Raw genomic sequence first — 72,089 nt, forward strand, 5'->3', positions numbered from 1 at the left:
AAGAGGATACTGCAAAATCCGGAAGCAACAGGTAGGATTGTCGAGTGGGCACTGGAACTGTCAATCTTTGGCCTCAAGTTTGAAAGCACTTCAACCATCCAAAGCAGAGCATTGGCAGAGTTCATAGCAGAGTGGACGCCAACTCCAGATGGAGAAATTCCAGAGACAAGCATCCCCGTCAAGGAGGCAAGCAAAGAGTGGCTGATGTACTTTGATGGTGCCTTTTCGCTGCAAGGTGCCGGTGCGGGCGTGCTGCTTGTCGCGCCCACCGGAGAGCACCTCAAGTACGTAGTCCAGATGCACTTTCCCAAGGAGCAAGCAACGAACAATACCGCAGAGTATGAAGGTTTGCTTGCCGGTCTCAGGATCGCAGCAGACCTTTGATCAAGAAGCTCATTGTCCGGGGTGACTCACAACTTGTCATCCGCCAAGTGAACAAGAATTATCAGAGTCCCTTGATGGAAGCTTATGTTGATGAAGTGAGGAAGCTAGAAGAGCACTTTGACGGCCTACAGATGGAACATGTTCCAAGAGCTCAGAATGACATTGCTGATGGCCCGTCGAAGTGCGCTGCACTAAAGTTACCTGTGGAACCAGGGATCTTTGTGCTCAAGCTAACTCAGCCATCCGTAGCACCATCAACTGGACAGAGCAAGAAGAGAAAGTTGATTTCTGCTGACTATTTTCCGGCAGAGCTTCCCGAAGCCGCCGCCAAGAAGGTCACCAAGATCAACACCAAGGATGCTGAGGAGCAGTCTGCTCCGGCAAGTCTTAGTGCTTGTTCCCTCGAAGCAGACGCTCCCGACAAGTTTTGCTCCGGCAAGCTTGCCGGGGGACATCAAGCTCCGGCTGAGTCGCAGGTTCTCGCCATAGAAGCAGATGTTCCCACAGCAGCAGATGTGCCTTTAGTCCTTGTTGTCGAGCCACAAGCTCCAGCATGGGCACAACAAATTGTCCGTTTCCTTCAGACAGGAGAACTTCCCGAAGAGCAAGAAGAAGCGGAAAAAGTAGCATGGCAGTCAAGTATGTACCAGTTTGTCAATAACATACTGTACAGAAGAAGACTCAACGGTGTGAAATTGATGTGTATTTGCCGGGAAGATGGACAAAAGCTGTTGGCAGAGATACATGGAGGCATATGTGGTCACCACATTGGCGCAAGAGCACTTGCCGGCAAAGCTTTCCGGCAAGGTTTATTTTGGCCGACAGCCCTCCAGGATGCAACTTCACAAGTAACCAAGTGTGAAGCGTGCCAGTTTGATTCCAAGCAGATACACCAGCGAGCTCAAGCTCTCCAGACGATCCCTTTATCCTGGCCATTTTCGGTCTGGGGCCTCGATATCCTCGGCCCCTTCCCCCGAGCTATCGGGGGCTTTGAGTACTTATACGTTGCGGTCGACAAGTTCACAAAGTGGTCGGAAGTGGAACCAGTGAGGAAGGTGACAGCACAGTCAGCAGTCAAGTTCTTCAGGTCGATTGTTTGCCGTTTCGGGATCCCTAACAAGATCATCACCGACAACGGCACGCAATTCACGAGACGCACCTTCATGCAGTACGTCCAAGATCTTGGCGCCAAGGTCTGCTTCGCTTCTGTTGCTCATCCGAGAAGCAACGATCAAGCGGAGAGGGCAAACGCTGAAGTGCTGCGCGTGCTCAAGACCAGGACTTTCGACAGGCTGCACAAGTGCGGAAGAAACTGGATCGAGGAACTGCCGGTGGCTCTTTGGTCGATCAGGACGACGCCAAATCGAGCCACTGGACAGACACCTTTCGCTCTAGTCTATGGAGCAGAGGCAGTTCTCCCCACGGAACTCGTATACGGGTCACCTCGAGTGCTCGCTTATGATGAGCTTGAGCAAGAGCAGCTGCGACAAGATGACGCGCTGCTCCTTGAGGAGGATCGTCTTTAGGCTGCGGTACGAGCTGCTCGATACCAGCAAGCTTTGCGCCACTACCATAGCCGCAAAGTTAATGCCAGAAGCTTCGAGGAAGGCGACCTTGTTCTTCAGCGCGTTCAGTCCGCCAAGAATTCCAACAAGTTGACGCTGAAGTGGGAAGGCCCTTATCGGGTGAAACGAGTCACTAGGCCTGGCGCTGTCCGCCTTGAGACCGAAGATGGCATTCCGGTGAGCAACTCCTGGAACATTGAGCATCTTTGTAAGTTTTACCCGTAGGGCGCGGTTGCCGGAACCTGTTCCGACAACCACCTTTTGTACAAGTCTTGCCGCGGTTGCATGTAATCCTTTGTACAAAGCCGGGCGCAGATCTCGTGCATCAGTAAAGCTCATGTGCTTCGCACATCTTGTCAGTTTCATGCTTTTTTACTTTACATTTGCATGCTTTATCTGACACTTTGTGCAGCACCTATCCCCGGTAAGCAATAACGCGCCGAAAGGCCCCATATCTATATTTTCTCTTCTTTCTTTTTCTCGAACAAAGGAAAAGAAGGCTTCCTCGCACACAAGTTTGCTGGGGGGGAGGAGAAGATGATGGTATGGACCAGGCGTCGTTCAAGAAAGATTTGCCTTACATTTTCCTTGCCGGGAAGCAAACGACAGAAAAGCTAAGTTGCCAAAGTCTGAGCAATTAGTTTTTAATTTTTAAGTTATTTTCCTTGAACGACCATGCTTTGTATGGAAAACCTGTGCACAGAGGAACCAACTCGTAGCTAGTTGCGCCCTTACTTTGTTTCGAGTCCACTCAACAACTTAAGTGTGCTGCAACTAGTCGCGACAAGGTTTCTTGTCGGAGGCGGCACCGCCAGCAGGCTGCTGAAGTCCCGCACTCAGCGCTCGCGGCTCGGGTGCCTGCGCCGGCAAGTTTCCTAAAAGCGTAGGGTAAAAAAATACAAAGGAAGGAATCTAGTAAAGGAAATAACGTAGCAATCAATACCAGAAATAAAGTTATATTACAAGATAACTTGTCGCAGCTCTAACAGACTGTTTTCATAACATGATTAGCAGCGACAAGGGAAGACAAGATAAAATGGGCGGCCTAGTCTACACGATCGCCCTCGACCCTCTTGATCCCGCTCACCTTTTCCACAATGGGTGCGACAAGGGCCTTGAGCGCTTCCACGTCGGCATCCGGCGGCAAGGACTTGAGGACGTTGGTGAAGTTGAGGCCTGGGTTGCGAAAGGCCACCTTCATCAGCACCTTCTGAAGAGCGCCGGCACAAATCCTGCGTGACTCGTCGGCCAGCTGCTTTGGGATCTTCTCTCGAAGCCGCTGGAGTGTCGTCGCCACGCCCTTGAAGAATAGGCTGAGCTTGGCGCTGGGTTGGAGATGCTCGTCGGAAGAGTACCCGAGGTCTTCCATCCCCAGCTGCGCCAGCTCCCCGTCGATGACTGCGGCGATGTTCACCAGACCCTCGGTCCAGTGCTCCATATTCTCCTTGAATGCATTCTGGGTGACGGCGATGCTCGCCAGCAGCGCCTCGTCGGCCTTGACCTTCTCCGACAAAGTCTTCTCCCGCTCCTTGGCGCCGTCCAGCGTCTGAGTTAGCATGGTCAGCTTCAGCTCGAGATCCGCGTTGGAGTCCTTGGCGGCGCTGAGCTCCCTGCTCCTCTCAGCGAGAAGACCCTGCAGCTCACCATGAGCGGCAGCATCCTTCTCGCGCTCGCGCTGGAGCGTGGCAAGCTCCTCGCCGCTCTACCTGGATGTTCGCCTCCAGCTGCGCCACCCTCGCCTCCAGCTCCTTCTTGGCGGCCTCTGCAGTTGCGGCAGCATCCCTAGCTTCCTTGAGAGTCCTGCCAAGTTTTTCTTCACGCGCGACGAGCTCCTCCTCGTAGCTATCAAGATAGGCCTTCCGCTGCACCAACTCGCCTTCCCACGCGGACTGCTTCTCGGCAGCGAGCCTTTGTTCCTCCTCAACTTCGGCCTTCTCAAGAAGGAAGGTCGTCCGCTCCTCTGTGAGTCTCTCCCGCTCCTGTGCTAGCTACCGGAGGGCTTCCTGGTTGATGCTCCGGAGCTCCTCTGCGCGCTTCTCCATATCGACCCCCGCCTTCGCGACAAGTGCTTTCCGGGAAGCCAGCTTGGCTTGTCGGGCGCGGTAGAGTGACAACAGCTTCCACAGCAGCTGCTCCTCCTCAGGCTCGCCACTGCTGCTTGGCGCGTCGACCAAGGACAGCCCAGCGGAGGCGAGCAGCTCCTCATCGAAAGTTTCTCCTTCGATCAGTGCCCTGGAGCTCGACGCCCAGGGGAGCTTGATGAAGATGCCGTCGCCGGCCTTCAAGTAGGCGCCGGGCTGAGGCTCTTCGGAGCCTGGCTCCGCAGCAGCGGCGGAGGGCTCGGCGGTCGGTGTAACGCTTGGCGCTCCTGCGGCCTCAGGGCCGTCAGTGCGATCGCCCGACCCCTCGCCAGCTTCTGCGTCGGCAGCCTTGGCGGCCTCCTCGCCGGCGAGTTCATCAGCACCGGCCCCTTCTTCGTTAACGGCGGCCTCGACGTTGCTGCCACGCGCGCCTTCCTCGCCAGCGTCCTCAGTCTCCATTGGCTCCGCAGCAGATGGATCTGAAGAACGAAGAAGGGAGAAGAATCAAGCAAATGTGCAAGAAGAAAATCAGAAGAAGAAAAACCCAAGGGCAAGTGTTTAGGCAAGCGGATTACCTGTGATGCGATCCGCGGTCACGGTCTCAGCCGCCGGATGACCCCTGGCGTCTTCCCTTGCCAAAAAACGAGCCCTTGCCGGAGAGTTCTCCCTTGCCGGAGAGCGCTCCCTTGCCGGGGATTCCACCCTTGGCGACGTAGTCGAAGCGGATGGCGCCACGGGGGCGGCTTCCGGGCCCTCCTGGTGAGGTTGCTCTGCTCCTGCGCAAATTCAACAATCAAGATGTCAGTAAGAGGAAAAATCCACCATGAGCGCCTGTCAGCAAGAAGTAAAAATCATGTACTTATGCTGGGGGCTGCTCTGCGGAGTAGTGGCCAGGTCCGGCAAGGTGGGCTCAGGCACGCCCCCTGCTGACACGGTAGGATCGTCTTCGATGACGATCACCGAGGCCTTGGCCCTCTTCGCCGCTCTCTGGGCCAGCGTCCTGAAAAGGGATGGGTTCGGATCGAAGCAAGTTAGATACAGAACAAAAGCGACAAAATTGAAGAACTACGAAGACAGCAAGAAAAGCTTACTCTTCTTCTTCGTCATCGGAGCTGAGCGCGGAGAGATCGAAGTCTGGCTCTCCTCCGGTGCGACGAGGCGGAGGAGTGGGCTCCCTTGTCCGCTTGGCGGGGGCGGCGGCGGTGGACCGGGAAGGTCCCGCTCCAGTTGTCGCAGCGGCGGGAGGCGCTCCCGCGGCAACGGTGCTTGCCGCGGTGGAGCGTGTCATGCGGCTCGGCGGCTGTGGACCTGTCTGCCGCCCCGCTATGTCCCCGGCCGTGCAGAGACGCCTTCTTGGTGCAGCCGGGGGCTCCACCTGCGGCAAGCTGTCTGAAGGCTCCGGCTCCTCCTCGCCGGGCTCGCTCGGCTCGGCTTCGAGGCCGGCAAGATCTTCCTCGCCGGCGAACTCCTCGCGCTCGGCAAGGCTTGCCGCCTCTGCTGCCTCTGCCTCCACCTCGGTGAACCCGAACTCGCCCGCGGTAGCTGCTGCCGCAGCCTCTTCCGCCCTAGAGGCGATGCACTGCAGCTCCTCATCGGTGGTGTCACGGGTGAGGCTCCTCTGCTCGTCGGCGCGGATCGACACTTCCTCCAAGCTATCGAAGAACGCCCGCACGACGTCATCCGCCGGCTCTTGCCAAGTTGGGGTGATTCCGTGAGAGTCGCACAACGGCATCATCGCGCGGATCCGGTCAAGCGACGAATTGTTGCACAGCGGAACGACGCCCCTCGGCAACAGGAACGGGTGGTGGGGGTCGCGTTTGAAGAGCTCCAGGAGCATTGCATCCAGCTCCAAGACGGTGAAATTGAAGTTGAGGCTCGGGCGCAGCCTCATGATGTCCGCCGAGTTCTTGAACTCCCAGGCAGGCCTCCCTCTCTCCTGGAGGGGGGCAATGCGGCAGCGAAGGAAGTCTGCGCCGACAGCGCCTACAGTGAGCCCAGCAAGCCTAAGGCGGAGGATTCTGGTGACGGTGATCCTCAGCCTGTCATCTTCCGGGGCCACGTTGCTCCAATCGTTGCCGCGTACTATTGGGGCTTGGCGCACGACGGTGAATGGCTGCGGGTTCTCCTCAAAATCCAACACCACTCCGCTCTCCACTCCTCCCATTTGCTGCGAAGCTCACCCTCCAGATACGCCTCCTTCTTGCCGACTCTCGAGATCCAGGCGATCCCTCCGGCAAGCGGCTCTCCTCTCTCGACCCGATGCATGAAGAAATGGCGGAAAAGGGCTACATTGGGGTGGACTCCAACAAAGTTTTCGCACAAATGTGCGAAAACTGCCATCGTAAGGACGACGTTGGGGGTGAAGTCTAGGAGGCGGAGGCCGTACGTGTTCATGATATCACAGAAGAACTCCGAGAAGGGCGGACAGAGCCCGTAGTAGAAGAAAAGTGCGAAGAACGGGTACCCGGTTGGAGCCAGCTCCGATGCGGTGGCCGGGAGTACCCTCGTGCGCGGGTGCGCGCGCGTCTTCGTCGACCAGAAAAGGTAGTAATACTCCCTCAGCTCCTTGGCGCCGAGCTGAGGGGGGAAGATGGCCCGCTCCTTCCACAGCGCCGCGAGCCGCTGCGCCTCGGCCGATTTCACGCCCTTCCCCTTGTCGGCTTTCGGAGCCATGGCGGAAGTGGCAGGGGAGATCGGCGGCGTGGTGGTGCTGGTGTCGGCTTGGAGAAGGAGGGGGGAGCGGCGGAAGTTTGTGAAGATGGAGTAGCAGCAACCAGCGAGGGGGAACGAACTGCCCCTGTTTCCCCTACTTATAAAGAGGGACGGGGCGGACGTTTCGCCCCTCCGAATAAAGAATCCACCCACGATCTCTCCCACGACGCCGCGTTCGATGCGTGGCGTTAGGGAGGGGCGGTGGATACGGAGTGAGTAACTGCAAAATCCAGGCCGCGTGTGCCCGTGCCCTGTTTTGGGCCTGGCCCAACAGTGCTCGGCACCGTGTATGGCCCAGGCCCGGGGGCTCCTGTCGGTGTACTAGAATAGGGGTACCCTAGTACCCCGAACTTGTGCACGGGCAGTTGCAGCGCCCCGCGGCAAGGGCTTGCCGGGTGAATGCCAAGATCCTCCTTGGCTCCTTTGGAGCCATTCAAGAACAAGGTATTTAAGCTCAAGAGACAAGGCCCCGGCAAGAGGAGCTTGCCGGGAAGGCCAACCAAGGCACCTCAAGGCTCGGCGAGCGACAAGCTTCCGGGCCCGACAAGACAACGACCGCGGCAAGGCGCTTGCCGCGGCAGGCGGCCACTCTGCGCCCGTGCTCTAGCGCATCCACCAACGTGTCGCCCTGAGGGCTTTTCCAGGCACGCGTGGCAGGAGGCTGTGCAGCCAGGGGTGCGCAGTGGCATGCGACGCTGACAAGATCGCCTTCGTGGCGAACGGAGGCGCCCCTGATGGTACTTTTCCTGCACTGTTTCGGCGATACAGACGGGCATTTAATGCCCTCGTCCCCTGCCGTCAGGGTTAGGTAGGAAACACTGTACAAGTGACTGCACCAACCACCTCACTTTTTACATTTGTACCCTTCTCTGCGTTGCCACCTGTTGGTGACCCCTTTAACGTATAAAAGGAGGCCCATGCGCAATGTAGAGGGGGTTCGACTCTTTCATAAGCTAGAAAAACACTTAGCTCGCTCTGGAGCAAGCACATAATAGAATCAGAGAAGCAGCAGTAGGAGTGCTATCTCTCCGGAGAGCTCCGAAGCTAGGTAAACCGCTCGTGTGCTTCGCCTTGATCTGCTCTTCGTGCGATCTCCGCCTCCCGCCGAACCGAAAGGGGCTCCGGTCCGATAGGTGTTCGTGGATCAGTTTCCCCCGACACACATCACATACACACAACAAGTGTGGCAAGATTCCCTTAGGCTTGCCAACTTGTGGCTCTCATTTTGAAGAACTAACCTTAGGCAAGTTTGGCAACATTGTATGGCAATGTGTAGCACTCCTAGGCCTAGAACCAAACAACCCCGAAATGTGTCACAGCCGCTGGATGAATATTCGATGGTGCGGGAGTACGGATCGGAGCATTGCAGCGGAGCAGGCAAACCGCGTCCAATCAGGTGTGTCTGTGGTATAAAGTTGATGGTCGCCGTAGTTCAGCTGGGCCGCATGTCATGCACACAAAGGCAGAGGAGCAGTGGGGCCGAGAGGGATGAGGGGCACATCGGGGGGATGAGGATCCCATGACGCGAACAATCCTACCATTCTGTCACTGACATGTGGGACCCACAAGCGTGGGTCCCACCTGTCAGCGAAGGAAATGCAGGGTAAGGCAGTGATAGCCACGTCAGAGGATCCATGTCCACGTCGGGGGACGTCGTGCTCTGGGTTGGAGCGGCGTCGTGGGAATCGCGTGTGGGTGTGGCAGTGGTAGAAACAAGAAACGTGATGGTCGCCGTGGTTCAACTTCCATGGATAAGCTGTCATGTCTGCTGACACATGTATATCAAAACTAGAGTGTTTATATTTCAAGCACGTGAACAAGTATTATTCTACTACTTTGGATCCATTGCAACGCACGGGCCAGCACATGGTAGTAGTAGTGTCCATCTCTATCTCTAGAGGCCTTCCCTCGTTCATCCTTTTCTCTCACAAGATAATCTACTCATACAAATGCATCTTGGTGTTCCATGGAACGCATGAGGATGTTTCCTTGGGGGTCTCTCCAGCGCAGCATGGCCGTAGTTGCAAGTTGACTCCCCTTGAGATGCTGATGTTGAGGGGCACTCGGATTACCTCCGATGAGCAAGTAAGATGAGTTTGATCACATTGTAAATGCATTCTAAAGACTACTTCCGTGTCCATTTCCTAATTCTCCCCCTGCCCACTATTTCATAGGTTAGGCTCGGTGCGAGTGGAGATTGGCTTGCATATGTACGGGAGGGTACCAACATCAATTTGCACAACATTTACAACGGTGACACTGTTCTCGTAGAACCTTTGTCCAACATTGGGATCAGCCATGCAATGGGCCACCGCACGAATTGGTACGATGGACCACAGTGAGATTGAATAAGATAGCACGAACCTTGCACATGGCAGCCAAAGGCGTACCATGCTTTCTGTGGCCGATTTGTTGCCGTACGAGTATGAAGACGTTGTGCTCCTTTCTAACCGCAGTGACAAACCAGGGGACTTATTTTTTATGGGACACATCCTACGATATACTCCCTCTCTCCAAGTTTATTTGTTTTGAATATTTTCGTTTTATAAGTTTCAAATTCAAATTTAGAGCTCCCCATCACATGTTGAGATTACCATGTCCATTAAATCGTTGCGTGCATGTATAGTAAAGAAACAAATCTTGAGTTTGGCATGATTTTGTGAAGTGGTAGCACCACAAGCACTGGCGCAGGAGTTACATTTCCCTCTCAGGGCCGTCGGGACTGAGCTTCAGCGCCTTACTACACCTACCTTTGAGTCAATAACATGTGGACCCGATAGGTGACTGGTCCACATGTAATGCTCCCAAAGGCAGAGTGGCAGTGGGGACAAGAGGGGTGAGCCGCAGCTCAGGGGACGTGTGGTGTCATGGGTTCGAGCGGTGTCGTGGGAATCACATGTGGCTATGGTAGAAACATGATGCTCGCCGCATTTTAGGTGGCCCACATGTCATGCACACAAAGGCATAGGGCGGTGCGGCTGAGAGGGGTGAGGCGCACGTCGGGGGACTGGTGCCGTGGGTTGGAGAGGCGTCGTGGGAATCGCGAGATGAAACGTGATGGTCGCCATAGTTGAATTTCCATGGACAAGCTGTCATGTCTACGGACACATGCACTGCATATCGATCACTGGAAGGAGTAGCAGAGAAAGCTATATATGCGAATAAATAGTTCCTTATAGTAAAGTGGACCCATGCAACTACTCTGTTCCAAAGACATGCACACCATCGAAATAGTCCATCTATATCAATATACACCGAGAGGGAAGAAATTTTTTTACAAGAGAGGAAATAGTTCATCCATCCATAATGCCGTCCTGCTGGTGCAGCCTTTTCTTCTTCTACTTCTTCTTCTTCTTCTTCTTCTTCTTGTTCTCATTTTCTGTGGGAGACGGCTTCGCAACAAGCTCTTTGGACCTTGCAGCTATCTCAAAACTCACACGGGCATCGAGGGCAGCATATTTTATCCACTCGTACGTCAAGGGATAATTCTCCCCTCCAGACGACCTTAATGCCACCGTCTCGTCACACTTTTGAAGATTTGTACCGAGCACAAAATTTGCTATATCGAATAGGGATGGTGTCTGTTTATCACAAGCTTCTACACGAATTTTGATTCTGGTTTGTAGGTCAGCGATGCTTTTCAAATCAAGGTTGTATGGCTCCTGCTTCTGTTTGTCAGCTTCGATGGCTGCCCCACAGAAGTATACCTCCCCCCGAGACAAGAAATAGTGAAGCTCACCTGGTATGGAGGTCGAGTGTATGATGTGGTACACCAAAACATCATCTTCGAGGCACAACTGAAGGACGGCGACGCGTTGGATCTTCCCAGGGGCACGCTCTGTGTACTCTGCATGGAGACCGATGACCCTCATCTCTACCTTTTTGAGGGAGTTGGATACATTGTTGATCCACTGCCGAACAACCCTTGTGTGGACGGCGACGGTGGCTACTGTGCTCATCGAGCCTTCGGAGGATATGTTGGACGCTAAAAACCTGCATCTCAATCTCTTTTCCCATTTGGAACCGTTGGAACGGAGGGCTATGGTTCGGAGAATTAGGATTAGATGGCTAGTCTAACTGAAGTAGTAGATGATTATTTAAAGAGGGTAAAACAATGTGAACGCAGTGGGGTTTGGATGAAAATGAAGACGAAGGGGAGGTGAAGAAGCCAAGGAAAATCGGTTCCCGATGGAGAAGTAAATGGGAGAAGTGGCGTGCAGGCAGTTGATTAGATGGCTAGGTAGAATAAACGAAAAGGCTATGCGGGTAGACCGATGAGTCGTACCTGTTTGTGTACGTGCCCATCCTTCCTGATAGGTGGGACCTATGCAAACAGATAAAAAAATGTGTCGTAGCTGGTTCAGATGGATATTGGTGCGTGAGTGGGAGACACAACATTCTCTGGTTAAGGAATACTCCCTCCATTTAGGTGAGTATAAGTCACCTTATGAAAATCAGGTTTTCCCAAAACATTTAGGCGTGGAGCATTAACTTCCTGCTCGATCCCCTCCCAGCCTCGTTAGCCAGCATTCTCTTCCTCTGCTGCTGCATTCTACCTTTCCATTTTTCCTCTTCTCAAGTGTGGAACAATCTGCATGCCGTCCTTGATGCACCAGAATGACCACTGCATGCATCGCGGCAGGGCGTTGATTGGGCATTCACGAGAATTTGGTTCTGCTTGCAATATGAATGATACCTGAATGATGAAGTGAATAGGCATGCTAGCACGAGAGACCTATTTCTGCTATACAATACAGGAGTACTCATGTTCCTACTACTACTAGTAGTAGTAGTAGTAGTAGTAGTAGTAGTAGTAGTAGTAGTAGTAGTAGTAGTAGTAGTAGTACAACTGTGGTACACTTGATGGTCAAAATACTATTCATCTGGTCCTCACAGTGAAGTGACAACACCATGCGCTGACACTAGTCCAGGTGGCGTGTTCGGGTTACCAAAGTTAGCCTCACCCTGTGCACTGTGCAGTCTGTCACCGCCGCTATACAACACATTGGCGCCTCGCCTCGTCTCCCTCTCCCCTCCCATAGCACCACTCCATCTCCATCTCCTTCTCCATCTCCGTCTCAATCTCACTATGCCCCCGTGTACCGTCGCCTCACTCTCCTCCCCCAGTACCATTATTCCCTCGCTAGCCGCTCCAGCACCGACAACCTTCTCCCCCGTAAATCAAGCCCCCAAAAAACCCCACCTTCCAAACTCCACCATGGCCGAATTCGAACCACACAGCATCCATATGAGCCGCGATTGGAGCAATCTCCCCAGTGACATCCGCGACCTCTATTGTTCGTGTATGGATATCTTGAGCGCCCTGCGGCTGGCTGCATGCTCAAGGGACATGCACACGTCCATCATCGAAGAGAGGCCTAAGCTTTTCAAGACACCCTGCTTGCTGCTATCTTGTTTTGCGAGATTGGCTCGCCATGATACGGAGGCGTACATGATGCCCCTCGGCTTCAATCCGATCTCCATTCGTTGCAACTTCTTTGAAGGTATGTAGTGGGTCGACGTACATCATTTCCCTCGACATCGATTCGATCACCATCGCACAAATCTTCTTGGCAGGTATGTACTGGGTCGGCATTAACTCCCACTGGATGGCTGCCTTCAGAGAAGACGGTAAAAAGCTGGTGCTCATGAACTTCCAGACCTCCCATGAGATTATCCTTCCTCCATTGGATTATATAGAGTATTACCATCGCGGTCCAAGTCATCTAGATTACCACGTCAGTTGGATGGACCTTGTTTTGTAGAAGATTGTAATCTGCCATGTCCCACACGACATGCGAATTACACAGACTTCAAGCTAATTGCCTTGTTCGAACACAGACTCGCCTATCTTTATGCCGGTGCCTTCTTTAGCTGGAGACAACTCAGCTCGCAACGGATGATCATCAAAGCTGATACACACTTCTGTGATGCTATTGAACACAATGGCATCATCTACACGATCGACAAAGCAGATGACACCACGTATTGCTCGGACGTCGTGTGTAAGTTGTTTCCGTCTCATGTTAATGATGACGCCATGACACTGTTTGAACTTTTTGTGATGATTGGCATATCCTTGTTTTAGCAGAATTTGAGTAGAACTATGGCAATGTATTTGAGATGCCGTAAATCAGCTATATTTGGAATGAGTTAATTCATGCGATTGTGACCATGTCATTACAGCCAATTTGTACCCTGAATAATCAAACGATTAGGAATATATGGATATTATCCTTATTTTACAATAATCTATATACTGCTACTAAATATGAGTGTGTATCAATGGCCATGTTAGTTTCCTCATTTTCATGATGTAGAAACATGCACCACATTGTTGGTTTCATCTAACCATACATTAGGGAAGTAAATGTGCATATGGAGAACTCTATATTTGGAAGTAGTGAAATCCTGCAATGCTTACCATGTGTACATATCTATATTGTCCCTTCAGTAATCAATGGCTAGAATAATATCCTCACAAAAATTTTGCCCACAGAACACGAGTATATAACAATGCATGGTCTATTAGTTACCTTGAAGAATTTGTTTGTGAGGATAGAACTTGATTACGTAACATGCACGACATGGTAGTTTCCTGTGAAGAATCGATTGAGAGATAACATGAGTATAACCATGCATGGCACTTCTATATTTTCGAACCCAATATACATTTCCCTCTATTTTCCTCCCAGTTCCAACAGGGACATATCAATGTTGTTTCTTGTATCATCCTACTCATACTCTGAAAAATGTTGATCTTACATTAAGAATGCCTATCGTTTTTGATATGATGCAGTGTCCCTATAGTTACTGCCCTTGGTAATCACACCACCTTTGCCAAAATCAGGAAAGCACAACTAGTTCCTCGCTCGATCAGATGACGGCAAAAGACTGATGATCATTCGGACACATGAGCTAGAAAAGTTATATTGCAAAAACCCCACTGTATACAAGCACCGTGTAATACGTGAGTATCCGGACAGTGGCTGTTACGTCTATGATCACGATACCAGCTTGTTGGGGCCTTTAGGATTTTTTAGTTGGAGGCAGGTAAACAGCCTTTGTTCACACTCTATGTTTCTCGGACTCAATTATCCGATTAACCAGGAGATCACCATTGGCAAGGACCTTGATGGCAGAGAGGCTCTGTTTGCTATGGAAAACTGTGTCTACATGACGAGCCCTAGGAGTTCGGGAGCAAACTCCCCTTATTGTCAACGATACAGCCTGTAGCCAAAAGAAGGTTAGAATGACAAAGGCATCCATATTAACTTTGATCCTTGGATGTCTCAATTACAACAGGCAGTGATGTGGTTCAAGTCTTCAGGTTGATAGGTAATTGGGCTATTGCATCGAAAGGGTGGAGTACTGGTGTCTCCGGATCACTGGTCACTGAAGCGGGGCTGCAAATTATGATGATGTTGGATAATCTCTTCGAATGACTTTGTTGTCTTTGCTGCTGGTTCTGGATGGGTAGGTCTTTCTTTTGATATGCATATTCCTTGTCATTTGGTCATCCTCGTCTACGTCACTCTAAATATGTAATAGTTGCTTCTGTTTAGAATGTCATTCTCGTCAGGATCACGAGAGTCTGAGTGCTGCAGATGGGCGCGTTTTGGTGGTGTAGCAAGACTTCTTATGAACTATCATGTCTTGCTGTTTATGTCAGTAGTAGTCACTAGTCAGTGTTTGAATGTTGTATATATCGTTGTTTCGAACTGTTTATTGTCTTGAACTACTGGTGGGCTAAATGAGGGCATCGCCATTCTCCAGTGTTCAGGGTATATCTCCTTTTTTCAAGTTATATAATTTGAGCTTAGTGTCTTTTCGATGATGTACACTTGTTTGGGCCAGTGAGGTGTCGTTGAATATGGTCCGAGTAGTAATGCAATGCCAAACATGTCAATTTTGACTCTTAGGCCGGGCTCTCAAAAGATCCTGAAAAAAAGGCCGAGCTCTCCAAAAAAGAAAGAATAAGGACTCTTAGGCCGACATGTGGGCGCCACCGGTGTTTGCGCTTGTACGCCGAGAGCATATTGGCGCGTGCTCGAAATTCATGCTACCTTTTCATCCCCAGTCTCCCGCCCCTCCCCCACCTCTAGAATCTCGATTCCTGCTCCATTTCCCCCAAATCCCCCTCCTGTACTCGCTGTACTCAAGCGCACTATCATGCTGCCTCTTAATGCGGATCTCCAATCCGGAGATCCTGAGGTCCGTCCTGCCTTGGATCGCTGCATGCTGTCGCTCAACAGTGGCATGGCGGCGCTTATCGACCAGTTTGTCGGCAAAGTGCTGATGGTAACCATCAATGGCGATTGGCCTCCCGTCTCGCCAGACGACCTTGTCAAAGCCCTTGGCATTGCGCATGGCATCCAAATAAGTACTTGCTCGTCGAAGTCTGTCCGTCACCGGCTGATTTCTTCATCAGGTTCCGGACAACTATCGACTGCAGTCGTGTGTTCGAATCTTCCCAGCGTTTGTTCTGCGATGGCGCGCTGGTGAGCTTTGATCGGTGGCACCCAGGATGGGGCTTGGTGCCCTCTGAGGTTGAGTTTTAACAAAGCTTACCTTCCACGGCATCCCTCAACATGCTTGGAAGAGCGAGTCCATGAACGAGCTTATCAACGACCTTGGAGTTGAGCTCGTAAGTATGTTTGTTCCTCCAGACAGCTGGGCTCTAACGGTTATGGCATGGATGAAGAAGCCGTCCACCATACCGAAGGTGATTGGTGTTGAGATACCGGTGCAGGAACCGAGGTTGTACTATTTGTCGCCACCAAGGCTGTCGCGGACCACGTTAGGGATGTACCTGTATCGAGTGTTCGTGCATGTCGAAGAAGTGGTCAATCCATCATCGAAGTCCTACCACCGCCGCTGGTGCCAGGGTCCGTCGACGACGTCCATTACAGGAGTCAACGCCAGACTTTCCCCGTCTTGCTAGGAACGATGGATGGCACAGGGCCTACTCCATCACGCGGCGGAGGCCACTACTTCTTGGGGAGAAGAGGCGGCGATGGCTGCCTGGAAGTGCTCTAATTTTAGGTAACAACTGAACATTGTCATATACTAGTTAAATCCGAGCTATGGGTGTGAAGCACTGATATGCCAGTACATTTGATTGTGACCTATTCTAATTTTATACCTGAACTTTTTTTAGACATGGCTATACGTCAACTTAATGTGCTAGCAGAACTTATTGTGTTGTCTGTCTGTTTTCTTTGCACAACATTCAAGATATTCCCCCGTCATTGATAAAGACGATGAACCGTTATGTACGACTTCGTTGGTTTCAACATAGCCCTACCTGTAGCGATCCACTGCTTCCATCCTGTTTGTGCCGCCTGCGTGAAATTTGTGTATGCAAGTTCAGTGTGCTATGATGTTCTATATGATTGTGTCAACTATATAAGTTTTTACTGAGCATCAGCAATGCATATGGATGAAAGATGTATTTATGAACATCGACCGATGGGTCTCTCTCTCTCTCTCTCACACACACACACACATGCACACATGCACAAGTGGGACCCGTTGAATTATTTATTTGCTCGTGACAACTTTAATTAGGTTCCACTGTAATCTAACTTTTTTCTTAAGTTATTAATGGAGCTCAGTGACTTCAAAAAGTTGTACAGACCTTGTTTGGGCCTTTCCGGCGTTGCTGGATGTGGGCTGAGTAGCCATGTTAGGTTGTACTATACTAGACAGGCCTTTTTTTCAACATCAGCAATGCAACTGGGACGACAGTTGTACACAATATCCGGGTCAACTTGTTATTCTCCGCCCCGTTGGGCTCAAACTTTCCTAGGAGTTATGCATTAGGCTTAACAAGAAAATGGACTTTAAGAAATAATAAATGGGATGTAATTATAATAACTGGGCAGTAAATATGCACCAAACGCGTAATTAGTTTAAAAAATATATTATTTTGGAATTTAAATTTTTTAATTTCATTACTTGTTGCGCGCGCATTATTTCGTTGGATTTTAACGTAATACAACTTTATTTTGAAATTATATTTAACCTGACTAGAAATTTCGGATGAAAATATTTCGGATCCCATCAAAATGTGGGAATTTTTTTTGCATTCCGTTTTGAGCGGTTGTTTGAAATTATTAATCGTTGTCCTAGCTAGAAGTTAGGTTGTACTTTTAACAAACTATAAATGAGTTGTAGTAACTTCCATTAGAAATAAAAAATGGGCTATACATTCTTACAAATCGCAAATGGGCTATATGTTCTCTGCCAAATCCGAGATGTGGGCCTACTAAGTTGACGCCTACCAAGGGCTTTGTCAACTTAGTCAATATAAACGATTCTAGCTGCAGTGATCGTACGATGTCTATCCAATGGCCGTAGTGCTTCTTCAACCTCTGGTCTTCTTGCTCGAGCCGCCCAAAGCAGCGCCGGTCATGCCGCGTGCTCCTGCCTCCCGTGGCCGGCTGTGATGCCGCGGAGGCCTCAGTGCCCCGTACTACTCCCACTGCTGGCCAGGCCATCCCTCTACTCACCCACACCCCCTGTTATTCTGCGGCGGCGGCAACCTCACACCATAGCCGAACTAGTGAACCCTCGTACTCCTCTCCGCGTGGGCTTCCATTGATGCGTCTTCCCCGGCTCCACGTCGTCCCCTTCCTAGGCCTCGCCATCGTCCACCGCCCTGGTGCTCTCGGCGCGGCGTGGTCAACGTGGTCAACGACCGACTTCCATCGGAAGAGTACTGTACGTGGAGAGGCTGAAAGTTGGGTACAGGCGGCCACAAGGAAGTTCCTCCTTATTACGCGCAAAATAATTATTCCTCCACCTGTCAGCAGGGACCCACCGGACGTGCCACCTTATTTCGCAAAAAAACGTTTCCCCCCTGACTGCTGGCACCCACCAGACGGGCCATTGTATTTCACAAAAAAAGCTTTCCCACCTCTGTCAGCTCGGACCCACTGGAAGTGCCTCCTTATTATGCACAAAAACAATTAATACTCCCCCTTCTAGCTGGGGCCTACCATGGTGGGAGGCTGACTTGTGGGCCTACTAAGTTGACTGGGACGGGGGCCTTTGTGAACTTTAGTCAATATTAACGATTCTAGCTCCAGTGACCGTATGATGTCCATCCAACGGCTGTAGTGCTTCTTCAACCTCTGGTCTTCTTGCTCCAGCCGCCCAAAGCAGCGCCGGTCGTGCCGCATGCTCCTGCCCCCCATGGCCAGCTATGCTGCCGCGGAGGCCTCACCGCCCCCTACTATTCGCACCGCTGGCCATGCCCTACGGTCACAGCAGCCTCACACCGCAACCGAACAAGTGAACCCTCATACTCCTCTCCGTGCGGGATTCCACTGTCGCGTCTTCTCCGGCTCCCCGTCGTCCCATTCCAAGCCTCGCCGTCGTCCACCGCCCTGGTGCTCTCGGCGCGGCGTGCTCAACATGGTCAAGGAACGACTTCCATCGGACGTGGACTGTACGTGGAGAGGATGACAGCTGGGTCCATGGCCGCAACAAGGAAGTGCCTCCTTATTACAAGGAAAATAATGATTCCTCCACCTGACAGCAGGGACCCCCCGGACGGGCCACCGTATTTCATGAAAAAACGTTTCCCCCCTGACTGCTGGGACCCACCAGCTACATTTTCGCAAGCAAGGAAGTGCATCCGGGCAAAAAAAAACAATTCGCCAACCTGACTACTGGGACCCACCAGCTACATCTTCGCACGCAAGGAAGTGCATCCGAAAAAAAGACCCCCCCCCCTGAATGCTGGAACCACCAGCTACATCTTCGCACGCAAGGAAGTGCCTGACAGTCAGGACCCACCTGGTCGAAGCGTACGTAGCGTTGTCATTCTGGTCGTGAACGTGTACGTACATATATACTAGTCGATGTAGAGGCGCGCACGTGTCGTAGTAGAGGCGCGCACGTAGCATGTACACGTACGTACAGCGGCCAATGTGCAAGAAAAAAAATACGGCCACGTATGTGTACATATGGGCGGGGTCTCGAACGCCTACTCGCGCATATGTACGGCAAGGGCTCGTGTACATGGCTGGGTCGGAACGGAGAAACAACATCGTCATCGTGTTCATGGGGAGCCAACCGGCTGGGTCGGCACGGAATGCGTCGTCGTGTTCATCGGGAGGGCTTGGACGGAACAGGCGATGGAAACGAGGCCTGACATACCGCAGAACGGAGGAAACGGCCTTGTGTCTGACCGGCCACATTCGAAATGGGATCCTATTCATCGGGAGGGGTCTGGCGTACTGCAAAACGGAGGAAACGGACCTCCTACGGTTGAAACGGGGGTCCTGTTGATCGGGAGGGGTGTGGCGTACCGCAAAACGGACAAAACGGACTTGTGTTGGAGCCCTACGGTCGAAACGGGGGTCCTGTTGATCGGGAGGGGTGTGGCGTACCGCAAAACGGACGAAACGGACTTGTGTTGGAGTGCTACGGTCGAAACAGGGGTCCTGTTCATCAGGAGGGGTGTGGCGTACCGCAAAACAGGACTCCACGGGATAGTGTTCATCTCCACCGTAGACCTCCTCCAGCCTCCACGGGCTACCGTCGACCTCCTCCAGCCTCCACGGGCTCCTGTTCATCCAGCCTCCACCGCGCGCTACTCCACGGGCTACTATTCAACCACCCCTCCACGGGCGCCCCTCCACCGTCTACTATTCATCCAGCCCTCCACGGGGTCGACCTGTTCATCCAGCCCTCTACGGGGTCCTGTTCTTCCAGCCCCAACCAGCTCGATCGAGGCAACGCCACGGGATCCTGTTCATCCACCCCCACCGCTCACTGTTCAACCAACCCCCCCCCCTGCAACGCTCACTACTCATCCAGAGAGGCAGCATCGATCGGCTTCAGTTAGCAGCAGTAGCGACGAAATCGCTCGATCGGGTTCAGTTAACAACCATCGATCGATCGCTCTGGTTCAGTAACGCGTAGCCTGCAATGCAATCGCTCGGGTTCAGTTAGAGCCCAACGCCCTCTCTCGGGTTCAGTTAGAGCCAATGCCTCGCACACACACGCGTACATGTATGAGAGAACCACGCTTTGCTCGGCCCCCGACCACCCACCGTAACCGGGAACTCCCCGAAATTTTCCTCGCCCTCGCTTCTACCATGGTTTTTTCCGTCATGGAAGGCCCAAAGAATGTCATGCAGCTGCGTCTCCAGCCCGCCTAGGACGAAAAGCCCATTTTCTGTCATGATATTTTTTCATAGAAGTAGGAGCCCACCATATCTATGATGATACCAGGTTTTGTCACAATTATCGTAATAGAAGTGTCATATGTATGACAGAAAAAAGTTTCGTTCGGCCCAAAATGTCACGGATGTGTCTTTTTTTTGTAGTGTATGTTCTGAGATTGATGTTGCTATGACTTTGCTATGCTTAATGCTTGTCACTAGGGCCCGAGTGCCATGATTTCAGATCTGAACCTATTATGTTTTGATGAATATATGTGAGTTCTCGATCCTATCTTGCAAGTCTATAGTCACCTATTATGTGTTATGATCCGACAACCCAGAAGTGACAATAATAGGGATACTTCTCGGTGATGACCGTAGTTTGAGGAGTTCATATATTAACTATGTGTTAATGCTTTGGTCCGATATCTATTAAAAGGAGGCCTTAATATCCCTTAGTTTCCACTAGGACCCCGCTGCCAAGTGATGGTAGGACAAAAGATGTCATGCAAGTTCTTTTACATTGATGAACTGGAGCTAGTTCTGTGTCACCCTATGTTATAGCTATTACATGAGGAATCGCATCCGACATAATTATCCATCACTGATCCAATGCTTCCGAGCTTTCCACATATTGCGCTTCGCTTATTTACTTTTCCGTTGCTACTGTTCTAATTACTACAAAAACTGCTATCTTTACTTTTGCCACTGTTACCATTACTATCATAACTACTTTGCTACTAAATACTTTGCCGCAGATACTAAGTTGTCCAGGTGTGGTTGAATTGACAACTCAATTGCTAATACTTAAGAATATTCTTTGGCTCCCCTTGTGTCGAATCAATAAATTTGGGTTGAATACTCTACCCTCGAAAGCTGTTGCGATCCCCTCGAAAGCTCTATTCTTTGAGTCACTTGGGATTTATATCTGTTGATCACTAGGAGGAACTTGAAAGACAAAAGAACTAAGATTTTTCCCTCAACTACGAGGGGAGGTAAGGAACTGCCATCTTCACTAGATTCTCCTTCTGTTTTGAGTAAGCTTGCGACACCTACACCTGCTACTGCTATGAATTCTGATATGTCGCATGTTATTGATGATGCCACTTCTGCTATGCATGATACTTACGATGAACCTACTTCTGTGCGTGATACTACTTTGCCATTAGGTGAATTTCTTGATGAACAACTTGCTAGGGTTACAGAGAATGAAATTATTAATGACGATATTATTGATGATAGTGATGATGAAGGTTCTCCCCATGATTATGAATTGCATGTTGTTCCTGAGGGTTATGTTATGGATGAGGAAGCTGCTAGAGCTATTTTTGCTTGCAAATATAGATATGATCTTAAGAAGTTATTAGCTAAATGGAAGCAGCAATCCCTTAATGCTAGAATTAAACCTAACCCCGCTTTTGCTACTTGACCTATCAGTGTTACTGATAAGGATTATGAATTCTCTGTTGATCCTGAAATAATTACTTTGGTTGAATCTGATCCTTTTATGGCTATGAATCTGAAACTGTTGTGGCACATCTTACCAATTTAAATGATATAGCCACCCTGTTTACTAATGATGAGATGTCTCCCTATTATTATATCCTGAAGATATTTCCGTTCTCCTTAAAGAGTGATGCTAAAACTTGGTTTAATTCTCTTGATCCTCGTTGTGTGTGTAGTCCCCAGGATATGATTTATTACTTCTCTGCTAAATATTTCCCTGCTCATAAGAAACAAGTCGCCTTGCGGTAAATATATAATTTTGTGCAAATCGAAGAAGAGAGTCTCCCAGAAGCTTAGGGGAGGCTTCTCCGGTTACTTGATGCTTTGCCTGATCATCCTCTTAAGAAAAATGAAATACTTGATATCTTTTATAATGGACTAACCGATGCTTCCAAGGACTACTTGGATAGTTGTGCTCGTTGTGTATTCAGGGAAAGAACAGTCGACCAAGCTGAATTACTATTGAATAATATGTTGACTAATGAAAATAATTGGACTCTTCCTGATCCAATTGAGCCAACTCCTGAGCCTATTCCTAAACCAACTCCGAAGAATAGAGGAGTTATATTTCTCAGTCCTGAAGATATGCAAGAGGCAAAGAAATCAATGAAAGAAAAGGGTATGAAAGATGAAGATGTTAAGAATTTACCTCCTATTGAAGAAAATACATGGTCTTGATTTACCGCCTCTCGAAGAAACACATTGTATTGATAACCCGACATAGGTAGTAAAGGTAAATTCCCTCTATAGATATGATAAAGTTGAAATCCCGTCTACTAAATTTCATAGCCCATGCTTAGATGAATTTGATGACTTTATGGCTAGACAAGAAAGTTTTAATGCTTATCTTGGTAGAGAATTAAATAATAATGCTTTCGAGATAGGACGCTTGAGTATATGGCTAGAGTTAAAGGTGAACTTAAACTCATTAGAAAATATGCTTCTATGGTTACAACTCAAGCTGAGCAAGTACTTAAAGCTCAAAGTGATTTGCTCGATGAATTAAATAATAAACATGATTTTGCTATTAGAGTGGCTACTAGAACTGGTAGAATGACTCAGGAACCTTTGTATCCCGAAGGCCATCCTAAGATAATCGAGCAGTATTCTCAGAGAAATAATTTAGAGGCACCTAGTTCTTACAAAAAGAAGAAACAGAAAAATAATAGGACTTTGCATGCTTCTAGTGAACCTGTTGTAGACACACCTGAGAATCCCAGTGATATTTCTATTTCTGATGCTGAAACACAATCAGGTGATGAACATGAACCTAGTGATAATGTTAATGATAATGTTCATGTTGATGCTCAACCTAGCAATAATAATGAAGTAGAGATTGAACCTGTTGTTGATCTTGGTAACCCACAATCGAAGAATCAACATTATGATAAGAGAGATTTTGTTGCTAGGAAGCACAGTGGAGAAAGAGAACCATGGGTTCAGAAACCCATGCCCTTTCCTCCTAAACCGTCCAAGACAAAGGATGATGAGGATTTTGAGCGCTTTGCTGAAATGATTAGACCTATCTTCTTACGTATGCGCTTAACTGATATGCTTAAAGTAAATCCTTATGCTAAATATATGAAGGATATCATTATAAATAAAAGAAAGATACCAGAAGCTGAAATTTCCACCATGCTTGCTAATTATACTTTTAAGGGTGGAATACCAAAGAAACTTGGAGATCCAGGAGTACCAACTATACCATGCTCCATTAAAAGAAATTATGCTTAAACTACTTTATGTGATCTTGGAGCCGGTGTTAGTGTTATGCCTCTCTCTTTATATCATAGACTGGAATTGAATAAGTTTACACCTACTAAAATATATTTGCAAATGGCTGATAAATCAACTGCTATACCTGTCGGTATTTGTGAGGACATGCCTGTTGTGGTTGCAAATGTCACTATCTTAAAGGACTTTGTTATTCTTGATATTCCCGAGGACGATAGCATGTCAATTATCCTTGGTAGACCCTTTTCGAATACTGCAGGGGCTGTTATTGATTGCAACAAAGGCAATGTCACTTTTCATGTTAATGGTAATGAGCATACGGTACACTTTCCGAGGAAATAACCTCAAGTTCATAGCATCAATTCTATTGGAAAAGTTTTAACTATCATTATTGGAGGTTTTGAATTTCCTCTTCCTACTTTCAAGAAAAAGTATGATACCCTTATTATTAGGGATGTTCATATCCCCGTTGAGGTAACCTAGTTTTATTTGAAATATCTCCGATTCCGTGTTATTCAGAATGAGTTTGTTAACAAGACTTGATCAACCTTGTTAGTGGATTCATTTTGATGATCATGAGATGCATGAAACTAGAAGGCACAACCTTCTGTACCCTCTTTTTACTTTTTGTTATTTAGAATAAATAAAGCTAAAATAGTATTATCTGTTTGTTTTCTGAATTATCTGTGCAAAAAAAAGTATCCCGAAAATAGAAGTGCGCCATATGCCCCACAAATTTAGTATGATTTTTATGGAATATTTGAGGATTTTAGGCACTACAAACACTTTAGGGGGGCAAGCACCTGGCCACGGGGGTGGAGGGCGCGTCCACTCCCCCCTGGGAGCGCCCCATGTCTCGTGGGCCCATGGTGGACCCCTCCACTTATTCCTGCTCCCACACACTCCATCTTCCTCCCAAAAAAATCCCCATCCAGCTCAAGCACGAGTTCTAGCTCATTTTGCTGCGATTTTCGATCTCCTTGCTCAAAGCTCCATTCACAAAACTGCTTTGGGAGATTGTTGCTTGGTATGTGACTCCTCCATTTGTCCAATTAGTTTTTGTTCCAGTGCTTTATTCTTTGCAAATTTTTGATGCATAGGTGACCCAGTTCTTGAGCTTGCATGTCAAATTTATGAGGTCCCAAGTAATTCTAATGCATGATATAGGCTCTAGGCACTTGTAGGAGTAGTTGCTACCAATCTTGTTTAGTTTTATTCACTTTTATTTTGAAGTTACTAAGAATTTAAGAAATTTTCAGAAAATGATAAGAAGATTTTTGAGGGGCTCTTCTAGCCAAGGCTCCCAGGATAAACAAGCTAAAGAGAAGGAAAAGGCTAAGTATAATCTTCCTCGCGTAGTGGAAGTACAGTCGTGTGAATGGCCTTGTGATAATTTCTTGAGAGAAGCCGTGATTTATGAAGACTTTTATTCTATGATTGAAAATGCGGGCCTCACCAACTTCCTCCATGACTGGATCGATCAGTATCTCTTACTCACCAATACTTTCGTGCAAAACTTTTATTACTATCCTAAGAATTCACCTCCTTCAGTATCATTTCATTTATATGATGAGTTCAAGGAAATGTCATTACGTAATTTTTGTGCGGTATGTAGAATACCCTTTGAGGGAAGATTAGATGAACCACATCCTAAAGATGTGGATTTTTTTGTTAACACCATTACTGTAGGAGATCCGAAGAAGGGTTCCGATGCGAGAATCACTAGCATACACTTTCCTGTTTTACATTACTTTGCCATATTTTCTAGTCGATCCTTATTTGGTCGTGGAAACAGTGGAAACTTCAGTGTTCCAGATATTATTATTTTGTTCCATGCCTTGTTTGGTGATAATAGTTTTAGTATGGGTGCCATTATTGCTAAACGGCTAAGCCTTATCCGTACAAACGACCCCATCTTTGGAGGTATCTATGCTGCATGCCTTGCTAAACATTTTGAGATACCTATTAGGCACTATGAGAAAGAGGAGACAAAGTTGCCTATTTCCCTTATAGATTACAGGAGCATGGTAGCACCTGAGTTTATTGTTTGCAATGATGATAAGATGCTCCTGTATAACTTGAGATTTAATAAGAAACACAATGAGATTATTATCGTGCCTGTGCCTCTATTGTTTGATTTGACTGCAGTTAATTATCTTGTCTTGCTGGAAGCGGTGTACGCTCATCGAGGACAGTCTACCGCTCCAGAGCCTGAGCCGGAACCTCCACTGGACCCTTATCATCCATCATCTTATCAGTGGGATCCGGAGGAGATCGCTAGCCAGTGGTATCCTGATGACACTCCTCAGTACACCGGGGAGAGTAGCCACGGTCCTTGGCAGTAGACCAACTTAGGCTAAAAGCCTAAGCTTGGGGGAGTACGTATTTCTCACCGAATTTACACTCATGTTCACACACTATTCTAGTTGTCGGTGCTCATACTCTTTCATTATAATATCCATGCTAATTTAATTTCTTTTTCTAGCTTTCTTCTTGTGTGTTTGATAAACCTTAAGAAAACCAAAAAATTAGTTAGTTTACTTTCCATGCTTGTAGTAGTAATTACAATGAAAACCCAAAAATATTTCTCGTTCTTCTTTTACTTGTTTGGAGCTTTCCCATGTAAATAGTTTTGTTTTATTTTATTTTCTTTGGGGGTCGAGAGTAGAAGACCATATTGAAAATGTTTAGTGGCTCTCATATGCATGATTGTTAATTTAACTTAGAGCCCATATTAGTTTGTCTTCTCTCTTGAATTGAATGCTTGCAGATTCCAGCTTAGTCCAATGCACGTGCACTATTATTATTATACACACCATTCGGTCATGCAAGTGAAAGTCAATAATGACGATATATGATGGACTGATTGAGATGACAGAAGATGGTATGAACTCGACCTCTTTTGTTTTTGTAAATATGATGAGTTCATCGTTCCTGATTAAGCCTATTATCAAGTAAACATATTTGCAATGACATTTAGAGATTATAGTTGCTTGTGCCATGCTTAATTAGCTACAAATTATAATGGTTTACCTTCCATGCCAACATGCTATTAAAATGATTATGATGTGGTATGATGGGATGGTATCCTCCTTTGAATGAATTGAGTGACTCGAGTTGGCACATGTTCACGCATGTAGTTGAAACAAATCAACATGGCCTTCATGATATTTATGTTCATGGTGGATTATATCCTACTCATGCTTGTACTTGGTGTAAATTATTTTTAATGCATGTTCATGACTGTTGTCGCTCTCTCAGTTGGTCGCCTCCGAGTCTTTTGCTAGCCTTCACCTTTAATAAGCGGGAATACTGCTTGTGCATCCAAACTCTATAAACCCAAAGTTATTCCATATGAGTCCACCATACCTTCCTATATGCGGTATCTACCTGCCATTCCTAGTAAATTTGTATGTGCCAATCTCCAAACCTTCAAATGAAATTCTGTTTTGTATGCTCGAGCATCTCATGTATCAACTAGGGTTGTCTCTATCTTCCATGCTATGTGCGTTATTCTCAAGAGGAGTGGACTCCGCTCCTCATTCACGAAAAAATGGCCGGTACCTAGGATGCCCAATCCCATGATCAAAAAGATCAAAGCAAATTGAAATAATTAAACAAAACTCCCCCAGGGTTGTTGTTAGTTGGAGGCACTCGTTGTTTCGAGCAAGCCATGGATTGATGCTTGTTGGTGGTGGGGGAGTATAAACTTTTACCATTCTATTTGGGAACCGTCTATAATGTATGTAGTATGGAAGATCTCGCCATCTCATAGTTGTTGCGTTGACAGTGAAAGTATGCCGCTCAAAATGTTATTCATCTCTATTTTAAAATTGAGCTCTGGCACCTCTACAAATCCCTCTGCAAAGGGCCTCTCTATTTACTTTTATGTTGAGTCATCACCTTCTTATTAAAAAGCACCCGCTGGAGAGCACACTGTCATTTGCATTCATTACTATTAGTTTATATTGGGTATGACTTGATTGGATCTCTTTTACCATGAATTACAATGTTTAGTCAGTCCTTGATCTTTAAAGGTGCTCTGCATATATGTTTTGCGGTCTCGGAAAGGTCTAGTGAGATACCATCTTGTTATATCATATTATGATTGTTTTGAGAAAGTGTTGTCTTCCGAGTTTAATTATTATTGCTCACTAGATGATTATGCCATTGATATGAGTAAACATGAGACCTAAGTGTTATTGTGAATATGGTTAGTTCGTAATCTTTGCTGAAAACTTGAATGCTGGCTTTACATATTTACAACAACAAGAGCAAATAGAGTTTGTAAAAGTTTTTCTTTATCACTTTCAGTTTATCAACTGAATTGCTTGAGGACAAGCAAAGGTTTAAGCTTGGGGGAGTTGATACGTCTCTAACGTATCTACTTTTCCAAACACTTTTCCCTTGTTTTGGACTCTAACTTGCATGATTTGAATGAAACTAACCCGGACTAACGTTGTTTTCAGCAGAACTGCCATGGTGTTGTTTATTCTGCAGAAAACAAAAGTTCTCGGAATGACCTGAAAATCCACGGAGGTAACTTTTGGAAAATATAAAAAATACTGGCAAAAGAATCAAGGCCAGGGAGCCACACCCTGTCCACGAGGGTGGGGGCGCACCCTCTCCCCCTGGGCGCGCCCCCCTGTCTTGTGGGCCCCGTGATGCTTCACCGACCTCAACTCCAACTCCATATATTCCGTTTCGCGGAGGAAAAAATCAAAGAGAAAGTTTCATCACAGTTTACAATACGGAGCCACCGCCAAGCCCTAATAACTCTTGGTAGGGCTGATCTGGAGTCCGTTTGGGGCTCCGGAGAGGGGGATTCGTCCTTGTCGTCATCATCAACCATCCTCCATCACTAATTTCATGATGCTCACCGCCGTGCGTGAGTAATAACATTGTAGGCTTGCTGGACGGTGATGGGTTGGATGAGGTTTACCATGTAATCAAGTTAGTTTTGTTAGGGCTTGATCCCTAGTATCCACTATGTTCTGAGATTGATGTTGCTATGACTTTGCTATGCTTAATGCTTGTCACTAGGGCCCGAGTGCCATGATTTCAGATCTGAACCTATTATGTTTTCATGAATATATGTGAGTCCTTGATCCCATATTGCAAGTCTAGAGTTACCTATTATGTGTTATGATCCGACAACCCCAAAGTGACAATAATCGGGATACTTCTCGGTGATGACCGTAGTTTGAGGAGTTCATGTATTCAATATGTGTTAAAGCTTTGGTCCGGTACTCTATTAAAAGGAGGACTTAATATCCCTTAGTTTCCACTAGGACCCCGCTGCCCCGGGAGGGTAGGACAAAAGATGTCATGCAAGTTCTCTTCCATAAGCATGTATGACTATATTCGGAATACATGCCTACATTACATTGATGAACTAGAGCTAGTTCTGTGTCACCCTATGTTATAGCTATTACATGAGGAATTTCATCCGACATAATTATCCATCACGGATCCAATGCCTACGAGCTTTTCACATATTGTGCTTTTCTTATTTACTTTTCCTTTGCTACTGTTATAATTACTACAAAAACTGCTATCTTTACTTTTGCCACTGTTACCATTACTATCATACTCCTTTGCTACTAAATACTTTGCTGCGGATACTCAGTTGTCCAGGTGTGGTTGAATTGAAAACTCAATTGGCTCTTCTTGTGTCTAATCAATAAATTTGGGTTGAATACTCTACCCTCGAAAGTCGTGTCGATACCCTACACTTGTGGGTAATCATCTATTAACCGGAGGCCTAGTGCAAATTGCTGTTTTCTCCCTATTTCAGTGTTTCGCAGAAAAGGAATATCAAACGGAGTCCAAACGGAATGAAACCTTCGGGAGAGTCATTTTTGGAACAAACACAATCCAGGAGACTTGGAGTGGACGTCAAGGAAGCAACAAGGCGCCAACGAGGCAAGGAGGCGCGCCCAGGGGGGTAGGCGTGCCCCCCACCGTCATGGGCCCCTCGTGGCTCCCTTGACCGACTTCTTTCACCTATATATACTCATATACCCTGAAAACAACCGAGAGCACCAAGAAACCCTATTTCCACTGCCGCAACCTTCTGTACCCGTGAAATCCCTTCTTGGGGCCTTTTCCGGTGCTCCACCGGAGGGGGAATCGATCATGGAGGGCTTCTACATCAACACCATAGCATCTTCGATGTTGTGTGAGTAGTTTACCTCAGACCTTCGGGTCCATAGTTATTAGCTACATGGCTTCTTCTCTCTCTCTGGATCTCAATACAAAGTTCTCCTCGATCTTCTTAGAGATCAATGATACGTCTCTGTCGTATCTACTTTTCTAAACACTTTTGCCCTTGTTTTGGACTCTAACTTGTATGATTTGAATGGAACTAACCCGGACTGATGCTGTTTTCAGCAGAATTGCCATGGTGTTGTTTTATGTGCAGAAAATAAAAGTTCTCAGAATGACCTGAAACTCCACGGAACACCTTAGAAAAAACAATAAAAAATCCTCGCCAAAGATGAAGACCAGGGGGACCACACCCTGTCCACGAGGGTGGGGGGGCGCGCCCTCCCCCCTGGACGCGCCCCCCTACCTCATGGGCCCTCTGGTGGCCCTCCGACGCCAACTCCAACTCCATATATTGGATTTCGGGGAGAAAAAATCAGAGAGAAGAAATCATTGCGTTTTACGATACGGAGCCGCCGCCAAGCTCTAATCTCTCTCGGGAGGGCTGATCTGGAGTCCATTCGGGGCTCCGGAGAGGGGGATTCGTCGCTGTCGTCATCATCAACCATCCTCCATCACCAATTTCATGATGCTCACCGCTGTGCGTGAGTAATTGCATCGTAGGCTTGCTGGACGGTGATGGGTTGGATGAGATTTATCATGTAATCGAGTTAGTTTTGTTAGGGTTTGATCCCTAGTATCCATTATGTTCTGAGATTGATGTTGCTATGACTTTGCTATGCTTAATGCTTGTCACTAGGGCCTAAGTGCCATAATTTCAGATCTGAACCTATTATGTTTTCATGAATATATGTGTGTTCTAGATCCTATCTTGCAAGTCTATAGTCACCTACTATGTGTTATGATCCGGCAACCCCGAAGTGACAATAATCGGGACCACTCCCGGTGATGACCATAGTTTGAGGAGTTCATGTATTCACTATGTGCTAATGCTTTGTTCCGGTTCTCTATTAAAAGGAGGCCTTAATATCCCTTAGTTTCCAATAGGACCCCGCTGCCACGGGAGGGTAGGACAAAACATGTCATGCAAGTTCTTTTCCATAAGCACGTATGACTATATACGGAATACATGCCTACATTACATTGATGAACTGGAGCTAGTTCTGTGTCACCCTATGTTATGACTGTTACATGACGAACCGCATCCGGCATAATTATCCATCGCTAATCTGGTGCCTACGAGTTTTCCATATACTGGTTCTCGCTTATTAACTTTTCCGTTGCTACTGTTACAATCACTACAAAATACCAAAAACATTACTTTTTGTCGGGGAAACTGATCCACGAACACCTATGGGGCCGGCGGACCGAGCCCCTTTCGGTTCGGCGGGGGGAGGAGATCGCACGAAGAACAGATCGAGGCGAAGCACGCGAGCAGTTTACCCAGCTTCGGAGCTCTCTGGAGAGATAATACTCCTACTGCTGCTTGTCTGATTGTATTGTGTTCTTGCTCGGGAGCGCTGAGTGCTATAGTACACTGTAGCTGCTAACGAGACCGAGCGTGAGTATTTTCTGGCTTCGAACCTTCCGAACCCCCTTCTACGTTGCGCATGGGCCTCCTTTTATATGCTTAAGGGGTCACTGACAGGTGGCAACGTAGACAAGGGTAAGAATGGAAAAGGACTTGCGGTTGGTACAGCTACCTGTACAGTGTTTCCTACCTAACCCTGTCGGCAGGGGACAAAGGCATTAAATGCCCGTCTATGTCCCCAAAACAATGCAGAAAGGGACAGTCAGGGGCGCCATCGCTCGCCACGATGGCGATCTTGTCAGCGCCGCTTGCCACCGCGCACCGCTGGCTGCACAGCCTCCCGCCACGCGCGCCTGGAAAGGCCCCAGGGCGACACGTTGGTGGATGCGCTGGAGCGTAGGTACAGGGTGGTAGCGTGCCGCGGCAAGTGCCTTGCCGCGGTCGTTGTCTTGTCGCGTCCGGTGGCTTGTCGCTCCCCGGGCCTTGTCGGGACGCGTGGCGCGTCGCGACAAACTCCTTGAGATGCCTTGGTGGGCCTTCCCGGCAAGCTCCTCTTGCCGGGGACTTGTCTCCTTGGCTTGGATACTTTGCTCTTATGCCTTGGTTGGCCTTCCTGGCAAGCTCCTCTTGCCGGGGCCTTGTCTCCTTGGCTTAGATACTTTGTTCTTGGATGGCTCCACAGGGACCGCGGAGGACCTTGGCGGTCACCCGGCAAGCCTTGCCGCGGGTGGCTGCAACTGCCCCTGCACAAGTTCAGGATACTAGGGTACCCCTATTCTACTACACCGACAGGAGCCCCCGGGCCTGGGCCATACACGGTGCCGAGCGCTGTTCGGCCATGCCTAAAACAGGGCACGGGCACATGCAGCCTGGTTACGCCATATCTTTCTCCGTATCCACCGCCCCCTGCCCAATGGCACGCGTCGAATGCGGCATCGTGGGAGAGATCGTGGGTGGTTTCTTTACTCAGAAGGGCGAAACGTCCGCCCCCTCCCTCTTTATAAGTAGGGGAAACAGGGACAGTTCGCCCATCTTGCCGGTCGTTACTCCATTTCCCAAATCTCTGTCGCTCCCTCCTTCTTCTCAAGAGCAGCGCTCTGCCCCCCATTGCCACCAGCACCACCAACGCCATTGATCTCCCCCACCACCTCCGCCACCTCTGCGCGGCAATGATTGGAGCAACGTGGCCCCGGAAGACGACAGGCTGAGTATTGCCATCACCCGGATCCTTCGTCTTAGGCTTGTCGGGCTCGCTGTAGGCGCCATTGGCGCAGACTTTCTCCGCCGCCGAATCGCCCCCTTGCAGGAGAGGAGGAGACCCGCCTGGGAGTTCCGGAACTCGGCGGATATCATGAGGCTGCGCCCGGGCCTCAACTTCAACTTCACCGTCCTGGAGCTGTTCAAGCGCGATCCTCAACATCCATTCATGTTGCCGAGGGGTGTGGTTCCATTGTGCAACAACTCTTCGCTCGACCGCATCCGTGCAATGATGCCTCTATGCGACTCGCACAGAATCGCCCCGACTTGGCAAGAGCCTTCCGACGACATCGTGCGGGATTTCTTTGATGGCCTGGAAGAAGTGCCGATCTGCCCCTACAAACAGAAGAGCCTCACCCGCGACACCATCGATAATGAGATGCAGCGCATCGCCACCAGGCTGGAAGAGGTGGCAGTAGCCATTGCCGCGGGTGAGTTCGGATTCACCATGGAGGAGCCAGAGGCAGCAGAGGCGGCAAGCCTTGCCGAGCGCGAGGAGTTTGTCGGCGAGGAAGAGCTTGTCGGGCCCGAAGAGGAGGAGCCGAGCGAGCCCGGCGAGGGAGAGCTTGTCGGGCCCGAACCCTCAGGCAGCTCGTCGCAAGTAGAGCCCCCAGCTCCACCAAGAAGGCGTCTCCGCAAGGCGCGGGACGTAGCGGAGCGGCAGACGAGCCAACGGCCACCGAGCCGTGCGACACGCTCTACCACGGCAAGCAGTGTTGCCGCGGGAGCGCCTCACGCCGCTGCGGCAACTGAGGCGGGGTCTTCCCGGTCCACCGCTACTGCCCCTCCCAAGCGGGCAAGGGAACCTACTCCTCTGCCTCATCGTACCGGAGGCGAGCCGGACTTCGATCTCTCCACGCTCAGCTCCGATGAGGAAGAAGAAGAGTAAGATTCTTTGCTGTTCTTGCAACTCTTCAATTTTGTTGCTTTGTCTTGTATCTGACTTGCTTTTACCCTGAACCTAACCCTTTTCAGGATGCTGGCCCAGAGAGCAGCGAAGAGAGCCAAGGCCTCGGTGATTGTCATCGAGGATGATCCCGCTGTGACGGCAGGGGATATGTCCGAGACCACCTTGCCGGACCCGGCAACCCTTCCTCCAAGCGGCCCCCAGCGCAGCCCCCAGCGTAAGTGTATTGTTTATTTCCTATTTTTGGGCGCGCATGGGTGCTCCTTCTTCGCTGATATCTGATTGCTGGTTTGTGCAGGAGCAGAGCAGCCACACCAGGAGGGCCTGGAGGCCGCTCCTGAAATGCCATCTGCTTCCACTACACCGCCAAGGGAGGATTCCCCAGCAAGGGAGAGTTCTCCGGCAAGGGAAAATTCTCCGGCAAAGGGCAGCTCTTCGGCAAGGGACGACACCAGCGATCCTCCGGTGATTGAGACCACGACCGCAGATCCTAGCACAGGTAATCCTTTTGCCTGAGAAATTCCCTTGTGTTCTTCTTCTTCTAATTTTCTTTTTTGAATGTTCGCTTGATTTCTATCCCTTTTTCCGTTCGCCAGATTCATCTGCCACAGAGCCGATGGAAACCGAGGTCGCCGGCGAGGAGAACGCGCGCAGCGGCGTTGACGACGCCGGCACCACCGAAGGAGAGGCCGGTGCTGATGATCCTGCCGGCGAAGAGGCCGCCAAGGCTGCCGCCGCAGAAGCCAGCAAGGGATCTGGCGATCGCACTTACGGCCCTGAAGCCGCAGGAGCGCCAGGCGCTACGCCGACCGCCGATCCCTCCGCCGCTGCTGTAGCGCCAGGCTCCGAAGAGCCCCAGCCCGGCGCCTATCTGAAGTCCGGCGACGACATCTTCATCAAGCTCCCCTGGGCTTCAAGCTCCAGGGCGCCGGTCGAAGGAGAGATGCTGGACGGAGAGGTACTTTCCTCCGCTAGGCTGAAGTTGGTTGATGCGCCAAGCAGCAGCGACGAGCCTGACGAGGAATGGCTGCTGCGGAAGCTGCTGTCACTCTACCGCGCCCGACAAGCCAAGCTGGTGTCCCGCGAGGCACTTGTCGCGAAGGCGGGAGTTGATATTGAGAAGCGCGCGGAGGAGCTCTGGGGCCTCAGGCAGGAAACTCTCCGGTCCTTGGCGGAGGAGCGGGAGCAGCTTCTCGAGGAGCGGAAAGCCTTCCTCCTCGAGAAGGCTGAAGCTGAAGAGAAGCAACGGCTTGTCGCTGAAAACTTATTTGCGCAGGAGGGAGAGCTGGCGCAGCGCAAGGTCAATCTTGACAGCCACGAGGAGGAGCTTGCCGCGCGCGAGCAAGCAATTGGCGGGGCTCTCAAGGAGGCAAAGGATGCTGCCGCATCTGCCGAGGCCGCCAAGAAGGAACTGGAGACGAAGGTGGCGCAGCTGGAAGCCGATCTCAGGGCGAGCGGCGAGGAGCTTGCCGCGCTCAAGCATGAGCGCGAGAAGGACGCTGCCGCTCATGGTGAGCTGCAGGGTCTTCTCGCTGAGAGGAGCAAGGAGCTCAGCGCCGCCAAGAATTCCAACGCCGATCTCGAGCTGAAGCTGGCCATGTTGACTTAGATGCTGGACGGCGCCAGGGAGCGGGAGGTGGCCTTGTCGGAGAAGATCAAGGCCGACGAGGCGCTGCTGGCAAATGCTGCTGCCACCCAGGATACTCTCAGGGAGACCGTGGAGCATTGGACCGAGGGTCTTGTGGATGCTGCCGCGGCCATCGACAAGGAGCTGGCGCTGCTGGGGATGGAGGGTTTCGGGTACTCCTTCGATGAGCACCTCCAACCCAGCGCCAAGCTCAGCTTGTTCTTCGAAGGCGTGGCGACGGCCCTCCAGCGACTCCGGGAGAAGATCCCAAAGCAGCTGGCCGACGAGTCGCGCAATATCTGCGCAGGGGCTCTCCAGAAGGTGCTGGTGAAGGTGGCCTTTCGCAATCCAGGCCTCAACCTCACCAACGTCCTCAGGTCCTTGCCGCCAGACGCCGATCTGGAAGCGCTCAAGGCCCTTGTCGCACCCATTGTGGACAAGGTGAGCGGGATCAAGAGGGTCGAGGGTGATCGCGTAGATTAGGCTGCGCACTTTCTCTTTTCCTTGTCGCTGCTGGTCATGTCATGAAAACAATCTATTAGAGCCGCAACAAGTTATCTTGTAATATGACTCTATTTTGGATATCAATTTCTATGTTATTTCCTTTACTCGTTCCCTTCCTTTGTATGTTTCCGCCCTACGCTTTTAGGGAACTTGTCGGCGCAGGCACCCTTGCCGCGAGCGCTGAGTGCGGAACGTCAGCAGCCTGCTGGCGGTGCCGCTGCCGACAATAAACCTTGTCGCAACTAGTCGCAGCTCACTTAAGTTGTTGAGCGGACTCGAAACAAAGTAAGGGCGCAACTAGATACGAGTTGGTTCCTCCGCGCACAGGTTTTCCATACAAAGCAAGGTCGTTCGAGGAAGATAACTTAAATTTTTTTAACTGATTGCTCAAACTTTGGCAACTTAGCTTTTCTGTCGTTTTCTTTCCGGAAAGGCGAACACTTCCTTTAACGACGCCTGGTCCACACCATTATCTCCTCCCCCCCGGCAAACTTGTGCGCGAGGGAACTTCCTTCCTTTGAGAAAGAGAAAGCATAGAAAATAATGATATGAAGCCTTACGACTCGTTATGGCTTACCGGGGGTTTGTGCTGCACAAAGTGTCAGATACATGCATGCAAAGAGTTATAGAAAGCATGAAATTGACAAGATGTGCAGAGCACATGAGCTTTACTTATGCACGGGATCTGTGTCCGGCTTTCTACAAAGGATTACATGCACCATCGGCAAGACTTGTACAAAAGGTGGTTGCCGGAACAGGTTCCGGCAACCGCGCCTTATGGGTAAAACTTACGTAGATGCTCAATGTTCCAGGAGTTGCTCACCGGAATGCCATCTTCGGTCTCAAGGCGGACAGCGCCAGGCCTAGTGACTCGTTTCACCCGGTAAGGGCCTTCCCACTTCGGTGTCAACTTGTTGGAATTCTTGGCGGACTGAACGCGCCAAAGAACAAGGTCGCCTTCCTCGAGACTTCTGGCATTAACTTCGCGGCTATGGTAGCGGCGCAAAGCTTGCTGGTATCAAGCAGCTCGTACAGCAGCCTGAAGACGGTCCTCCTCAAGGAGCAGCGCATCGTCTTGTCGCAGCTACTCTTGCTCAAGCTCATCATAAGCGAGCACTCGAGGTGACCCGTATACGAGTTCCATGGGAAGAACTGCCTCTGCTCCATAGACTAGAGCGAAAGGTGTTTGGCCAGTGGCTCGATTTGGCGTCGTCCTGACCGACCAAAGAACCACCGGCAGCTCCTCAATCCAGTTCTTTCCGCACTTGCGCAGCCTATCAAAAGTCCTGGTCTTGAGCCCGCGCAGCACTTCAGCATTTGCCCTCTCCGCTTGACCGTTGCTTCTCGGATGAGCAATAGAAGCGAAGCAGACCTTCGCGCCAAGATCTTGGACATACTGCATGAAGGTGCGACTCGTGAATTGTGTGTCGTTGTCGGTAATGATCCTGTTAGGGATCCCGAAACGGCAAACAATCGACCTGAAGAACTTGACTGCTGACTGTGCTGTCACCTTCCTCACTGGTTCCACTTCCGGCCACTTTGTGAACTTGTCGATTGCAACATACAAGTACTCAAAGCCCCCGACAGCTTGGGGAAAGGGGCCGAGGATATCGAGCCCCTAGACCGAAAATGGCCAGCATAAAGGGATCGTCTGGAGAGCTTGAGCTGGCTGGTGTATCTGTTTGGAATGGAACTGGCACGCTTCACACTTGGTTACTTGTGCAGTTGCATCCTGGAGGGCTGTTGGCCAGAAGAAACCTTGCCGGAACGCTTTGCCGGCAAGTGCTCTGGCGCCAATGTGGTGACCACATATGCCTCCATGTATCTCTGCCAACAGCTTTTGTCCGTCTTCCCGGTGAATACACTTCAATTTCACTCCGTTGAGTCTTCTTCTGTACAGTGTGTTGTCGACAAACTGGTACATACTTGACTGCCGAGCTACTCTTTCCGCTTCTTCTTGTTCTTCGGGAAGTTCTCCTGTCTGAAGGAAACGGACAATCTGCTATGCCCATGTTGGAGCTTGCGGCTCGACAACAAGGACTAAAGGCACATCTGCTGCTGCGGGAACATCCGCTTCTACGGCGAGATCCTGTGGCTCAGCCGGAGCTTGATGTTCCCCGGCAAGCTTGCCGGAGCAAAACTTGTCGGAAGCGTCTGCTTCAACGGAACAAACCCTAAGGCTTGCCGGAGCAGACTGCTCCTCAGCACACTTGTGGTCGATCTTGGGGACCTTCTTGGCGGCGGCCTCGGGGAGCTCTGCTGGAAAATAGTCACCAAAAATCAACTTCCTCTTGTTGCTCTGTCCAGTTGATGGTGTTACAGATGGTTGAGTCAGCTTGAGCACAAAGATCCCTGGTTCCACAGGTAACTTAAGTGCAGCGCACTTTGACAGGCCATCAGCAATGTCGCTCTGAGCTCTTGGAACATGTTCCATCTGTAGGCCGTCAAAGTGCTCTTCTAGCTTTCTCACTTCATCAACGTAAGCTTCCATCAACGGACTCTAATAACTCTTGTTCACTTGGCGGACGACAAGCTGTGAGTCACCCCTAACAATGAGCTTCTTAATCCCAGGGTCTGCTGCGATCCTGAGACCGGCAAGCAAGCCTTCATACTCTGCGGTATTGTTCGTCACTTGCTCCTTGGGAAAGTGCATCTGGACTACGTACTTGAGGTGCTCTCCGGTGGGTGCGACAAGCAGCACGCCCGCACCGGCGCCTTGCAGTGAGAAGGCACCATCAAAGTACATCAGCCACTCCTTGCTTGCTTCCTTGACGGGGATGCTTGTCTCCGGAATTTCTTCATCTGTTGTTGGCGTCCATTCTGCTATGAACTCTGCCAACGCTCTACTTTGGATAGTTGAAGTGCTCTCAAACTTGAGGCGAAAGCTTGACAGTTCCAGTGCCCACTCGACAATCCTGCCTGTTGCTTCTGGATTTTGCAGTATCCTCTTCAGCGGAAAACGAGTGACAACTGTGATCTCATGTGCTTGGAAGTAATGGGGCAGCTTTCTCGAGGCCATGAGAAGGCCGAAAAGCAATTTCTGCACACCAGAGTACCTTGACCTAGCCCCCTGCAGAAGGGAACTGACAAAGTAAACTGGGCGCTGCACCATCCTTTTCTGCATCTTCCCATGCGCCTGTTCAGATCCATGTTTGTCGGGACCAGAGCTTGCCGTTGAAGCCCCCTGCTTATCGCTGGATGCATCTGTCGCGGTTGCTGGCTCATCATCCGCCTCCCTCTCCGCTACTAACGCAGCACTAACCACTTGATTGGTTGCTGCTATATATAGGAGCAACTTCTCTTGTGGTTTAGGTGCGACAAGTGTTGGAGTGGAGGACAGGTATCTCTTCAAGTCCTGTAGCGCAGCTTCCGCTTCCGGAGTCCATTTCATTGGACCTGCCTTTTTCAATATTTTGAAAAATGGCAGGGCGCACTCCGCAGACCTAGAAATAAACCTGCTGAGAGCAGCTATGCAACCGGCAAGTCTTCGAACATCCTTGACGCGCTTTGGTGCTTCAATCTGCTCGATGGCCTTGATCTTGTCGGGATTGGCTTCAATCCCCCGCTGAGACACGAAGAACCCGAGAAGCTTGCCGGAGGGGACTCCAAACACACACTTCTTGGGGTTAAGCTTGAGGTTGATCTTGCGCAGATTTGCAAAGGTTTCATCTAAATCCTGAATCAAAGTCGCCTTGTCCTTGCTCTTGACCACTATGTCATCCATGTAGGCTTCCACATTTCTGTTCATTTGCGGCTCAAAAGCGTGGTGGACTACCCTTGCAAATGTTGAACCAGCATTCTTTAAACCGAAAGGCATTCGTACGAAACAGTATGTGCCACATGGGGTGACGAATGCGGTCTTCTCCTCATCCTCTTCTGCCATGAAGATCTGATGGTATCCTGAGTATGCATCAAGAAATGAAAGCAAGTCACATCCGGCCGTGGAGTCAACAATCTGGTTGATGCGCGGCAAGGGAAATGGGTCTTTGGGACAAGCTTTATTGACATCGGTAAAGTCGATACAAAGCCTCCATTTCCCGTTGGCTTTGCGCACGATAACAGGATTGGCCAACCACGTAGGATGGAGCACTCCTCTGACAAGGCCTGCTGCTTCCAACTTCTTGATTTCTTCTGCGATGAATTCTTGGCGCTCCACTGCCTGTTTCCTGACTTTCTGCTTGACGGGCCGCGTGTGAGGACAGACGGCCAGGTGGTGCTCAATTACTTTCCTGGGAACACCGGGGATGTCAGATGGTTGCCACGCAAACATGTCGACGTTCGCCCGCAGGAAAGCAACGAGCGCGCTTTCCTATTTAGGGTCGAGAGTGGCACTGATGGTGAAGGTACCACAAGTGCCGTCCTCCTTGGTGGACACCTTCTTGGTCTTCGGTGGAGCTGCCATTGCCTTCTTACACTTGCCGGTGGAGCTCGATGGTGCCTCCTCGATGGTAGCGCAGCACTCCGAAGAGGTGCACTTGCCGGAGTGGGCATCAGAACTCTTGCCGGACTTGGTCTTCTTTGCCCCGGGAGCTTCAGTGGCAAGCGACTTGCGATCTGTTGCGGCTGATGCTTCCCGGTAGATCTTGTCGGCGTAGATAAGGGCATCCTTCTTGTCGCCAGGGACAGAGATGACACTTATCAGGCCTGGCATCTTCAACACGTTGTATGCATAGTGAGAGGCTGCCATAAATTTGGGGAGTGCTGGACGGCCGAGTAACCCATTGTAAGGCAATGGAAAGTCAGCGACGTCAAAAGTGACCCTCTCAGTTCTGAAATTCAACTCGCTGCCAAATGTCACCGGCAACGTGATCTTTCCCTTCGGCTTGCTCCTTCCCGGATTGATTCCTTGGAATGTGCCGGTCTCTTCGAGCTCGCTATTAGGGATCTGGAGTTTCTTGAGTACCACAGAGGAGATCAAGTTCAAGCCGGCCCCACCGTCAACTAGCATCTTAGTGACCTTGAGGTTGCGGATAGTTGGTGAAACCAACATCGGCAAGCACCCGACCGCAGTTATGCGATCAGGGTGGTCCTCAATATCAAAGATGATAGGCGTGCTGGACCATTTGAGAGGCTTGCGTGACTCAACGGGTGGTTCCGCTGCATTGACTTCCCGCACCCACTGCTTGAGCTGGCGGTGTGAAGTATGGAGAGAAGCACCGCCGTCAACGCACAGGACTTCTATGGCTTTCTGGAACTCCTGCTCATCGGTCTCATCATCATCCATATCTTCATCGTCGTCGTCATCTTCATCCTTTTTGCGGCCGCGGGGAGGTCTGTCTCCTTGGCGCTGCTTGGCCTTGCCGCGGCGTCCCCCTCGGCCGGGACGCTTCTTACCGGCTCCTCCAGCACCTTCCTGGGCTTTCTCCTTGTTGCGCCGCTCGTATTCAGCCTTTTGCTGTTCCACGAGCTGCTCGACCTTCTTGCAGCTCTAGAGGTCATGGCCCTTGGTGCGATGGATCTTGCAGTACTGCTTGCTGGTGCCGTCCTGCTTGTCGGCGACCGCCACAGCCTGGCAGTTGTTACCGCCGGAGCTACCAGCTTTGGCTTTCTTGGCACCACCTTCGTTGCCGGACTGCTCAACGACTAGCACATCTTTGCCTTTCTTCTTCCTGTTGTTCCGCTGCCGGTTTTTCTTTGCCAGGGCGGTCCCCTCACTATCTGATCCTGCTGCTTCTCTATTCTCTCCGGGGAGTTTCCTCCCCTCCTCAGCACACACACACTTGTGGGCCAGGGCATATAGCTCACTGACGTCTCTGATCTTACACATCGCCATCTCCTCCCGCATCCTGCGGTTCCGCACGTTCTGATGAAACACGCTGATTACCGCGGCAGGGTGGACATCTGGGATGTTGTGCTGTACGCGATGAATCTTTGAATGTACTTGCGCAGAGGCTCTCCTTCCTTCTGGGCGAGCAAATGAAGGTCGCTTTCTTGGCCAGGAGGCTTGTGGCCGCCTGTAAAGGCACCGACAAACTGATGGCATAGATCGGCCCAAGAGGATATGGAGTTGTCCGGCAAGTGCATGAGCCAGGATCTGACATTGGGCTTAAGCACCAGTGGGAAGTAGTTGGCAAGGATCTTGTCGTCCCGTCCCCCGGCAGCTTGCACTGCGATGGTGTAGATGCTGAGGAACTCCGACGGATGCGTCTTGCCGTCATACTTCTCTGGTACGTCTGGCTTGAAATTCTTCTTGCTGGGCCACTGGACTTGCCGCAGCTCATGAGTGAACGTAGGGCAACCTACCGCGTACGGCAAGTCGCCTGGTTCCCCTGGCGCATGCATGTCGATAGAGGGCCCAGCGCACTGGTCAAATTGACGCCGCGCTTCTCTTTGGCGCTCGATGCGAGTACGAGCGTCTTCTTGCTATCGTTCGTGAAGAACTTGGCGTTGATCGCGACGAGCTCGTGGATCTGATGATGCGGTGGAGTCGCTGTCGAGGTGGACCCGGCGAGGCGGTGATCTTGGCCTTTGGGGTGGAGAGTGCATGGTGGTGGCACCCCCACCGGTTCCGTTGCCATCGGCTCGCGCCTGGCGGTCCTGCTGCGGCAGCGACGTACTCGGCGGTCGTGGAGTGTCGCCGTTGGCGAAGCCGATGAGACTCTGAATGGTGGCCCTCCATTGATCGGTCTTGTTCGCCGTTGGAGGGTAATCCAGGAGCAGTTGAGCTCGCGCTAAAGCTTCTGCTGGAGTGGTGGGCGGTAGTGGCGAACGGTGCGAGGAGCAGGATGTGCTCGGACTTCTAACTATGTTAGAAGGAGCAGTATCCCGTCCAGGCGACCATGTCTCGCTCGCGCCAGCACGTTGGCGTGCATGCTGGTCTTGAGCACCCTGAGATCCACCAGCTCGATCTTGGTCCAACAAACGTATGGTAATACGAATACCATGACGTTGTCGGTCCCGCGCCTCCTGAGATGGGCGCGGGACATGTACGGACGCCGAGGTCTTGCCAGCCTTGTCCTTGGACCTGGCATCACCGTGCGCTTCCTCGTCGGCGTCCGTTCTTCTGCCGGCGTCTACCCCACCACTCGCTTGCTCCGGTGGCGGTGGGATCGACGCGGATGGAACAACTGCCTCCGAAGCCTTCTTCTTCGGTGGCATGTCGATGAAGAAGATGAAGATCTAGCAGATCAGGTTCACACAATCTCGACGCCCCCTACCTGGCGCGCCAAAGATGTCGGGGAAACTGATCCACGAACACCTATGGGGCCGGCGGACCGAGCCCCTTTCGGTTCGGCGGGGGGCGGAGATCGCACAAAGAGCAGATCGAGGCGAAGCACGCGAGCGGTTTACCCAGCTTCGGAGCTCTCCGGAGAGATAATACTCCTACTGCTGCTTGTCTGATTGTATTGTGTTCTTGCTCAGGAGCGCTGAGTGCTACAGTACACTGTAGCTGCTAACGAGACCGAGCGTGAGTATTTTCTGGCTTCGAACCTTCCGAACCTCCTTCTACGTTGCGCATGGGCCTCCTTTTATATGCTCAAGGGGTCACCGACAGGTGGCAACGTAGACAAGGGTAAGAATGGAAAAGGACTTGCGGTTGGTACAGCTACCTGTACAGTGTTTCCTACCTAACCCTGACGGCAGGGGACAAAGGCATTAAATGCCCGTCTATGTCCCCAAAACAGTGCAGAAAGGGACCGTCAGGGGCGCCACCGCTCGACACGATGGCGATCTTGTCAGCGTCGCTTGCCACCGCGCACCGCTGGCTGCATAGCCTCCCGCCACGCGCTCCTGGAAAGGCCCCAGGGCGACACGTTGGTGGATGCGCTGGAGCGTAGGTACAGGGTGGTAGCGTGCCGCGGCAAGAGCCTTGCCGCGGTCGTTGTCTTGTCGTGTCCGGTGGCTTGTCTCTCCCCGGGCCTTGCCGGGACGCGTGGCGCATTGCGGCAAACTCCTTGAGATGCCTTGGTCAGCCTTCCCGGCAAGCTCCTCTTGCTGGGGCCTTGTCTCCTTGGCTTGGATACTTTGCTCATATGCCTTGGTTGGCCTTCCCGGCAAGCTCCTCTTGCCGGGGCCTTGTCTCCTTGGCTTAGATACTTTGTTCATGGATGGCTCCACAGGGACCGCGGAGGACCTTGGCGGTCACCTGGCAAGCCTTGCCGCGGGTGGCTGCAACTACCCGTGCACAAGTTCGGGATACTAGGGTACCCCTATTCTAGTACACCGACACTTTTGCTGTCTTTACTTTTGTTACCGTTACCACCACTATCATATTACTTTGCTAATAAACACATTGCTGCATATACTAAGTTTCCAGGTGTGGTTGAATTGACAACTCAGCTGCTAATACTTAAGAATATTCTTTGGCTCCCCTTGTGTCGAATCAATAAATTTGGGTTGAATACTCTACCCTCGAAAACTGTTGCGATCCCCTATACTTGTGGGTTATCAAGACCTTTTTCTGGCGCCGTTGCTGGGGAGCATAGCTCTATTCTTTGAGTCACTTGGGATTTATATCTGCTGGACATTATGAAGAACTTGAAAGACGATCGAACTACTATTTTGCCCTCAACTACGAGGGGAGGTAAGGGACTGCCATCTAGCCTTGTACTAGATTCTCCTTCTGTTATGAGTAAGTTTGCGACACTTAAACCTGCTACTGCTGTGAATTCTGATATGTCGCATGTTATTGATCATGCCACTTCTGCTATGCATGATACTTATGATGAAACTACTTCTATGCTTGATACTACTGTGCCCCTTGGTGAATTTCTTGACGAGCAAATTACTAGGTCTAGAGAAAGAGAAATATTGAACCTGAACACGATGATGTTAGTGATGATGACACTATGCCTGCTATTCCCGAGGGTTATCTTTTCGATGCTGAATCGTCTGCGGCTATTCTTGCTTGCCAGGATAGACAGGAACTTAAGAGGTTGCTAGTTAAATGGAGTAAAGAATCTTTTAGAGATAGAATGAAACCCGACCCTGCTTGTGTTACTTCACCTATCTGTGTTCCTGATCAGGACTATTATGATTTTTCTGTTGATCCAGATATAATTACTTTGGTTCAATCTAATCCTCTTTATGGCTATGAATCTAAAACTGTTGTGGCACATCTTACTAAGTTAAATGATATAGCTGCCATGTTTACTAATAATGAGAGATCACGCTACCTTTATTTACTCAAATATTCCCGTTCTCATTAAAGGGTGATGCTAAGATATGGTTTAATTCTCTTGATCCTGGTTGTGTGCAAAGTCCCCAGGATATGATTTATTACTTCTCTGCTCATAAGAAACAAGCTGCTTTAAGGGAAATATACAACTTTGTGCAAATTGAAGAAGAGAGTCTACCACAAGCTTGGGGGAGGCTTCTCAAGTTACTTAATGCTTTGCCTAATCATCCTCTTAAGAAACCTGACATATTTGATATCTTTTTTAATGGACTAAGTTATGCTTCCAGAGATTTCCTGGATAGTTGTGCTGGTTCTCTTTTCAGGGAAAGAACACCAGATGACGCTGAAATTCTATTGAATAATATGTTGGCAAATGAAAATAATTGGGCACCTCCTGAGCCACCTCCTGAGCTAGTTCCAGAGCCAATTACTGAGCCTATTCCTAAACCAACTCTGAAGAAGAGAGGTGTTCTATTTCTCAGTCCCGAAGATATGCAAGAGGCAAAGAAATCTATGAAAGAAAAAGGTATTAAAGCTGAAGATGTTAAGAATTTACCTCCTATTGAAGAAATACATGGTCTTAATTTACCGCCTGTTGAAGAAGTATATGATCTCAATTACTTATTTAATGAAGAACCTCCCGATATCCCGACACAAGTAGTAAAGGTAAATTCTCTCTATAGATATGATAAAGCTGAAGTCCCTCCTACTAAAATTGCTAGTCAGTGCTTGGATGAGTTTGATGACTTTATGTTTAAGCAAGATGACTTTAATGCTTATTTTGGTAGAGAATTAAAACAGAATACCTTTATGATTAAGCGCTTGGGTGATTATATGGCTGATATTAGAGGTGAACTTAAACTTGTTAGGAAACATGCTTCTATGGTTACCACTCAAGTAGAACAAGTACTTAAAGCTCAGAAAGAAGTGCTTGATGAAATGAATAGTAAGAAAAATGATTATGCTATTAGAGTGGCTACTAGACTTGGTAGAATGACTCTGGAACCTTTGTATCCTGAAGGCCACCCTAAGAGAATCGAGCAAGATTCTCAGAGAAACAATATTGATGTTCCTAGCTCTTCTAAGAGGAAGAAAAAGAAAAATGATAGGACTTTGCAAACTTCTAGTGAACCTATTGCTGAACCACCTGAGAACCCAAATGATATCTCTATTTCTGATGCTGAAACACATTCAGGTGATGAACATGAACCTAGTGATAACGTTAATGATAATGCTCATGTCGATGCTCATCCTAGAAATGATAATGATCTAGAAGTTGAACCTGCTGTTGATCTTGATAACCCACAATCAAACAATCAATGTTATGATAAAAGAGACTTCGTTGCTAGGAAACATGGTAAAGAAAGGGAATCATGGGTTCAAAAACCCATGCCTTTTCCTCTGAAACCATCCAAGAAAAAGGATGATGAGGATTTTGAGCACTTTGCTGAAATGATTAGACCCATCTTCTTGCGTATGTGATTAACTGATGTGCTCAAAACAAATCCGTATGCTAAGTATATGAAGGATATCATTACTAATAAAAGAAAGATACTTGAAGCTAAAATTTCCACCATGCTTGATAATTATAATTTTAAGGGTGGAATACCAAAGAAACTTGGAGATCCCGGAGTACCTACTATACCATGCTCCATTAAGAGAAATTATGTTAAAACTGCTTTATGTGATCTTGGAGCCGGTGTCAGTGTTATGCATCTCTCTTTATATCGTAGACTTGACTTGAATAAGTTGACACCTACTGAAATATCTTTGCAAATGGCTGTTAAATCAACTGCTATACCTGTAGGTATTTGTGAGGATGTACCTGTTGTGGTTGCAAACATTACTGTTTTAACAGACTTTGTTATTCTTGATATTCCCGAGGATGATAGTATGTCTATTATTCTTGGAAGACCTTTCCTTAATACTGCAAGGGATGTTATTGATTGCAACAAAGGCAATGCCACTTTTCATATTAATGGCAATGAGCACATGTTACACTTTCCAAGGAAACAATCTCAAGTTTATAGTATCAACTCTATTGGAAAAATTCCGTCGATTATATTTGGAGGTTTTGAATTTACTCTCCCTACTGTCAAGAAAAAGTATGATATTCTTATTGTTGGGGATTTTCATATCCCCGTTGAGGTAACTTAGTGTTATTCGAAATTTCTCCGGTTCCGTGATTATTTGGAATGAGTTTGTTAACAAGACTTAATCAACCTTGTTAGTGGGTTCATTTTGATGATCACGAGATGGATGAAACTAGAAGCACAACCTTCTGTACCCTCTTTATATTTTCTGTTATTTAGTAGAAGTAAAGTAAAACAGTATTTTTCTGTCTGTCTCCTGACTTATCCGTGCAATAAAAAATGTCCCAAAAATAAAAGTCCTCAGAATGCCATGCCAATTTAATATGATTTTTTTGGGAATATTTGAGGATTTACTGTGCAAAAATTACCACGGGGGAGCTGCCACCTGGTCACGAGGGTGGAGGTCGCTCCCCCCTGCCTCGTGGGCCCACGGTGGCCCTCCTCCACTTATTCCTGCACACATCTTCTTCCTCTGCCTCACACAAACACTAAAAACAAACTCAAGCACGAGTTCCAGCCCCCGTTGCTGTGATTTTCGATCTCCTTGCTCAAAGCACCTCTTGCAAAACTGCTTGGGGAGATTGTTCCTTGGTGTGTGACTCCTCCATTGGTCCAATTAGTTTTTGTTCTAGTGCTTTATTCATTGCAAATTTGTGCTGCATAGGTGACCATGTTCTTGAGCTTGCATGCCAAATTTATATGGTTCCAAGTAGTTCCAATGCTTTATTTAGGCTCTAGTCACTTGTGGGAGTTGTTACTATCAATTTTATTGAAGTTGGTTCACTTTTATTTGAAGTTACTAAAAATTTCAGATTGTTTCAGAAATAATGAAGAGACTTTTTAGGGGCTCGTCAAGCCGAAGCTCTAAGGAAAAACAAAAGGAAGAAGAGGAGAAGCCCAAATTCAATTTGCCCCGCACCACGGAGGTCCGGCCGTGTGAATGGCCTTCCGATGACTTCTTGAGGAGAGTCAGGATTTATCAGGATTTCTATTTATTAATTGAAAATGCTGGCCTCACCAACTTCCTCCACGACCAACGTCATCAGTATCTCCTACTCACAAATACTTTTGTGCAAAACTTCTACTTTTTCCCTAAGAGATCACCTCCGACAGTAGAGTTTCATTTATATGACGTTGTTAAAGAGATGACATTAGCTGAATTCTGTGAGGTTTGCAGAATACCCTTTGAGGGAACCTTAGATGAACCCCACCGTAACGAAGTAGAAGCTTTTATTAACACTATCATGGTGAGAGAAACCAGGAAGGTTTCTGATGCAAGGATCACTAGCATAGATTATCCTATTTTATGCTACTTTGCCTTATTTGCTAGTCGTTGCTTGATTGGACGCGGGAACTGTGGAAACCTTAGTATTCCTGATAATGTTATTTTGCTCCATGGTTTATACCGCAATAACTCGGTTAGTATGGGTGGAATTGTTGCTAGACGGTTAAGTCTGAACCGTACTAAGGGCCCCTTCTTTGGAGGCATTTATGCTTCACGCCTAGCTGAACATTTTGAAATACCTATTAGGCATGAGGTGAAAGAAGAAACAACGCTGCCCCATGCTTATTTAGATTATAAGAGTATGATAGTGCATGATTTTCTTGTTAAGAGTCGCGATGGGGAGCTCAAATATAAATTATACTTTGATAAACATCACCCTGAGACTATTACTTTGCCTGCTCCTTCTTTGTTTAACTTGTCTGCAGAACCTCACATCGTTTCATGGTCGGCTGTTCAAGCCTATCGGAACCCTGCACTAGCCCCAGAGCCGGAGCCACAAGATGAGCCTCCACGACTATATGTTTATTCTTGGGATCCAGAGGAGGCTGCCAGCCAGTGGAAGTCGGAGTCTTCTTCATCACAGTATAACCCCAGCTTCACCTACGGGTATCCTCCAGGCTATCCCTGGCAATAGACCAACTTAGGCCAAAAGCCTAAGCTTGGGGGAGTACGTATTTCTCACCGACTTTACATTCATGTTCACACACTTATTGCTAGATGTCGGTGCTCACACTCTTTCACTGTAATATCTATGCTAGTTTATTTTCTTTTTCCTGCTCTCTTCTTGTGTGTTTGATAAACCTAAAGAAAACCAAAAAAATTAGCTAGTTTACTTTCCATGCTTGTAGTAGAATTAAAGATAAAACCCAAAAATATATCCCGTTCTTCTTTTACTTGTTGGGAGCTTTCCCGTGTAAATAGTTTTTATTTTCTTTAACTTTCTTTGGGGGTTGAGAAGACCATATTGAAAATGCTTAGTGGCTCTTATATGCATGATTGTTTATTTAACTTAGAGCCCATATTACTTGCCCTCTCTCTTGAGTTGAATGCTTGCAGATTCCAGCTTAGTCCAATGCACGTGCACTCTTATTATTATTCACATCCTTCCGTCGTGCAAGTGAAAGGCAATAATGACGATATATGATGGACTTATTGGGATGAGAAAAGCTGGTATGAACTCGACCTCTCTTGTTTTTGTAAATATGATGATTCATCGTTCCTGATTCAGCTATATTGAAATAAACATATTTGCAATGACATTTAGAGATTATAGTTGCTTGTGCCATGCTTGATTAGCTATAAGTTATAATGGTTTACCTTGCGTGCCAACATGCTATTAGAATGATTATGATGTGGTATGATGGGATGGTATCCTCCTTTAAATGAATTGAGTAACTCGACTTGGCACATGTTCACGCATGTAGTTGAATCAAATCAACATAGCCTTCATGATATTTATGTTCATGGTGGATTATATCCTACCCATGCTTGTATTCGGTGTAAATTAGTTTTAATGCATGTTTACGACTGTTGTCGCTCTATCAGTTGGTCGCTTCCCAATCTTTTGCTAGCCTTCACCTGTACTAAGCGGGAATACTGCTTGTGCATCCAAACTCCTTAAACCCCAAAGTTATTCCTTATGAGTCCACTATACCTACCTATATGCGGTATTTACCTGCCTTTCCAAGTAAATTTATATGTGCCAAACTATAAACATTCTGTTTTGCATGCTCGAATAGCTCAGATGTCAACTAGAGCTGCCCTTACCTTCCATGTTAGGCGGGTTATTCTCAAGAGGAGTGGACTCCGCTCCTCATTCACGAGAAAATGGCTGGTATCCGGGATGCCCAGTCCCATGCTTTATGCAAACTAAATCAAAATAATTGCAAACAAAACTCCCCTTGGGACCCATTAAATGTTGGAGGCACTCGTTGTTTCGAGCAAGCCATGGATTGATGCTTGTGGAGGAAGGGGAGTATAAACTTTACCATTCTGTTTGGGAACCGCCTATAATCTGTTTAGCATGGAAGATATCGTCGTCTTTTAGTTGTTATGTTGACAATGAAAGTATGCCGCTCAAAATATAATTTATCTCTATTTCAAAACTGAGCTCTAGCACCACTACAAATCCCTGCTTCCCTCTGCGAAGGGCCTATCTACTTACTTTTATGTTGAGTCATCACCCTTCTTAATAAAAGCACCCGCTGGAGAGCACACTATCATTTGCATTCATTATTATTGGTTTATATTGGGTATGACTTGACTGGATCTCTTTCAATATGAATTACAATGTTTAGTCAGTCCTTGATCTTTAAAGGTGATCTGCATTTATGTTTTGCAGTCTCCGGAAGGGCTAGCGAGATTCCATTCTGTTATATCATGTTATGATCATTTTGAGAAAGTGTTGTCATCTGAGATTTTATTATTATGGCTCGCTAGCTGATTATGTTATTGATATGAGTAATTGTGAGACCTATGTGTTATTGTGAGTATGGTTAGTTCATAATTTTTGCTGAAACTTGAATGCTGGCTTTTCATGTTTACAACAACAAGAGCAAACAGAGTTTGTAAAAGTTTTTCTTTTTCTCTTTCAGTTTGCCAACTGAATTGCTTGAGGACAAGCAAGGGTTTAAGCTTGGGGGAGTTGATACGTCTCCATCGTATCTACTTTTCCAAATACTTTTTCCCTTGTTTTGGACTCTAACTTGTATGATTTGAATGGAACTAACTCAGACTCACGCTGTTTTCAGCATAATTTCCATGGTGTTGTTTTATGTGCAAAAAATAAAAGTTCTCGGAATGAACTGAAACTCCACGGAACACCTTAGAAAAAAAAATAAAAAAATCCTCGCCAAAGATGAAGACCAGGGGGCCCACACCCTGTCCATGAGGGTGGGGGGCGCGCCCTCCCCCCTGGGCGCGCCCCCCTACCTCGTGGGCCCCCTGGTGGCCCTCCGACACCAACTCCCACTCCATATATTGGGTTTCGGGGAGAAAAAATCAGAGAGAAGAAATCATCGCGTTTTACGATACAGAGCCACCGCCAAGCCCTAATCTCTCTCGGGAGGGCTGATCTGGAGTTCGTTCGGGGCTCCGGAGAGGGGGATTCGTCGCCGTCGTCATCACCAACCATCCTCCATCGCCAATTTCATGATGCTCACCGTCGTGCGTGAGTAATTGCATCGTAGGCTTGCTGGACAGTGATGGGTTGGATGAGTTTTATCATGTAATCGAGTGAGTTTTGTTAGGGTTTGATCCCTAGTATCCATTATGTTCTGAGATTGATGTTGCTATGACTTTGCTATGCTTAATGATTGTCACTAGGGCCCGAGTGCCATGATTTTAGATCTGAACCTATTATGTTTTCATGAATATATGTGTGTTCTAGATCCTATCTTGCAAGTCTATAGTCACCTACTATGTGTTATGATCCGGCAACCCCGAAGTGACAATAATCGGGACCACTCCCGGTGATGACCATTGTTTGAGGAGTTCATGTATTCACTATGTGCTAATGCTTTGTTCCAGTTCTCTATTAAAAGGAGGCCTTAATATCCCTTAGTTTCCAATAGGACCCCGCTGCCACGGGAGGGTAGGACAAAAGATGTCATGCAAGTTCTTTTCCATAAGGACGTATGACTATATACGGAATACATGCCTACATTACATTGATGAATTGGAGCTAGTTCTGTGTCCCCTATGTTATGACTTTTACATGACGGACCGCATCCGGCATAATTATCCATCGCTAATTCGGTGCCTATGAGTTTTCCATATACTGGTTTTCGTTTATTTACTTTTCCGTTCCTACTGTTACAATCACTACACAATACCAAAAACATTACTTTTGGTGTCTTTACTTTTGTTACCGTTACCACCACTATCATATTACTTTGCTACTAAACACTTTGCTGCAGATACTAAGTTTCCAGGTGTGGTTGAATTGACAACTCAGCTGCTAATACTTGAGAATATTCTTTGGCTCCCCTTGTGTCGAATCAATAAATTTGGGTTGAATACTCTACCCTCGAAAACTGTTGCGATTCCCTATACTTGTGGGTTATCAATCTATTCGATGTAATCCTTTTTGCGGTGTTTTTGTGGAGATCCGATGAATTGTGGGTTTATGATCAAGATTATCTATGAACAATATTTGAATCTCCTCTGAATTCTTTTATGTATGATTTGTTATCTTTGCAACTCTCTTCGAATTATCAGTTTGGTTTGGCCTACTAGATTGATCTTTCTTGCAATGGGAGAAGTGCTTAGCTTTGGGTTCAATCTTGCGGTGTCCTTTCCCAGTGACAGTAGGGGCAGCAAGGCACATATTGTATTGTTGCCATCGAGTATAAAAAGATATGGTTTATATCATATTGCTTGAGTTTATCCCTCTACATCATGTCATCTTGCCTAATGCTTTACTCTGTTCTTATGAACTTAACACTCTAGATGCATGCTGGATAGCGGTCGATGTGTGGAGTAATTGTAGTAGATGCAGAATCGTTTCGATCCACTTGTCGCGGACGTGATGCCTATATACATGATCATGCCTATATATTCTTATAACTATGCACTTTTCTATCAATTGCTCGACAGTAATTTGTTCACCCACCGTAATACTTATGCTATCTTGAGAGAAGCCACTAGTGTAACCTATGGCCCCCGGGTCTATTTTCCATCATATAAGTTTCCGATCTATATAATTTTGCAATCTTTACCTTCCAATCTATATCAGAAAAATACCAAAAATATTTATCTTATTATCTCTATCACATCTCACTTTTGCAAGTGCCCGTGAAGGGATTGACAACCCCTTTATCGCGTTGGCTGCAAGGTTCTTATTTGTTTGTGCATGTACGAGGGATTTGAGTGTTTCCTCTCACTGGATTGATACCTTGGTTCTAAAAAACTTGGGGAAATACTTATGCTACTTTGCTGCATCACCCTTTCCTCTTCAAGGGAAAACCAACGCCTGCTTAAGAGGTAGCAGGGTGGCGAGGGAGTAGGGGCTCCGGGTGATGGCGACGGCGGCTCTGGCGGTGATGGGGAAGGGGCAACGAGGGATCAGGGCGGCAAGGAGCGGACGAGGGTGGCTCCACGGGCGCGCGGCTCCGGTGGCAGCGATGGCGTGTGGCTCCGGTGGAGGCACTAGCAGCGACGGAGGCAGGCCGACGAGGGAGCGCAGGGGCGGCGAGGGAGGGGTTGGGGATCTGGCGAGAAGATTAGGGAATTGGGGGAAGGAGGGACACCCGCGAAGTGGTAAGTCAAACATAGTAGTAGCGGTTTTACAAAATAGGCGCTATAGCTACTTAGCTATAGCACTTTTCGCATAAACGCACTACGGCTATAGATAAGTTATCTATAGTGCATGTTGGTAGAATGCGCTATAGCTAAAGTAGCTACACCGCTTTCGTAGAAATGCACGGCTGCTATTGCTTTCATTTTTTCATTTACTTTAATTTTCCTTTTCTTTTCTACTTTCCTTTTTTCCTTACTTTTCCTTTTGTTAGTTGCAACACTGTCGCCCTAAAACGTGCTGCTACAATTTTGTTAGCAGTAGCGCGGTACTTAGAAGTGCGCTGCCACTATACCAAACCTAGCAGCAACCATTCTGGTCGTCGTAGTGGCAGCACGTTTTATGGTGAACGCGTTACTGCTATCTTTATGGTAGTAGCGCACTGCCCCGACACGCGCTACTACTATGTAGCAGTAGCGCTTCGCTTTATCAAGCGCTACTGATAAGTGTTTGTGTATAATCTTTTCCCTAGTAGTGCTTGGTGACACGTAGGAATTTTTTGAATTATTACTATGTTCCCCTACAGTGGTATCAGAGCTAGGTCTATGGGTAGACTCTATGCACAAGTATAACACAAGTAGTTGTAGGTGATGATTTGGTCAATTGGCTTATCGTTACTAGTCCTATCTTGATTCGGCGACATTGTGGGATGAAGCAGCCCGGACCGACCTTACATGTATGCTTACATGAGACAGGTTCCACCGACTCACATGCACTTGTTACATAAGGTGGCTAGCGGGTGTCAGTCTCTCCAACTTTAGTCGGATCATATTCGATGAAGAGGGTCCTTATGAAGGGTAAATAGCAATTGGCATATCACTGTTGTGGCTTTTGCGTAGGTAATAAAGGTTCTTCCTACAAACCCATAGCAGCCACGTAAAACATGCAACAACAATTAGAGGATGTCTAACTTGTTTTTGCAATTATGCTATGTGATGTGATATGACCAAAAGGATGTGATGAATTATATATGTCATGTATGCGATTGATCATGTTCTTTGCATGTCGATGAGTATGACAACCGGCAGGAGCCATAAGAGTTGTCTTAATTTATTGTATGACCTGCGAGTCAATATAAGTACCATGTAATTACTTTACTTTATTGCTAACCGTTAGCCATAGTAGTAGAAGTAATAGTTGGTGAGACAACTTCATGAAGACACGATGATGGAGATCGTGATGATGGAGATCATGGTGTCATGCGGTGATGATGGTGATCATGAAGCGCCTCAAAGATGATGATCAAAGGCGCTAGATAATATTGGCCATATCATGTCACTTTAAGATTCGCATGTGATGTTTGTCATGTTCACATCTTATTTGCTTCGAATGACGGTAGCATAAATAAGATGATCCCTCACTAAAATTTCAAGAAAGTGTTCCCCCTAACTGTGCACCGTTGCGAAGGTTCGTTATTTCAAAGCACCACGTGATGATCGGGTGTGATTGATTCTAACCTTCGCATAGAACGGGTGTAAGCCAGATTTACACATGCGAAACACTTAGATTGACTTGACGAGCCTAGCATGTACAGACATGGCCTTGGAACACGAGAGATCGAAAGGTCGAACATGAGTCGTATGGTAGATACGACCAATATGGAGATCTTCACCGTTGATGACTAGTCCGTCTCACGTGATGATCGAACACGGCCTAGTCGATTCGGTTCATGTATCACTTTGATGACTAAAGGGATGTCTCTCTGAGTGGGAGTTCATTAAATAATTCGATTAGTTGAACTCATTATGATGAACATAGTCTAGATTGTACTTGCAAATTATGTTGTAGATCAATAGCTCACTCTTTAGCTCCCTATTTTAATACGTTCCTAGAAAGAGACTAAGTTGAAAGATATTTTGAGGAATTGTGCATACTTGGTCCGTAGTCTCTGGATTGTCCTCATAGCTACACAGAAGGATTCTGTCCTTGATGCACCGCTACGTCTGCCAACCCCTCTAGCATCGTTTGTGGATGTTGTGAACATCTGGCAGACAGTTTTTGATGACTACTTGATAGTTTAGTGTGCCATGATTTACGGCTTAGAATTGGGGCTACAAAGGCGTTTTTGAATGCCATGGAACATATGAGATGTTCCAAGATCCGAAATTGATATTTCATGCTAATGCCCGTGTTGAGAGGTTTGAGACCTCTGACAAGATCTTTGCCTACAAGATGGAGGAGAATAGCTCAGCTAGTGAGCATGTACTCAGAATGTCATGGTACTTCAATCGCTTGAATCAAGTGGGAGTTCATCTTCCAGGTAAGAGAGTGATTGACAGAGTTCTCCAGTCACTATCACCAAGCTACTAGAGCTTCGTGATGAACTATAACATGCAAGGGAGAGATGATCCCGGAGCTGTTGGTCGTGCTTAAGACCGTGAAGGTAGAAATCAAGAAGGAGAATCAAGGGTTGATGGTTAACAAGACCACTAGTTTCAAGAAGGGCAAGGGCAAGAAGGGAAACTTCATGAATGGCAAGCCAGTTGCCGCTCCAGTGAAGAATCCCAAGAACCCAAACCCGAGACGAAGTGCTTCTATTATTGGAACAGTCACTCATAGCGGAACTCCCTCAAATAATTGGTAGATAAGAAGGCTGGCAAATTCAACAAAAGTATAGTTTATATATGTGTTATTGATGTGTACCTTACTAGTACTCCTAGCTAGTAGTACCTGGGCATTAGATACCGGTTCAGTTGCTAATATTTGCAACTCAAAACAAAAGCTATGGAATAAATGGAGACTAGCTAAGGGTGAGGTGACGATGTGTGTTGGAAGTGTTTCCAAGGTTGATGTGATCACCATATCGCATTCTCCCTCTACCTTCGGGATTAGTGTTGAACCTAGATAAATGTTGTTTGCATTGGTGTCTACGTTGAGCATGAACATGGTTAGATCATGTTTATTGCAATACGGTTATTCATTTAAGTCAGAGAATAATGGTTATTCTGTTTACATGAATAACACCTTCTATGGTCATGCACCCAATGTGAATGGTTTATTGTTTCTCGGTTGTAGTGATACACATGTTCATAACATTGATGTCAAAAGATGTAGAGTTTATAATGATAGTACCACTTTCTTGTGGCACTGCCGCTTAGGTCATATTGGTGTATAGCGCATGAAGAACCTCCATGCCGATGGACTTTTGAAGTCACTTGATTTTAAATCACTTGACACATGCGAACCATGCCTCGTTGGCTAGATGACTAAAACCCCGTTTTTTGGAACAATAGAACGGGCAAGTGACTTGTTGGAAATCATACATGCTGATGTGTGCGGTCCGATGAGTGTTGTCGCATGCAGTAGATATCGTTATTTTCTCACATTCACCGATGAATTTAGTAGATATGGGCATGTTTACTTAATAATGAAGCATAACTCTGAAAGGTTTGAAAATTTCAAGCAATTTCAGAGTCAAGTTGAGTATCATTGTAACAAGAAGATCAAGTTCATATGATATGATCAAGGGCGGAGTATCTGAGTTATGAGTTTGGCAATCACTTAAGACAACGTGGAATCGTTTCATAGTTGACACCAGCTGGAACACCATAGCGTAATGGTGTGTCCGAACGTCGTAATCACACTCTATTGAATACAATGCGATCTATGATGTCTCTTACTAATCTACCGCTGTCGTTTCGTGGTTTATGCATTAGAGACAACTAAATTCACTTCAAATAGGCCACCATCTAACACTACTAGGGAAAACCTTATACACAGAAATTTAGCAGTAGCGCGGGTCAAAAGAGGGCGCTAGTGCTAGATAGCAGTAGCGCGTGAACGAAAAGGGCACTACAGATAAAATTGTAGCAGTAGCGTGTGCGCTCGTAAAAGCGCTACTACTAATATTCCCATTGACAAGCCGATAGGCTATGCATAGTAGTAGCGGGCATGAAAGAAGCGCGCTACTGCTATGACATAAGTAGTAGCGCATTTCCTATGAAAAGCGCTACTGCTACTGGAAATAAAATAAAATGAAAAACAAATAGAAAAGTAAATGAAAATGAAAGAAATAGAAAAAGGAGAAAGGTGTAGCAGTAGCGTCTGTTCGTAAGAGGCGCTATAGCTAATGTAGCTGCAGCATGTTTCCTAGTCCCCCGCTATACAAACAGAAAAGGAAATAAGAAAATGGAAGGAAATTACATAGCTATAGCAGCAGTGCATTTTGTGATAACCGCAATAGCTACCATAGCTATAGCACGTTTTGCGAAACGCACTACCCCTAAGTTTTACTTAACCAAAATATTGTTTCCCCCGGCCACCACTTCTCCCCCAAATCCTTCGACCCACCCCGCTGCTGTCTCCCCGATTCGCCGTCGCCCACTTCGCCGCCGTCTCCTGCCGACGTCGATGCCCCGGGAGCCACCAGAGCCGCGTGCCATCGACGCCACCGGAGCCGCCCCCAACGCCACCGGATCCGCGCGGTCTCATCACCGCCACCGGACTGCCGTTGATGCCATTGGATCCTCCCTCGCCACAACTTCCTCCCTCACCGTCACCGAGACGCCCCTGCCTCCCTCGTCACCACAGGAGCCATCCTCTGTAAGCCCCCACCCCTCCTCTCTGTCTCTCATGCATATATAGCACAAACATTGGACAAAGAACCTAGGTGAACTAGTTTAATTAGGTTAATTATCTAGGTTAGTGCAAAATTTTAGTTAGGGCTTTGACAGAGAACTGGCTAGGTTAACTAGTTTAATTAGGTTAATTATCTAGGTTAGTGCAAAAATTTAGTTAGGGATTTGATAGAGAAATAGTTAGGTTAACTAGTTTAATTAGGTTAATTATGTAGGTTAGTGCAAAAAATTATTTAAGGCTTTGACAGAGAACTAGCTACGTTAACTACTTTAATTAGGTTAATTATCTAGGTAAACTAGGTTAACTAACTAGGTTAAATAGGTAGGTTAATTAGGTTCGTTAGATTAACAAGATAGGTTAAGTAGGTTGGCTAGGTTAGAGCAAAATTTTATTTTAGAGCATTAGGTCAGAAGGGTTAGAGAACTGGAGTTCCTTTGCAATTTAATTGGGCTCTGTCCTAGGGAAAGAAGGGTTAGAGAAAATAATGTGTGTGTGTGAGAGAGAGAGGAATAGCTAGATCAACAGAATTTTGCTTCTGTCCTAAGTAGAGAAGTGTTCAGTGAGGTCATTTTGCAAAGGTTTTTGATTTTTGAAAAGACCACTACTTTTCAAGGAAAAGAATGTAGGCAAGTTTTATTTTAAAGATGATCCCTTCCTAGACTTTTATTGTTGATTATATCTTTTCTTTGAAGTGGTCATGTTATATCTTTTCATTGAAGTGGTTTGATTGTGCCCAAGTGGCTTTGTTGTTTCCAGGGAATGAAGACGAGTGGCCTATGTTTTGCCAGAATGTTGATTCATTTCTTTTCCGGCAAATTTTAGGTTCTCGATTTGTCCACTTTTTAGCAAAAGTCATGCCGAAATTTTCCATGAATTTGGGCATGACTTGCGCTACAAACTAGGACATATCAAGTACTCGGGATTTGCCGCACCAGGAAGGAGTCAATGTTCCTGCATGTTATTATTCATTTTATTAGGTCTAGAATGAATTGACTAGATTTAATCATAGGAAATATGGCTAGCAACGATGAAGGACAGGGTTCTGGTGACTGCGACAACGTCTACCTGGCAACAAAAGAATTTTTGATGGAAGCCGACGATCAAGATATGATGTTGGTGGGTCCACCTATCACATCAGAGATTGAGACAGACATCGAGACCAGAGCTGAGACTGAGAACGACACTGAGACTAAGACCGACATCGAGACCGGTGTCGAGACTAGCGGAGCCGGAATAGAACCGAAAGCAAAAAAGGCAACAGCTTCCTAACAAGCTCAGTACTACTAGACTGGGGTCATAGAGGTGGATGACGACAATTTCGAGCCAACCGCGCCCGAGGAAGTGCACGCGTGCTACGTCAATCAAATAGGCTGCATCATACGGACAACCGCCACCATCAACGATGAGAAACTAAAGAAGATAGATAATATGAGGCCCTCCCTCCTAAAGAAGTTACACCAGATATTCTTGTTCCCAGGCCGGAATGAAAAGAATTATAAATATCCAGATAAGGACCCGGCAATGAAGAAGATAAACAAACACGCCATGACCAAGTTTAGCGACGCATTGGCCGCCTGGAAATCAAGGGTGAAATATCGGATCATCATCAAAAAGGAACATGACTCCGAGATTGTAAAGGATAATCCGACAATCATGACACATCACTTACAATTATTCAAGGCGGCTTGCGAGGCCGCTGCCAAAAAAAGTTGAAGTACATGAAGGGGCTTCAACGGAGGAACATTGGGAGCCACCACCTCAGAAGTCGTGGTTACGGCGGGAAGAGGTCCATATGGGCCAAGGAGGAAACGGAAGCCGCGAGTCTGGGCATCCCAGACCCCTTGGGGGAGTTCACCGTCCCGCAGGAGCGTGACGTCCTCAGGGCCCTGCACCGTTGGGACCCAGTGAAGAAGGTTTTCAAGACAAACCCGGTCAAGACGGAGTTCATGAGACTACTGGTAATTTTAGTTTTTGATCAATTTGACTACATGTTAGTCATATCTGTAAACGATCCTTGTGGCGTTTGCACAGAGAGCAGCACAGGATTGCGCCCGAAAGCGACTCGCCGTCTGAGGCATTGGCGAGGCCCAAGTGGGACACTCCATCCAACCGGGCGTTGAACATACTGAAAGGACTACCGGTGGAGACTCGACCATTGTATGGACGCGTGCACGGTGTCAGAGACGGCTCCACGTCGAAGAAGTACTACCATGAGACCACATAGGAGAGAAAGGAAATACGGAGGTTAACGGAAGAAAACATCGACAAGAAGGTTGAGATTGCGGATGAGAAGAAATCAATTTAGACAGTCGCAACAGTGGTAGCTGCCGCAAAACAAGTGCTTGTAGATATGTCCACTACCTTGGTTCTGGCCGTTTTCAACTGGAGGAGCAAAATCCATAAAATATGCAACGGACTTTCCCCTTGCTGACTTCTTGGGGAGCAGCTCGACTAGCGTTGCACCAGCACCTGCAGCTGCACCTCCTCCTGCACCGGCTCCCGCACCTGCTCCGGCACCGGACGTGCTCGCCGGTGCTTCATCTTTGGCTATGCTCGACGCCCTCATGGTACTGTCACACCGCCCTCTTCAATAAATGTATAATCTCCTGTTTTCTTTGCCTTTTGGATGTCTCACGTCGCAGACTTTTCTTTGCAGGCCAACGAAACCCTGTGCACCATATTGTACACCATCGGCAACCAGAAGGTGGACAAAGGGAAGGCGACGATAATGGAGCTGAAGGAACCATTGTTCCACACCCGGCCGATCCCCTCCGGATGTCTTCATGGTTTCTCTGGCCAGTGTCAAACCGGGCCACGAGAATTTGGCTCCTCTAGTAGTAGTGGGGGATGACGACGAGACCCCGTGGCGGCTTGGTGATTCTTGCAATGGATGGGTCCTGTTGTGGCCAAAGAGTCTGCTTCGTCTGGAGGCGGCCGGGAGCACACCCACGAGCACGCAGTTAGGTATGAACATCAACACCTCACCTACTCAATTAGTGTCGGCTGTCGTGCTGGGTGATAGCATATGGGCTGAGGAAGAGGCTCCATTAGTTGTTGGTGACGTCGCCATAGATAAGGATGAGGATGACGATGACACTCAACAGTATGTCGATATTGGCGCCTACTTAGGGTTTGAGCGTCATGAGTTGGTGCCTGAATTGCCGCCTCCGGAGTCTAAACGTATTATGGACAACCTTCCGGTACCAAAGAAATCTAGGAAGAGACCGAGGAAAGGCAAAAAAGCTGATTCTATGATCCAGCCGCCTCGGCAGCCTCGGGTTCAAGACCGTATAGATATCCCCGGTGCGGCAAAATGGCATATCGCTGGTGAACCAATCCAACCTAAAGCAGCAATAGGGGCCAGATTCGGTGATGTAACGAGACTTCATGATGATGTGCTGTAAAGAGAGAAAGGCCTCATCGCCTCGAAAAATCCAGGATACCCACTCTACGTGGTTAACGTGTCGCGGCAATTGTCGTTCGTCGAAGCATTCCCCATGGACAAGTTCTTCCTTCGATTCGATTACATCTTCGACATGTATCACTGGAAGAAGATGGATTTTATGTTTTTCCACCTTTATGCCTTGCACATGAACTACCTCATCAGGGTTGAGCAGATACCTTTTATCTGTGTCACTGACCCCTACTTCATGGACGAGGGCTTCTTGGCAGTCTGCACAAAGCACTGTGAGTTTGCGAGGGACTACCTCGTCAATTTCATGCTCGCCAATAAGTACAAGGAGACGATTCTCGTGCCTTATCATCCCCTGTAAGTCATCCGTGCGAATATCCTTCCTTCGATTTCAATCTTTCATTTGCACGATGGAGGCTAATTAATTTGAGGTGTACTTATTTTGCGCAGCGGCGGGCGCACCATCCTCATCATCCTCTACCCCCGATACTCCCACGCTCTTTACTAGGACTCGTCGAAGAACATTACTGAAAAGGATTACACCCACATCAAGTCTAGTCTTGATAGTGGTATCTTTTACTACGGCAAAGGGGGTGGAGAGGTCAACGACAAGAAGACAAGGAACGACAGGCCCGCCTTCAGCCATAAGACCGACTTCTGCTTCATCCAGCAACCGAGTGATTCTCTTAATGATGGATTCTATGTCCTACACCACATGCTGGAGTACAAACGGGACCACCAGAACCTTCGCATGTCACCTAAATCCGGCGATGCCCATATTGTGCAATGGGCAAAGCACTTAGGAGGTATTGAGGATCATTGACTTCGAGCTGAGTTCTATCACATGCAGCACGAACTTTCCCAAATCATCATGAGCCGGTCCTCATAAGAACGGGGATGTTCTACAAAGAAGGAGAAATGTCGCGGGAAAACGTCCGAACACGCGTATCCTCTCAGCGTCTCGACATGAAGCCTTTCACTAAGATCGGGGACTTTCTCCCTGACATGGATGGAGGGCACGACATGTTGGAGTGATTGTTGATATATGAAAATGTGTCCGTTTAGTCCATACTTTTTGTATGACAAAACTTCAATTTATGCATAGCGAAACTTTAATTTTGACTAGCAAAGATCACTCTAGTTAGGACATTTTGGGTACGCTGAACTTTGTTATTTATGCTTATGATATGTTGCTTCTATTTTTGCCAAGTCTGTCTCTTTCTGTTGCTCAACCATATATGTTGAATATCATCGAATCATGTGACGATGCAGGTGCATAGATCATCGATGGCGAAGAAGTGCTACGCCAGGAGTATACGACGAGTGGCCGGAGTGTCAGGCCCAGCTGTACTGGTTTCCGGTTTCTGAGCGACAGCCAGTAGTTAGTTTAGGTTCACGCTAATGCGAGAGAGGGATATGAACTCATGTACTTCGTAGTTCCGCTCTCACTCATAGTGTAGCTCTGCTCACGTATATCATTGTTTAGATGGATGAAGTTGTAGTTGCAAGTGATTGAGACTTGTATCGCTATTTTCAGATGATCACAAGAGACCACTTTGTGTTGGATGATGATTATGATGATGACATGATTTGATGAGACAATTTGTATGTATATGCTATGATTACATTTGTATGTGTATGATATGCTAAAGATTATTGTATAAAGCCTATTCAAATACAAAACAAATATGCAGAAAAACAAAGAAACTAATAAAACTAGAAGTAGCGAGAGGAACAAAGTTAGCAGTAGTGCTCCCTTACCAGTAGCCCTTCCTGCTATAAAGCATTGCAGATATTAGCAGCAACGCTCATCCGTAAAGCGTGCTACGGGTAGCCATGTATAGCAGTAGCGTGGGATGACAGGCGCTACTGCTACACTTTAGCTGTAGCGCCTTATCAGTAGCACGACGTCCCGCCCTACTAATAGGCAAAATACCCGCGCTACTACTAGGGTTTTCCCTAGTAGTGTAGCTCCGTGGAGACGACACCGCATGAACTATGGTTTGGTAAGAAACCTAAGTTGTTGTTTCTTAAGGTTTGGGGCGGTTATGCTTATGTCGATAGGCTTCAGCCAGAAAAGCGAGAACCCAAAGCGGACAATCGTGTCTTCATAGAATACCCAAAGAAGATGATTGGGTATACCTTTACTTCAATTAGAGAGTAGCGCAACACAGAAAAATGTTTGTGTGGCACCTACGTCAGTTGAATTGAAAGCTAATGATGATGATCATGAAGCTTCAGATCAAGTTACTATCGAACCTCATAGGTCGACAAGGGTCTATACAATGTCTAAGTGGTAACCCTATCTTAAAAGTCATGTTGTTGGACAATGTTGAACCTATGAGCTATGGAGAAGCGATGGTGGGCCTGGATTCCAACAAATGGCTAGGAGCCATGAAATCTGAGATAGGATCCATGTATGAGAATAAATGGATCTTTAAGATAGACGCTGATGGTAATGTCACCATTTATGAAGCTCGACTTGTCTCAAAGAAGCTTCCGACAAGTTCAAGGAGTTGACTATGATGAGACTCTCTCACTCATAGTGATGCTAAAGTCTGTTAGAATTATGTTAGTAGTTGTTGCATTTCCATTTACGAAATCTGGCAAATGGATGTCAAAACAAAGCTTCCTTGATGGTTTCCGTGAGGGAAGGTTGTATGTGATACAACCATCAGGTTTTGTCGATCCTAAGGATGTTGAAAGGTATGGAAGCTCCAGCGATCATTCTATGGACTGGAGAAAGCACCTCGGAGTTGGAACATACACACTACTAGGAAAAAGGTTACTAGTAGCACGGGTAAAATGGCTACTAGCAGTGCGGGTACCCGCGCTACTAGCATCGCGCTACAGTTAATAGTTAGTATTAGCATGGGTTAAACCCGCGCTACTACTAAATGATTAGTAGCAGCGCAGTTGCACCCGCCGCTACTACTAAGCTAACACCCACGCTACTACTAACCTAACTACTAGTAGCGCTCACTTTTACCCCACGCTACTACTAACAATTTAGGAATTAAAAAAATAAAAGTTAGATATAGTATTCATGAATGGTAATACATCCACTTCAAACTAAACCAACGTCACAGAACCATCTCAAGAATCTATTTAACATCAGGCACACAACCATCATCAAAGTACCTCCCCTAGTGGTCCACAACCAACCTAAACAGATCGCTTCTCTAGATGTATCTACCGAGGCTCGGAGTTAAGACGCCAATGTACCTGAATCCTCCCTCCCCCGGATGGTGGCGTCGAGGACCTCCACCTCGAAGACCTCTAGTGTCAAAATCACCTGGACGATCATCTGTTCGACGTGGCCACCATGCTTCACGGCAAAGTTCACCTCCAAGTGGTTGAAGAGCACAACACCCACCGACCCGCACTAGTCAGCGTTGATCACCCCTGCACCCACGTCGGGAAAGTGAAAACTTGTTAATACGCAAATTGCATCAGTTAAACTAAATAATATATTACAATTCACAAGACCCATTAAATTAAGATTCCTTCTCATCTAGCAATTTAAAGGGGATCATGCCGAAAATATATGCTTAATTCCTCACTGCCTATTCAAACTAAATAAATAGATTTGGAAAATGCATAGAAAAAAATAAAGTCCAAAAGAAACACAGAAATGCATATGTGAACTAAACTACTTTGTGTGTTAGCAGATTTCTTGTTAGGTTATTCACTATATATAGTACCACATCAGGCAGGGTGATGTGTTTACTTCGTGCCGCAATGTTTGGCACCAAGTTCAGTCTTTGCAGACAAATAGAATACATTGCTGGGCGGGACAAGGCAAAGAAAAATACAGAAATTTGTAGTTACTAAATCATTAGCATTAATCAGTGCCTTCTGCCGCGGGGGTCATGTGTCAACTGATTTCAAGTATGTTCTTGTAAGCTACAAAGATGTTCAGAATTACTTGCAATATGGTTTTTGCAAGCTACAAAGATGTTCAGAATTACTACTTATCTAGTAGTACAAATGTTGAAAACAGATTATGAAGTAGTCTAGACTCTACATACACGCATGTGATGAGCATTGAAGCATTCACTCTCCCAGGCTATTTAGGATCATCAACCTAGTGGATGTCGTCCGTTAACAGAGGAAGTTCATCATATATAAGGCACCCAACAAAAAGCTAAGTGACGGCTAGTGTTTTCTCAGACAGGGTGTACAAACTTAACAAGAATGAAAGTGCACTAGCACTATACAGTCCGGTATATCCCGTTGCTAGGGCAAGTACTAAGGTCTAAGAATGATATGCTACTAAATGATTGATTTTGTTGTTTTTCATGGACATAGACATGAGCAACCACATGGCAGGGCCCTGAACCTATGCAAAGCATCAATTTTTTCAGCTCATGGCAACATGTCCATTGGAAATCAAGATACTACCCACTTGCACAACTGAATCTACCATGCGCATGCAGGAGGCTACAGCTTCCTCATAAAATAAGTAAAGAAGAGCATCATGCTTTCCTCACCCGAATACAGTGACACACTTGCCATCTGCCTTCTCTTCACTGGACGGAGCCATCGGCTCCATCCTGGCAGCCTCGTCGCCGGGGTCACAGAGAATAGAATGGTCCATGGCTCTGCATGTACACCCAACATATCTCTGATAGAATTACATATGAAGAAAGCATCACTCCTGACAATTTCATCAAGAAACGGGAAGTTAGCTAATTTATGGGGGAAACAAAAAATCAAGATTCTAACTGAACAAAAATAAACCTAGTCCAACTGCGCATTTTTTTAAAATAGGAGGATGACCCCCGTCCAGCGGTGCATAGGACTAGTGGAATTTTATTCAAGCACCAGACAAGAGCATCTTTCAGTTTGCTACAATATGTAATTTAAATAGCACGAAGCAAAAAACTATAAAATGACGAGTGAACTATGATCCAATATTGTGCAGAATATTAAAATAAAGGTGGATTTTGCATATTCAGGTTTTTCTTAATAGTAAGTTAATAAATAAATGAATATATGCATAAGGTGGATTTTCACATGCAACCTGTGGTAGTTTCAGTTTTTGCAGGCAACTCCAAACCTCAGTTGTCACTCCAAACCTCTATTTCTCTTGTGGGCAACTCAAAATTGTTTACAATCCTTTATCTCCAACAAATAAAATGGACTGAACTGTGTTAAAATAAACACATTACATGAATAGGCCAGACATAAACCTCTATATGCTATGCCGAATTAAGATAAAATAAACACATTACATGAACTGAGTTAAAATGGACTGAGCAGAGTTAAATCGGCCATTTTCATTTATATGTGATCTATATGCTATGGCAAGCAACAACTCATTACATGAACATGCTGACAAGCCATGGCGCGCAACGATCTATTCATCGCAGAGCGTAGAACCATTCACAGGGTATCCATTCAACATCAGATATATAGAGATTGATCCATCATCCAACACATTGATCCGCTACAAAATTACCACATGATAGCATGATGATATTCACATGGACACAACAACAGGCATGTCATACACACATACTACTTAATGATTCATTCAATAATAGTTCATGAACTAGTAATAATTCTCAAAAATAGTCAGCAGCTAGGGGAAGGACACCACAAATAGGTGGAATCCCAGTGAACCTAATGATTCATTCAACTCAACTCTGCTTTGAACAAGTTGGCCTCATTTAAATAAGAAGAATTGGAGAAGCGGACTTTCAGGTGTACATTACGTACTTTGGGCCAAAAGGTCAAATTTATCTATAGGACGGCATGTATAATAATAGTAGTAATTCACCACTGAGATAGATGAGAAGATGAATTGATACGGGATGTGAGACTCGACAGTGACGGGTACAGTATCAAATTTAGCCTTTCTTTGCAAGAGAGGAAGAGAAATTAGATTGGGGATCGGAAGAAGGTGGGTACCGGTGGATCTGTTCATTGTTATGGAGGAAGGAGGGCTTGTAGGCACTTGGCGTAGTCCTCTCCTGCCTCACCTCGCCTGCTGCCTCACGCAATAAGTCAGCAACACTGCTGTGTGTCTGCGGCTGTGTCTGTGCACTGCAAGGAAACCAAAGCAGGCTATGCATGAGGGAGGGAAGGAAAGGAAAAAAGGAAAGGGAAAGGGAAGCAGATCGAGAGAGTACCTTGGTGGCCATGACATCGTCGGCCGAGCGGAGCGAAAGCAGATGGATGGATGGATGTCCTGTCTAGGCGCGCGAGCTCGCGATTGGGGAGATGCAGCCAACGCCATGGAGGTGGAGCTCCAGGTCCTAGCCCTCGGCCATGGATATGGATCTCCAGGTCCAAGCCCTCGGCCATGGACATGGAGTTCTAGGTCCAAGCCCTTGGCGGATCTGGGACTCAGAGCCGCCGCCTGACCTATTCTCTTCTCGTTGTCTTCTGGTGAGGGGAGGGGCGAGAGCTGCCGATGGCGGTGGCGGCGGTCGTGCGGAGGCCTGGCCGTCCAACTGTAAAGCTCGAGGATTGGGAGAGGAGAGGAGGTGGAAGGAGGCCGGCGGTGGAGGGGATCTGGATGAGGTTTGGGTGGATCTTTTTTTAGATAAACATGGGCGGGTGGATGGTGGAGTGGGACGGTTGGTGCAGTGGGGTGGGGGTGGGAGTATACTAGTAGCGCGGGAGCCACACCTACGCTACAGCTATTCATATAGTAGTAACGTGGGTTTTAGAATCCGCGCTACTACTATGGTCAGTTCGCGCGACACGGTTGGAGATATTTACTGGTAGCGTGTTTTTTTTGCCACGCGCTACCAGTAAATATTAGTGGTAGCGCGGTCAATATAGCATGTTACTAGTAAGTAGCAGTAGCGCGGGAAAATATAGCGCGCTACTAGTAAGCGTCTGTCTATAAGCTTTTCCCTAGTAGTGACACTTTGATGAGGTGATCAAAGTTTCTAGATTTATAGAAAGTTTGCAGGCAACTTGTATTTACAAGAAAGTGAGTGGGAGCACTACGATATTTATGATAAGTATAAGTGGATGACACATATATTGTTGATCGGAAATGATGTAGAATTTCTAGAAAGCATAAAGGGTTGTTTGAATGGAGTTTTTCAAAGGAAGACTTGGGTAAAGGTGCTTACATGTTGGGTATCAAGATCTATAGAGATAGATCAAGACGCCTGATAAGACTTTCACAAAGCACATACATTGACATGATTTTGAAGCAGTTCAAAATGGATCAGTCAAATAAGGAGTTCTTGCCTAAGTTGTAAGGTGTGAAGTTAAGACTTAAAGCTCGACCACGGCAGAAGAAAGAGAAAGGACGAAGGTCGTCCCCTATGCCTTAGCCATAGGCTCTATACGATATGCCATGCTGTGAACCACACCTGATATGTGCCTTGCCACCTGTCTGGAAATGGGGTACAAGAGTGATCCAGGAGTGGATCATTGGACATGGGTCAAAATTGTTCTTAGAGGAATAAGGAAATGTTTCTCGGTTATGGAGGTGATAAAGAGTTCGGCGTAAAGGGTTACGTCGATGCAAGCTTTAACACCTATCCAGATGACTCTGAGTACCAAACTGGATACGTATAGTGGAGCAACCATTTGTGATAGCTCCAACTTGAGCGTGGAAGCAGCATCTACAATATGACCTAGAGATTTGCGAAGTACATACCGATCTTTATATTGCAGACCCCTTGAATAAACCTCTTCCACGAGCAAAACATGATCAGCACCAGAAATCTATGGGTGTTCGATTCATCACAATGTATCTAGATTATTGGCTCTAGTGCAAGTGGGAGACTGTTGGAAATATGCCCTAGAGGCAATAATAAAATGGTTATTATTATATTTCCTTGTTCATGATAATTGTCTATTGTTCATGCTATAATTGTATTAACCGAAAAGCGTCATACATGTGTGAGTACATAGACCACAACATGTCCCCAGTGAGCCTCTAGTTGACTAGCTCGTTGATCAATAGATGGTTATGGTTTCCTGACGAGGGAAATTGGATGTCATTGATAACGAGATCACATCATTAGGAGAATGATGTGATGGATAAGACCCAATCCTAAGCATAGCACAAGATCGTGTAGTTCGTTTGCTAGAGCTTTTCTAATGTCAAGTATCATTTCCTTGGACCATGAGATTGTGCAACTCCCGAATACCGTAGGAATGCATTGGGTGTATCAAATGTTACAACATAACTGGGTGACCATAAAGGTGCACTACAGGTATCTCTAAAAGTGTCTGTTGGGTTGGCACAAGTTGAGACTGGGATTTGTGACTTCGTGTGATGCAGAGGTATCTCTGGGACCACTCGGTAATGCATCATCATAATGAGCTCAATGTGACTAAGGAGTTAGACACAGGATCATGCATTACAGATTGAGTAAAGAGACTTGCCGGTAATGAGATTGAACAAGGTATGGGGATACCGATGATCGAATCTCGGGCAAGTAACATACCAATGGACAAAGGGAATTGTATACGGGATTGATTGAATCCCCGACATCATGGTTCATCCGATGAGATCATCTTGGAACATGTGGAAGCCAATATGAGTATCCAGATCCCGCTATTGGTTATTGGACGGAGAGGTATCTCGGCCATGTATGCATGGTTCCCGAACCGATAGGGTCTACACACTTAATGTTCGGTGACACTAGAGTTGTAATGGGAATAGTATGTTGTTACCGAAGGTTGTTCGGAGTCCCGGATGAGATCCTGGACGTGACTAGGAACTCTGAAATGGTCCGTAGGTGAAGATCGATATATTGGACGAAGGGTATTGGAGCCGGAAGTGTTCCGGGGGTACCGGGCTATGGCCGGCATGACTGAAAGGTGTTTTCGGGCCGCAACAAGTGTTGCAGGGCCTCATGGGCCAAGGGGAGGGGGCAAACCAGCCCAATAACGGGTTGTTCGCCCCCACACCCTTTCCCACGTTGCTTGGGGAGGTGGGGCGCCTCCACCTGGCTTGCGAGGCAAGCATCCTCCTGCTTGGCTTGGCGGGCAAGTCTCCCAATGGTTTCCCTAGGGAGATCCAATCTGCCTTAGCCGCTGCCCCCCTAGGGGAAACCATAGGGCGCCTCCTCCTGCCCCTTCCCCGTATATATAGTGAGGGAGAGAGAAGGCAGCCGCACCCTGACACGCCCTGGTGCTGCCCTTCCAATCCTTCCTACATCTCTTCCTCCTCCGTAGTGCTTGGCAAAGCCCTGGCGGAGAACCACGAGCTCCATCGCCACCATGCCGTCGTGCTGCTAGAGTTCTCCCTCAACTTCTCCTCTCCCCTTGCTGGATCAAGAAGGAGGATACATCCCCAGGTTGTACATGTGTTGAACGCGGAGGCACCGTCCGTTCGGCACTTGGATCGGATCTTCCATGTTTGAATCGCCGCGAGTACGAATCCATCAATCGCGTTCTTGTAATGCTTCCGCTTAGCGATCTTCAAGGGTATGAAGATGCACTCCCTCTCTCTCATTGCTAGCATCTCCTAGATTTATCTTTGTGACACGTAGGAATTTTTTTGAATTATTACTACGTTCCCCAACACTTAGCACGACGACTTCCCGACTATCTACTAAAACAAGTTTTGCCAGGCTCTGGCGAGGGAGGGGCAATGACGGCAGCGCGCCTTCGGCTCGCTTCAGTGCTTGTAGTCCTCACTAGGTGGACTACATATATGGATATAATTTTTGTAATTTCTGGGGTTCATCGTACTGCCATGATTGAAGATCAATATATTAAATGTTTTCTCGCAAAAAATAGAACTCATCTAGAACATATGTAAGCACGTAATATATTTGAGTACTGCAAGGTGAATTTGTCCGCATCGTTCTTTCTAAGGAAACTATTTTTAAATATTAAAGAGAAAATGGTTTAAAAAATTGACAGAAAAATCCCATCTTACAAGGCAACATAAACAAAGGACAACTTTCTTTCTCATGAGGAATGAATTATGGGAGTAGTTTACCATTTAAAGAAACAACAATAAATTAATTTTTTCAATATTGTACAACTATACCTAACATGAAGAAATCATAAAGACCTATGTAAAAGACTTCTCCTTTAGCTAGAATTAGAATCTATTGCAAACTTGCATAGAAAATATACAAAACTTGCACTCTTCTATACTGTGGAAAAATAACTATAAAGTGTTGCAACTTTAATAATAGTTATTATACAAAAATAAATTCATATTAAACTCTCAAACACCCAAATTTATAGTGTCACACAATTGCAACAACAATGATGCCGCATGCAAAAATATAAGGAGAATAAAATCCAATGACCAAAAAATCGACTAAGCAACAACTAAAGAACAAGAGCCAAAAAACATTAGAAAAAACGTTTTTTTCTTATTAATAAAGAAATATATATACTATAACAAAACCATATGTTGTCCTCAGGTAGAATGAATTAAGGGCGCTGATATTACCGTAGAAGAAGAAAGAAACCCCAAAACTACACAAATACTAATGTGTTTCTAAGATAGAATTACTTAAGGACTTTGGTATTACCCTAACAGAATAAAAAATATATTCAGAAACAACTTCAATCCTAAGGAACAATGCATTCACTAGTAGAAAAAGCCCCATTCATCCCAGTTCGTGAGGGCCATTTGTCCCGGTTGCCGAACTGGGACTAAAGGGTCGGTACTAAATCCCTATACCTTTAGTCCCGGTTCGCCCAGGAACCGGGACAGATGGGGCTCCACGTGGCCGCTGCTGCTTGCCTAGGCAGGAGGACCTTTTGTCCCGGTTGGTGCCACCAATCGGGACCAAAAGGCTTTCACGCATCAGCAGTTCAGAGGCTGGGTTTTTTAATTTTTTTTGGAACGGCGGGGGGAGGGGGGGTTGGGGGTTTCGGGGCTTTTGTAGGGTTAATTATATTGTGTTAGCTAGCTAATAGAGAGAAGTGTCCTTTCTTATCTCCGTGGTTGGTCGACGCTACGTACTATACGTATAGAGAGGACTCAACACGCTAGCTAGCTAGTAAGCAAATGAAGAAAACCATTAAGTACAGAAGATCGTCATGAACATATACACAGAGAGAAGTGATCGACCTCTCCTTCTCCGATAGATTGCTCGAACAACAAGTTTTCGTATATCTATCCGACGCTACTGGCTACATATATATATATATATAATATAAGATCTCTTACAAAATCCCCTAACATCTGAACTCAACTTCCA

The sequence above is a fragment of the Triticum aestivum genome, chromosome 3B (genome assembly GCF_018294505.1).
Source record: "Triticum aestivum cultivar Chinese Spring chromosome 3B, IWGSC CS RefSeq v2.1, whole genome shotgun sequence".
NCBI classification, from domain to species: domain Eukaryota; kingdom Viridiplantae; phylum Streptophyta; class Magnoliopsida; order Poales; family Poaceae; genus Triticum; species Triticum aestivum.